We start from the raw sequence: 71019 nt of genomic DNA, 5'->3' as shown, positions 1-71019 counted from the left end.
GCTTCACCCCACTCCCCAAAAGAGAGATATACGTAAATTCACCATCCTTTCATTTAAAAGACTACATATTTCTATTTTTTACCACACAAACCTCTTGTGAACTACAATTTCTTGTACTAGGTAACCTGTTTTTACTACAACCCCCCTGCATAATTCAAGACATCATAATTAAGAGGCATGAAAGGTATAGACATTTCATAGCAGGAAGATGGCTGTATGCCTATGCAGTACTACTAACATGAATTTGCCCACTAGGAAAAGATTGTCTTCAGGAAAAAATAAAGAATCAAAGTTCCCATTAATGGGAACGTAAACCAAAACCAATTACATGATATAGTGCAACAGGAACAGAAGGACGTATTATATGGAAACTGGAAGAAAGCCAAACAATAAGTAGTTCCACATTATTTGCGTAAATACACTTGTAAACTGCAATTTTTGTACTGCACAGCATTAACAACAAACAGTGAAGTGCCAAAGAGAAAGGGAAGATTTTCCAGTTTGTACTGCAACCGGGGCAGCATCGCTCACACAGAACTGTGCAGGGCAGGTGGCTAACAAGTTCTTTGAAACACGTGCCCAGCAACGGAGTTTCAGAAACTTGTCAGCCACCCTTAAAAATTCTCCCCATGTTTAATCCAAACTCCTCTTTTTAAATTTTTATAATTTAATAAATAATTATTTAATTTTAATAAGTTACTACTCACACTGAGAGAGCTAAGTACTTGAAAGTCAGAACCCCACTGTGCTAGATGCTTCATACCCAGACAGTGGTGAATGAGAGCATCCTTGCTTCTAAGATCATTCTCTTTAAGTTTATAACCACAAAAATATGCATACTCTTAATTCTGAGCTCAGACTACACACAGGATTCATTTCAAGAGCATTCAAGTTTCCAGCGCAGCAGTACTTCAGTTTATTGGTGTCTCCCAGAAAGATTCAGTGTGAAAATGAACAAGCCCAAGGAGCACAAAAATCGCAAGCAGCAAACATTCATACATAAAATGCAAAATAGAATATAAAATATTCACATTCACCCAAGTATCTTTCAGCATAGGTTTTGAGAAGATTTTCTAGTAAGGCAGGTAACATGCAGCAAGCTCGGGATACAAAGCTCAGTTTCTATGGATGAAGTTGTTCAATTTTTAAGGAGTTAATTTTCCAACTTTAGCTGCAAAGGTGTGCATGCAGTATTTCTTCTCTGGCCAACTGTAATATAATAAGAATTGCTTTTAACTTTAACAAAACCCATGTGAAATTAACAGTATCATGGTCATGCTTATTACCGTAATGGAAGTACACAAGCCACAAAAAAGCAAAGAATCCCAACCTACAGCTGTTATTTTCAAAAAGGTGCAAAAATAATAATCAGATATATCTGTGAAAGATTTAAAACATAAAGGTAGGACACACAGAGGATGGAAGAAACACCTCTTGTCTGACGTTAACCAAGCTTTATTTTAAAGCAAAAACATTTTTTATATAAAACTGTACTTAAGGAAATAACTTGTTAAAAATATAGTCCTACAAAAGTATTTTACAGAGAAAACCACGCTTTGCTGTGTGGAAAACCTGGGGGCTTACTGCCTTCCTACCACTGCTAAAGCTTACAAAATTATGCCAAACAAGTGAAGAATTCTGCATCATATCTGTGATGTTCTAACACTGTTCTGGAGATGTTTGTTCAATTTGCTTAATTTTTTTGCTTCTGAAGACACTTGTTCTCTCTTCAAAAATGGAAAGAGACGTGTTTAAAAGTCAAGAGTCTAAAAAGGACATATAATTCCCATAGGGCATTGAATGTTTTCCTCAATTCCTTTATGCCTTAACTCTACCATCCATCACCAAACCAACCAACTCACCGACCAATCAAACAAGGAAAGCAGAAGGTACAAAGCAGAAGCCTGAGAAAGAAAAGCCACAATTACCTTTAGAGATCATAGATAGGTGTTATACTATCAAAGGCCCCAACTTATGAGAAGCGGAGTTTAAAACTGGAGTTGAAAATCCATCTGACCTGTTAAGACTTTCTGCCACTTCTCTATCACAGGATCAAATACTCTGGCCTTGGTCTTAGTTAAAAGGTCCACGCAGGAGGGAAGGTGGGTTTACATACATCACACTACTACATAGGCACAAAATTTGACCTAGCATTTTATTTTTGCAAAACGAAAACTTCCTCAGTACTGCGTTTTGTTTTCTGGCCTGTCGTGTAAAATTCGATCAAGGCCAAGAATGTACAAGAATGTAACTTACCTCAAAGTTAACCAGGAAAGGAACATCAGGAATCGGCTGTGCACTTCAATATATCTAATCATTAAACTGCTGATCCCTTTCCCTTCCCTGACCACCACATTCACTAAACGTTTTGGTTAAAACGTTTAACGTTTTAGAACTCTGGCATCGCCAGAACCTGGTCATCCCGAACAAAAAGTTAAGACAGTTGTCAGACACGGCAGTAAGCCTAACTGCAGCCTCAAACGAAAGAGACTCCATCAAAATAAACCCTCCAAACTTCCAACCACGCCTTCCGATGGGGACATGGCCGAAGAGAAACTGAGTTAAGGCGAACTCCTGAGAGGCCTTTTCCTACCGGTTTTTCGGAGTGTGTGGGGTGAAGCTGGAAGCGCTGCTTCTTTTGGTGCGGGAGAAGAAAAAAGAAAAGAAAGCTTTAAAAGACGCGGGAGCGACGGACAGCGGGAGGCGCAGAGCGGGCTGAGGGGCGCGGCGCCGTGCCCGGCTGAATGCGGGGGGCCCCGCCCGCACGTTCTGCTGCCCCGCCGCGCCCCGGTGACCTCCCGCGGCCCCCCACCCGGCCCAGGGCCCCTCCTCCGGCAGCCGAGCGGCCGCGCACACCGGCGCCGCGCTCCCCGGGGGGCCGCCGCCGCCTCGCTCCGTTACCTCAGCCGCGGCGGCCCGTTCCTTGACCCGGCCGCCGGCGCCTCCCTCCGCCGACCGCTCGTCCTGGGGCGGCGCGGTCCCGCCGCGCCGTCGCCGCCTGCCGCCCGCGTCCCCCGGCTCCCCGCGGGAGCTGCTCCCCCGCAGCCCGGGCCGCTTGCTCGGCGGCGCCTCGGCCTCCTCCAGCTTCCGCTTCGGGGCGGCCGGGCCGGCGCCCGCCACTTCGCCCCGGGGTCGCCGCTCGGGCGCGGAGACGGAAGGCGGCGACGGCTCGCGCAGGAGCCGCTTGACGGGCACGTGATATACTAACGGCTCCGCGCGCCGCTTCGCCATGAGGCGGGGGGGGTGGGGCTGAGCGCCGCCGGCTCTGCGGAGCGCGCGTCCCCCCGCAGCCTTACGCACGGCCACGCGCGGCGCAGGGCGCAGGCGCGGGCCGCTGCCCGCCAGACCCACGGCCGGCGGGGCGGGGCGCGTGCCCGGAGGCGGGGACAGGGAGGCGGGAACAAGGAGGCGGGAACGGCGGCAGGGGCGCAGGGCAAAGACCACACGTGAGAGAGAGTGGCTCGTACTGCAAACTTTAATGACTGCCCAGAAAAGTGAAGCCCATTAGGCACACTGACAGCGACATTAAAATTCTTATTCTTACCTTCTTAACTGGTTTTAGTGTACTACATATAAATAAAAATACAGGACACTTTACATTTGTCAGACTTACTCCGTATAAATAAGCATCACACAGAAGGTCATGGAGCATTTCATGTTACACCTGATAACCACGCACAGTTGAATCATGACCTAAATAAACTCTTGCCTTCAGCTGATTAAGCTATGCAAGCATTGTTTTTCCCCCCCTCACGTATACAACTGAACAGAAGAAAGCGACTGGTGATGAATTTTAACTCAAATAGGACCGCAGGTAAAACACTACTAACTCAAACAGCCTACTCACAAGATTATTCTGCTTCCAAATCTTAATGCAGCTGTTATAATTTACGGAGAGAACACTGGGGGGAAAACAGGCATTTTCTACACTTGCAATAGAAGCGTATCGCTATATACCTGGCACAGGTAAGTGAAAACATTTTCCAAAAGCAATGCAAAAAATGGCACTTCTGATGACATGGGGCAGCAGAGAACAAAACCACCAGAAGAAAGGATACTGGCATTCCACCCAGAAGCAAGAGTTCCATTGCCTGCTTGTGAAAGCCACCACCACCATATTTCAAGTGTAAATACAGACTGGGTAGGAGGCAGAAACAGAGAGCTGACTTAATGGCATTAACTGACACTCATCTAACCTTGTCTTATTTCAATCGAGGAAGCTTGGAAACCAAGCAAAACACTAATCATATTTGATCTAAGGAAAAAAAACAAAAACCAGAATGAAGGCTAAGAATCAGTCCCTCAAAAAAAAAAAAAAAAAAAAAGAGTACAGTAAGGTAATTCAGACAACTAGGTTTTTTTTGTTATATCTAGGTGCGCAAGGGCTTTTATTTTTAGTCTACTTGTTGCAATGGCAGTGTTTCAGCTTTAAACATGTTTCTCTTGGAGCAGGGTAGAACTGCCAAAGTTTACCTCATTTTACAGAGTTAAATCTTAATGGTGCACACTTTTAGGAAGAAGAAGGAGTTCAAGTAAGACCAGTTTAAGCAAAGCTCTAATAGAAAACTTCTGCAGAGCAGAAGCCTTTTTTCTCAATAAGGATTCTAAGCAGAAAAGGGGAATAGTACTGAAACATGCCCCAGGTGCATACCCTTATGCCGTTTTGAAACTATAAAAAAAATCCCAGTCTCTGTCTTTTCCCTCCTTGTTCCTAAATTGAAAGTCTGCAACAGCACACATTTCTGGCCTTCATGGAATAAATCCAGACACCACCAACAGATGTATTAAAAGAGATGCAATTAGGACACGACCATGAAAAATGGAACTAGAAATAATGGGAAACAAACCAACTTTATTGTCCAGGGCCATTATGGCCAAATATGAAAAAAACCTTAATTTCTTGAAATTATGCTTTTATATTTTAAAGAAATTTTTGAGAAGAGATAAAAATGGTACTAAGGTAACCAATATACTATGACAATAAAATGGCTAATATGATACCTCCTCTCAGCAGTGATTCTTGATGTTTTCTCATGTACACTATCTGTTTATTAAATATTCACCTAAGCCACATCTGGCAGGAAAAAAAACCTAAACACACATTAGGATAAGGAACCAAGAAGTCACTGAATCACAAGGGTAAAGTGCCTGAAGCTACAAGAAAATTGTCTACCAATTGGCCTGCATATGCTGACTCAGGTAGAGATGATTAGGTTACTGCAGATTAAAACATTTAAATGTTTTTTGTATCCCCTTTAGAAACAGATTTTTCTGTATACATTGCATGGATAACTAGCTATGTTAAAAACTTTAAAAAACAGAGAAGACTTCAAGGTATAACAGATTTTCTGTTCATTATACCTAACAAAAAAATACTGCTTTGCTGTTTTGGCTTAAGAAGTAGCTGACTCAAAATCAATGTATTTTAAGATGGCAAACCATCTAATAGATTTCAGTTTCAACACTTAAGAGATTAATCACAATTGGTGTTATTCCTGAACTGAGGTTAAAATACTGCTTCTCTGTCACATGCTGCTTTTTCTTCACTCTGTACTCTGGTTTTACATGGTATTTCAAATCACCTATAGGTTCTGTGTTTTGATTACACTGACTGTACCACTGTTAACAAAGATTAGAATTAGTTTAATAATCTACTTCCCTTCAGTTTCACAGAAAATGCCGTAACAGTTCTGGTGGCTATTTTATCTATCAATAATAATTTTATCACTTTCCAATCATTTCAGCTTCATAAATTTGTTTGTTTAGAAATGCTTCTCTAAATGCGACTCAGCTAGTACAGTAAGCACCTCTATACATTCCCAATATTTGAAAGTAGAAAAAAGAAAGTAATTGAAAAAATCGATGAAAAATGAGGCAGCATATGCAGAGAATTAGCCTAATTATGGCAAACATTAAATTTTAGCCTCAGTAAAACATTTTTTGCTTTTAATGCATTCCAAAGCACAACAGACAGTGTATGTGAACATTTCCTCCATTTTCACAAGTGTATTACAAATATGCACAGCATAGTACACATCTGGATAGCAAGAGATATTAAGAAAATAGACACTATCTAAAACCTATTAGGAATAAGAAGGCACCACTGATTTGAGGTTTTGTCCACACACCACCCAGTCCATTTCATTCTCATTTCTAGGTTTCAAACCAACATTTTTTCTGAATCCTATTCACATCACTTCTGTTCTGGTTTTCTCACCACAAACAACACACATTCATAGTAGTATTTCATCATGGAGAGTTCATTCACAGTGTAAGTTGACAGTACAGATTCTTTCTCCACCTGAAAAAGAAGCAGCAGTTTTCAAAAGACTTTCTCTAAAGAACTATACAAGTTTCTCTTATAAGAGATTGCTATATACTTACTAGATTTCAAGGCCCACCTATATACTTTCCAAAAAAAGAAAAAGAAAGCAAATAATTTGCAACACACTTACAATTAATTCTGCTAGAAGTTACTGCATATATAATATGCATATGCTATTACATTGGACTAAATTTAAGGTAAAGGTTTACTCAAAGCAGTCTGTCTGGTTTATACCAATATTACTTATTGCAAACTACTGCATCTTCTTACCTCTATATGGAATCCATATTGCAGTATAACATTTTTTATATCCTCATAGCTTAGTTCTATAGAAAGTTCATTTCCCAAGTTTTCAAAGTGGTAAAGGAGAGGACCTAGAGAATAAAGATAAACCAGAAATTAATATCAAAAAGACAAAAATGTTTTCTAAAAATCACTGAAAGTGCAAAGAATGCTTATATCCTGACTCACATACTGAAATACAGACTAAAGAACATATTTCTATCACTCGAATATGATTATAACAAATTTCAGAATCAATGCAAAATGAAAACAAATTAGTTCAGCTGCTTATTCAACAATGAAGTCTCATTTCCTACCAGGTTATGTTTTCTGTATCTTAAAATTTCTTCAGTCTATCATCACTGCTGTTTCTACAGAACAGAAGGCTGGAGTCTACTCAGGAACTTTGCTCGGACTCTATCACTGGCCGGGACTGGTGTAGTGACCAACTGATCGGTGACTGAACAGTTTGTACTATACAGAATGTGTAACTCCTGAGTTTTGGCTGTCATTCCTTCACCACGGAAGACTTAAGACTCTCTTCTTCTGAGCCAAGGAATATATAAATCTCATTTCCAAAGCTTCTGCTTAGAAGCACAGTACAAATCAAGACAAGAGATTAAGAAGAAAAAAACCCCAAACAAACAAGTTGTATTTTCTTTGAAAAATAGCAAAAAAAAAAAGGACACTACATTTGTCAAATAAATTTTTGATGCATGAATACAAAACCTGCCACTAGGAGGACTTACTTCTCTATTTAAAAATCCCACGGTGTTAACTGTAACCAGCAAACATCTGGACATAGTCTGAGCACATCTGACATAACTTCCAAGCTCTAAATGTTTCTAGCTCTACAGTGTTTTCAGCACTGACAGATTCATCTTTGACAACTCTTTTTAAGTACAGATGCCTATAATGGGATCAAACTGTATAGTCAGGGCTAGCAGGAAGAGAGGTTGGTCACACTTGCCTACATTTATCCATATTCCTCCAGGCTTCAGTATTTTCCATATAGTATCAATGTAATCAATAACATTATGTGCTGTATCTATGAAAAAGCAAGTTGCTATGCAGTCCCATGTATCTGCATAAAGAAAGCAAAGTATATAGAAATTAGTTTCAATGTTGCTACTCAAGTAAATTCAGCATTTAACTCCAGTATTTGTTTATATGCTCAGCATTACCTTCCATTAACAACACTTGAAGGCCCTTAACTTCATTGACAAATAAGTAAAATATTTTGGTTTACGTTAACAATAGTTAAGTTTGGGTTCATCCGACTTACATATATATGTATGTATGTATACACACATCTACACTCTGAAAAATGACACATATCCATTATTTATGCATTTTATAAAATTCTTCAGACTTAATATAAAATGACATGTTTATATTATACATTGTCAAGAGTAACACATTTTATATAAACGAAGGCCCAGGTGTGCTATTTGCCCTATGAACTTCACCATCACAGCTGTTAAAGGCAACTGCAATACCCAGTGATTTTGGGCCTCTAGTTAACACCTAGAATAAAAGCCTATACACTAAACTATACTTTCAGAAATCACATAGCTTTAAAAAATTTTATTCAGTATCTGAATATTTCTCCAGATGTTTTTTTCTAGTTAGTTTAACAAGCAGGATCTTTCAAAGTCTACCTTTTAAAGCACAAAACTCCCTGTTTTCTCTAAACATGTATCATTGAAATTGCAAAAGTTTTAAGTTTTGTAAATAAATAAAAAACCCCAGACGCTTCAATTTACTGCCAGTATCAGATATTATAATTAAGACAGAAAGCTTCAGAAAATTAAGCAACTATAAGGAAGGCTCCTGCAAGAAAGTATCTGGAAGTCTAGCTGCACAACAAAGTGCAGATCAATAGCTGTATAATCTTGGTGAAAAAAGACAGTGACTTGTAAATAGGCATATAATAGAATATTAGAATATATGTAGTCTGATATTAGAATATTAAGACTACATACAAAAGAATCAACTAAGTGGTACCCTTTCTCAAATCCTAAACATTTTATTGGTAGAGTAGCACTGAACAGGATAGTCTTGTGCAGTTAGTTCAACATTAGGTTAGTCATAGCTGCAATGAGGACAGCACAACTAGCCTGGCATCACAAGAAAAAATAAGGTTATTTGTACTGACAGAAATCTCCATCTTTGACAGTTATCATCCCCATAATGTACCTCTGAAATTTTTACTTCTCATAGTCAAAAAGTATTTTCATTTATCAATTACTACTACTGAAAGTCAGCTTTGCTTTTACAACAGTAAATGAGTTTAAAAAATAATCTTTTTTTTTTTTTTTTTTTTACACTAAAGAGAAGTGGCTAGTTACATTGTTCCCATTGTAACATCACTTTTCTAAATCAAGCAAGACCTTCCATAATGCTGTCTTACTCTGAAGAGAGACCACTGCAACAAAGATCTGTCAGGCAAGGAGTTGTTCGTATTTTTTTATAACTAAGAAAAGAAAAGCTGATTTGAAAGAAAATCTTGCTACAGTTAGTACTTTTGCTTAATGCTTGTAGACATAGTTTCCTTCTATTTTTAATAGTTAACTGTCCTATAACAAATATTCTGAAGATACAGTGACATGGATACCCTAGAAGTTTGCATTTACTCACTGCTCTCAGAATATATTTCTTGAAAATCCCCTGCTGTCATAGAGAAGTTTGAACCAGAAGGAAGACTGTGAGGATCAACATCAGGGAAATAAATTGGACGTATCTGATCAGCAGATCTTCTGTTATTGCTAAACTGATGAATCCAGGGATAAAGTTTACATGAATTAATTTCAGAGCATCTGCAAAATACAGAAATCAGCACAACTTAGTTTCAAATAATTGCTTATCTATTATGTAGAAATGTAGGAGTCAAAGACTTTCATCAACATACCTACTGCGTTGGTAACATTCCTGCAAAAGCTACATATTTTCTAAAGGACTTACCTAGTTCATAACACTTCAGACTGCCCATCAATTGATGATCTGATTAAAAAACCAACTTTGACACACACATTATGAAGACAAAATAATTACCTTTAAATTAAAAATCTTGTTTTCCACTGAATAAAATGCACAAGACACCTTTTGTAAGATTACTAGAATTTATGATTTAGTATATTCAGTAAAGCTAAGCCTTTCTGGATCCTATTTTTTTTCTGTAAAAAAATAAAATTAGTAATACTAGTTCCACTGATTTTATGGGAAACATCTATTCTCATTCTAGATTTTTCTGGTTTTTTCTGAACCATAACTGTAGGGAGCAAACACAACGTAGCAGAACAAACACATTTTTTAGTTGCTAACCAAAAGGATGCTTTTAGATTTCATAGAATAAATAAACCGTTTTGCACTAATGTCACTTTAAGTTCGTAAAATCTGAGTTGTAATTATGCTAAGTAAACATGCCTTCGTAAAATAAAATTTGTGGGTTGACCTGAACAAGTAAGTCAACCCTTATTTTATGAAGTAATAAAATATCACATTGAAGTACAAAAAGCGGCTTTTTCCATAGTCCTGTAAAATCAGTTTGCAATTAAAAAACGAAGCAATTTTCTTTCAATGAAAACAGAGGACACATCTGTGCAACAAAACATGTTATCATGAAACACTTCACAAAATGCAAGCAATCTACCAGGTTACAGAAAGTGCATTCTTTTGGCTGGTGGATAGAAAACATCTGTGGTAATGTCTTTGAAATACTATTTTTTTAATCTTCTTCATGTCATGTTTATATTACATTTTATCAGTAAAAAAGTTAACACAAACAACTTGTATTTGAGCAGCAGTATACTGCAGTCATCAAGTGTCTCCATACAATTTGAATAAATATCAATCAGATATATGCAGTCAAAGCAAAAAGAGGAAAATGATAATCAGGGCTTAAGACAGACATTTCTGGTTTTGTTAAAAAACAAAAAAACCCAACCCAAAACAAAAAAACCCAAATCCAACCACAAGAAAAATAACCCCACCAAAAAACCCCTATGCTGGCCAACGAAAGTTGCGTGGTAACCATTCTAGCATTCCCCTTCTGGTCCCAGTCAATCTGTATTATCCTCAGAACACTTTTCTTTAACAATGAAAACTTCCCATCCCAGTGTATTAGAAAGGAGCTTTCTGGACTGTAAGAGAACACACACCTCCCCATATTATTTTTCCCAGAACAAAGTATATTCATGTAGACTTTTCAACAGTTCCAACAGGAATTCCCAGTATAATACAAAAGACCAATCCCTCTCCATATTCAAGCCTAACAACCTCCCTTTCCAGATTCAGTAATTCAAACTTCAAAACTAAGTACTGCAGTCCTTTACCATTCCATCCTTCCAACAAAATATGTATGTTTTCCATGGAGGCAGGGCAACTGCTGTCAACATTCAGTTGAAAAGTCAGTTCTGGAGGAGAATGGTAGGTCAAATCTTACTTCTGACCCGATTTAAAGATAAAATGCTTAACTGCTTTCATTCAAAAAACCTGTTTTCATTCATTCATGGACGTGCAATGCACAATTAAACATCCTTCTTGAAGTGTCAAGATTTATCTAAAATTACATTATTTTCAGAAAATAAATATTTGTCAGTTTTTAGCATGAATTCTACTGGTATTTATTAAAGCCTTTTTTAAACTAACCCTACCCTGATTTGGGTACAGTGATTTTATATTACCTCAACTAAATTTTCTTAAATATTCGTAGGTGGGACTGCTGCTACTGGAGGGCTGCTGGACTGAGGCCACTGACCCTGTGCTCTGAATATCCAGCTACAGCAAACAGCAAGTCAGCACCCAGCTGCTCCCATTTCCTTCACATAGACACCACCCTCATGTTGTTGCCCCTCCAGTCAGATGTCAAAGGCAAGTAACGTGTCCTGCAGCTCTAGACTGCCTGAAAATTTTGGTATGCTTTCCAGAAGCAGGAAAACAGATCATGCTTTTCACAGATTTTGATCTTCTAAAACATGTAAGAAATGAAGTGTGTCTGTACATGACAAATGATCATCTCTGCCACCTGTCATTATACCCAGAACTCACGTAAACACTAGGAAAATACACCAGCAATAAGAGCCTTACTCATACAAGAAAAAGCAGAATTTCCCATACAGGGACTGCAGCAGCCCTGGAGCCATTGCAGCTTAACTACCTCAGAGTGACTTTGCTTTCAAGTTAGAGCTTCCTCAATGGAACAATGCGCTCTAATAGGAAATAGTGACCACAGTTATGCCTTGACACACTCTGTACATAACATGCTACGCAACTTTATCCACAGTAACAAAAGTTCACAGTTTAAGAGTACTAAGTATTTTTACATGTACAAAGATCAGCAGGCACCACTCTGTATGCCCAAGACTTAAGTCACTGTACCACATCTACTGTACCCAGTGTAGTAGCTTGTCTGACACTCTAGACAGTACTTACTAAAAATAAAACACAGTCAGGGGAAGAATATATCCAAACAGCAAGTACATGTTAGCAAAATTCTCATGCTTTTATCAACAGGAAACAAAAATTTAATTAAGACTGTAGTTCAAAACCATTTTTGCAAAATCCTTCTTTCTTGTCACTTCTTAACTGGTCTCTTCAGCTTATATTGACCATTGCTGTTTCTTCTAGCTCCAGGAAGGCAGACTGTCGGTTTCAGAAAGCTAACTGGGAACAGCCACTTAAGACTAAAACAAAAGACCCCAGAAGTCCCTAAAACCTTCTTAACAGACATTCCAAGCCCACAACTAGGTCCAGCAGAAAAGAATGGTCAGACTTCAACTGAATTGATCGAAATTCAGAGTCAGGTTACCAGTATCCTCTTCCATGCTAACCAGCAAACTTGTAGCTAGTAACTTGCCCAGCAAAGATAATTATAGCAGCTGAGCAACCTCAATTTTGCTGTCTAGAATCTAATACTGCTAGCAAGTCTAATGTATATACACCTCTTTGCTAATTATCTTACATAAACAGCAAACACCACATAAGCATTGGATGCTAAAAATTATTACTGTAAGCTAAGCATGAATCATCAGGGTAATTCCACGTATAGGCCAAAGCTTCATTATTAAAGGAAGACAAAAACAATGTCAGCAGCAGCAGTTAGGGGCGACATTAACTTTCAGATTTGAACCACTATGAAGCTGATCAGTGCTGCCAAAGTTAGGAAATGAATACTTTTATTTTATGCTGCTTCAATTAATTTCAGAAGTTCCAAAGAGGTAAAAGCCAGCAGCAATGTATAGCTAAGTATGAGAAGAATGTGACCTCCTTTCAATAGCTGCAGGGCATTAGATCAGCTCAACTGTAATATGCAATTTCACCACCAAATGAGAGTAATTTAAGAACAATGTAACAAAAAAAATAAACCTCTAGTAAATACCTACTTTCATCAGACTGACCACTACTGATTTAAGCAGACATGCAGCAGCCATAACAAACAGTGTTTTCCCCTTGTTTTTGAACAGTAAACTGTAACAGATTTAAAATCATCACAGTCTGCTGTGGACAATCAGTCTACAAATCAGGCTTCAAGACATCACAATATAGAATACAAGCCAACAGTTTAGCTGTTTTCAGCAAAGGTGTATCATTTTAGACTGAAGAAGAAACTGGCAAATTCTGTCTCTATGAGCTCAATACCAATTTGCCCAAAACCCAAAACACTCCCCCCCAGATCTCTTTCATACTTGCCCACTCTCCTCCTTAAAAGGACAGCTGCATTTGCTGCCTTCTTTCCTTTCTAACAAATTCAGTATGAAACCAGCAACTTCCAGGGCAAGTGACAGAATAACCAAACATAGAAACACTAAGTTAAACCTATGAAGTTAAGTTTACTACATTCAAATTTAGTACCTCAGCATAACTGTAGAACTATGAACTATATTACTTTAGCCGCTTGCTTAAGAAGTGGCGCAGCGTGCTTTGGTGGTTGCTTTTCATGTTAAAACACTGCCTAAAATTTTAGTACGGAATGGACCTTTCATTAACAGGTTTCCTCTGTCACTAAGCGCCACGTATCATGCACATGTTAACTACTCTGTATTTGACACCAGTGAGATAGGTGTGTGTTTTACAGAAACAGATGTGAAATAAATCGTAAAACCTATTCAAGATTATATAGAGAATCTGTGGTACCACCTAAAGATTGTAAGTCTCCTAACTTGAAAATCTTGCTTCTTGCTATACTTTTAAAATGACTCAGATACAACACTTTCCTCCCCCATTTATCCCACCGATTACTTTTTTTCATTAAAACATTCTAAGAAGTGGTTATGTGTGTCCTGTGTTAGGACCTACAAATCCATGCTTGGATTTGTTTCATTTATTCACGTTTTTCTCATTAATAATTTTGCATTCCTAGGTTTCAATCACGAAGTAAAATATAAGCTATATACCTGTTGAGTACAAAGTTAGAAGAAAAGAGCATAAAGAGGCTCCATTCATTTCCTTGGCAAGCATAACCGAGCATAGCTATTTCCCACGCCAATCTACCTAGCCCAGCACCGGGCACCAGGATATTAACTTTGGAGAAATCCCTGCAACAGAACAAAAATAACAGTTAAGTCTTTATCTGCCTACTTACAGAGGTCCAGTCAAACATTCCACCCTGCCCCCCACCCCATACTTAGATAATATAATGTATTTTCTGTATGACTTTACTTTTCAAATGCAAATTGAGCCAGTTCTGATCATATTGGTTAACTGTAGAGTCAAAATAACTCACAGAAATTACTCAAAAGAACACATACAACCCTCATACAGAATACAATTACAAAGTAATTTTTTTCCTGTGAGTCATCAAGCTAAAAATCTCTTTAAGTGAATTGAAGAAAGAACATTATGTTAGTTGTGTATTTTTCTATAAAGCACGCTGATAAATATTCTAGAAATCGCCTTCATCGTATCACATGAAAAATAAACAAGTATTTTGACATCAGAAACAAAACAAGCAAAACTTCCATAAGCTGATGAGCAATTCAGACTGTAAAAACCTTGAAGTAGTTACCTTCTCAGTAACTGTGGGTGTTGTATATATGCTCTTCACGTATTTCACTGAAGCACATAAGTGACATGATTTCCTAAGTCAAAATACATTGCAACTCTCTACCCCTTCGTTTCCCTAACTAGGCATCAAGGTGAAGACAACCAGAAGTCGTCCAGCAGTGTGTGTTCACCAAGATACCTGGAAAAACCTCTATGACCTTCCAAGTTCAACAACTAATAAACAGAAGAACTAAGAATCTCAGAATTTTCTCCTTTCAGGCAAAAAAGGCAACATATACATTTTTTAACCATTAGACTTCTATCACAAGGCAATCAAACTTTCCCTCATAAAACAAAAAACCACTCCCATGCCTAACTGAAAAGATGTTTAATCCAAAAAGTAATTTTTCAGTTTCCAGTCACGAATAAGACTCTTCATATACCAAAAAAAACCAACCGTGAACACTCAGACCACCCTCCCCTCTGCATGTCACCCTCAAAGACAAAACATACGTGTATCAATTTATATGCAACTAAGTGAAGGAAGCCGCAATCAGCACTTCCAAACACATGATGAAAGCAAGCAAAATACAAAGCCTTTGACTGCATAAAAATTGACGATGCCAAAAAGGGTTCAAAGGAGTTGGCATGCTGCATACATATGGAGTGAAGGTGTTAGGTAAATTCTGAAAAGTAGTAAATTTCTGAAGACTATTACTCATAAAGCATTATTCTTTTCTAAATGCTGCACAAACCAACAAAGCACTGCCTCTTGGTTTGTGGCTTACTCATCTAATCTGTCAAGCCTCCCCAATGGAAAAATCAAAGTTCTTCTCATTCCTGACTTTCATTTGCATTTCTTCATACTTTCAGATTCTTCTTTGTACTTTCAGATTCTTTGTTTTCTGATTAAGAAGCAAGAAATCAAGACTTCGCTATTACTTCAGGGCACTCCTGTGAAGCAACAGCTCTCCTTGCCTCTCTTCTTAAAGGAAAGCCAGAAGAAAGCCAACAGGAAGTCCTACTGAAAAAAGGAAGATTAAATCAGGGGAAAACTACTTTTTCAAGGTGAAACTTCTAAAAGCAGAGGACCCAGGAGGAGGAAGAAGAAAATCCACTGTCTGCAAAAAGCTAGAAAAACCTTAATCTTACAGCTTCTTCTATCTGTAGTGGTACACTGTTGTTCCAAATGTATTTCTAACTTAATCTGTTCCTTCATTTGCTTATGAAATGCTGAGACTAGTTCCACCTAGTTTTTGCACTCTCATGCAGACACTTGTAAATGAGCGGGTTGAAAAGGTTTATGCCACTTCCAAGATTATCATCCATTGACTAGAAAAGACTAGTAACTAAATTATAGTAACAGCCTAATAACTAAACCTAGTAACTAACAGCTATGTAGGTGTAATCACATTTCAAAATCTACACCTTTGCTGATTCTAAAACAAGATAAAGCCTCTAACAGTCAAGTGCGTTGATAAATTGCTTCTAATTGTCCTGTACTTCACAATATAAAGCTTTTGTATCTCTGAAGTAATTCTCCCAATTCTTAGAAAATAGTTGATTTTAACTGCACTTCCCTTTGCACCTTTATTAAGGGACTGAAGTCTGTCTGGAAATTAATTAGCTATTTAATTTCAATCTACATTCTTCATATCAGTTGCTAGGCACTGGTGCTGGCCTAGTGAAATTAAACTTTATTTCAGCATACAGAGCACAGCTAACAAAACACAATATAATCAAATCTGAGTCCACTAACATTGATACTAGCCTTCCAAAAGGGTTCAAAAGCATTTTTTCATTCTGTAATCACAGAAATCAGGTATGTGGCAAACTTGCCACAAAAATAGTGACTGTTGCATGTCCTGCTATCAAAAAACAAACAAACAAACAAAAAGCACAAACATGTTTTGCTTTTCAAGACTTAAAAAAGGGTCAAAACCAGTGGCAGTTGGATGCACTGTATTTGCTGTATTTGCTGATTTTTGAATCATTAAAACAGCTTAAAATGTTTAATTGCAAAGAAACTGCTTTTTTAATGGCTACAGACAAGGTCATTCACAAGGCTAGCAAGATCTGCTCTCCTTTCCTGGATAGGTAACTGCAGCAGTTAGCAAAGACAATAAAAAGAAAATCCAAAATTGTGGTAACTGAAAATAACCCAAGGTTATCCACGGTGAAACTAAAGCCTTTAACTAGCCAGCAGCAGCAAGATTTCTATGACACAGATGGAGCACTGGTTAGGAACATAAATGGGTATCTAACAAGTACTCATTAAAAACCTGTGGGGTACTAGGGTAGAAACACTGGCCTATTAACCTGACAACTGTTGAGAGAGGAAGCTGGCCGAAGAGCAGGGAAGAGGGCTGCATGGTGCTGTTTGGCTCAGCTATTGAAATTGCAGCACATCTTTTAAAAAGATAGTGGAGAAATACCAGAAACAACTAAAATCTGTCATGTCATTATCGTACAGCATTTTGCATGTAGTATATTTTCAGCTTTTAGACGTTTAAGACCATTAATGAAGATCTGAACTTGGTGTCCTTTTTTTAAGGGAAAAATTATACATGATAAAAAGAGGCTTCTTATTGCAAGCCTATTGGGCTTTAACAAAAAAATGATGGTGCTGAAGGGATAAACTGAAGTTCAGCAAAAAAAAAAAAATCAGTGTGTGTGATCAAACACAAACCTTAATTTTCATAAACACCACAATTCAATGTTATCTAATTATTAGAAGTGATAAGAAATACACATACAGCCCATACACAGATTAGTGGAAACATCAGGATAGAAACACACTGTGGGACTCCTTTCCTGAGGTCTTATCTCTGTAACGTTTGTAAATTCAGATAGTTAACAGATCCCATTCTCAATATAATATTTTTCATTATTTTACTGTAATCATATTTTCAGGGCTTTTTCTTCTTTAAAAAAACCTACTTTTGAATAAAATAATGAAGGTAGCTTAAAAGCAGAATCATTTGAAGAGCAATTCTTCTACAAACTTAGCAGCTGAGGTTTACATATTTCCATGTAAAGACCTGCAAAGCCGTAAGTGGACTGCAGTAACACTGAAGATACAGTCTGCCCTTAAATCTGATGTTTAAAGCAAAGTTTAGGATAATTTTTGACAAGATTAGAAACCCTGCAAGGTCAGATTCATTTAACACAACGTTAAATAAAATTCATGTAAAGCAGAAATTTTACTGTCACTATAAATGACTAAACACTTGCAAGAAATATAGCTAAGCTCAGGCTTAGGACTAATAAGCTGGTTTTCAAATAAAAAGGGAACTAAGCACTAATGATTTCTTTTGGGCCGTCCCGCCAGCATCTTGGAAAACTTTGGAGAAAACACCTAAGTTTACTGTTCTTGGCCATGGAATGAGAAGTAATTAAAGGGGTAACTATTTCTTTGGTTCCTTTTGATGATGATCTTGACATCCTTTTATGTAAGTATGAAGGGTAACAGTAGAAGTGAAAGAAAAACAAGACAAAAAAAAAAAGATTTGGAAAAAAAAAAGAACTGGCATGTTTATTTAGATTTTCAACTTGATGCTTCCCCACAAAAATACTTTAACAATCACATTTCATCAAGAAATAAAAATGTATCTGTTTTACCATTTGCTCATACAGAAAGCAGTGATCCTGATTCATTCAGATCCAAGAAATCTGAACGGCTTCATCAAAAGGTAGACAGTATTATAGGGATCCTGTGAGCTGAAACACAGTAAAATTCCAGCTTTAATGTAGGAAACCTATCAGCTCTTCAGGAAGACCTTAACTCATGGGACTTCACTTAGAACTGCTTTGTTGATCCTACTAAGGTTAAGGTGCTAAGCAGAAAGGAGTTATTTCTGAAGAGGAATGGAAAGCAGAAACAGCTATTGCCATTTTATGTTATTTTTAGATGAGTCTTGTCAGACTGTTCTAATTTAATGCTGCTTTCAACGATTGCTTGGCTGTCTTCTCCTTCCCAGAAAAGCAAGCAGAGAGCACTTATTTTCCTGTTCTTTGCATACCAACCGAATCAATATAGGCCCATCTTGCAAAGAGCAACAAAACATGTGCATGCATGGAGTGAAACGTAATTAAGTATTTTCAAAAATTTAAACTCATTTTTCACAATTGCAGTGCAGAGAAGTAACGTTAACTAGAAAATAAATGTACAATTCCATTGAAGCCATTAAAAAGTAAAAGGTTACTCGTACTGACAGTTTCAAATTTAGAATATTTACTTCTCCATTTTTTTAAATGCAAGATACATCTGGACAAAGATGTTTTCATCACCCACTGCCACCATTATACACATCTCTAGCACTTTCGCTTCATCATCTCAGGATACTTCAGCACCCTGTGCTACAAAAGGGAACTCTAAAAAAATGCAAAGCTGTACTCGGAGGTTCCATCTACAGACTGTCTACCTGCATTAACCCCCACAGCCAGTCTTCTCCAGAAGAAACTGACTTTGTACTCACTATACACAACAGTGAGAACAACTACACTAAGTCAACTCAGGCCCTGCCCAACCCTTCAGACTAAAACAAAGCTCCCCTCCAAAACTGTAAAAAAAGAAACAAACTGACCAACCAGCCCTGCCAGGGAAGTTGCTTCTCACACAAGGGTGAGGTGGCTGCCAGTTAAGCCTGACAGCACTCAAACAGAACAGGCCCTCCTGAACAGCTGTGCTTCTTGCCTCAAAGAGGTTAAGTACACCTAAGCAGGAGAGCGAGCATCTGGTGACTAGGAAAAAGAGCAAGCCGAGGACAGTACATAACAAAATGTGAACGGAGAACCTAAGTGCTGGACAACTCCATAATGATCATGAATATTAAAAATTTAAATAGGTATAATACACATTTTATAAATAAAAAAATGTTTCCGTTGACAAACTCAGACTTGCAGTAGAGATTTTAGAGATTTTTGATCTATCCAGCGATGTTCTGAGACTTCAGTAGAGACAAAATAGCCTAACTGGTACTTCAGAGCCATCACAACAGGGACAGAAGCGCTGTCACACGAGTTCTGTTTGACAACAAAAAGAATTACCAGTAAAGAAGCAGAAAGCCATCAACTTCAGATTCACCCAATCTGTTATCCTGTGTTGCTTCCTAATACCAACTGGAGGTTTTGAAATTGGTGTGAAATTGATGATGTCATGGTTTAACTCTAGCCAGGAAGGAAGTACCACAGAGCTGTCTGCTCACTCCGCCCCCGCCCCCCCCCAACCAGGAATGGGGTAGAGAATCAGAAAAAGGTAAAACCTGAGCTTTGAGACAGGAACAATTTAATAATTGAACTAAAATAACATCTACTGTAGAGAAAGGGAGAGGAGTAAAAGCCAAAAGGAAGGGGAAAAAAGCAAGTGGTGCACAATACAGTTGTTTACCTCCTGCTGACCAATCCCCAGCAGCGATCAGCAGGCCCGGCCCAACTCCCCCCAGTTTATATACTCAGAACGACATTTTATGGCATGGAATACCCCTTTGGCTAGTTTGGGTCACCTGTGCTGGCTGTGTCCCCTCCCAGTTTCTTGGGGCCCTTCCAGACTTCTTGCTGGCAGGGCCTAAGAACTGAGAAGTGCTTCATATAAACATCACCCAGCAACAACTACAAGCATCATTGTGCTACCAACATTGCTCCCACACCAGTAACAGCACTGCACCAGCTACTAAGAAGAAAATTAACTATCCCAGCTAAAACCAGGGCAGATGATAAATATAAGTCCAGACTTTACAACTTCAGTCACATTATCTCTTAAGATCCAAGATGTTACCTTTCCCATAACGAAAATGCTTTAAAAGCTTAAGAAATGGAGAAAAAGGTGCACTGCTACCTTGAAGACAAGAATTGCTGCTTTCAACACTATTTTTCCTACAGATCTGCGCATCAGAGGTGCATCAGGTAACCTGTAGTATTCAGTTCATTTTTCTCATGTGGGGCACAACTAACACTAAAAACACTGCAGAAAGCTCACCTTCAGATAAAGCATTTTTAGTGGTGCATTTGCCTTGAGACAAGCTAGCTCAAGGCAAAAGAAATCAAACAACCATGTCCATCCCGTATTCTGCCACCACTAACAATCTTTACTAATGAAAATTAAAAGACGGATAGTAGAAGGTATTTTCAAATTGGTACAAGTGCATTGTTAGCAATTACTAAGAAAGAAGAAAACCCACAGTAACACCCAGCTATATAAAATCTTGAGTTCTGACCTGTTACATTTATGAGTACAAAGTTCACTGATTTTCCCACTGAAACAGTGTTAAATTTAAACGGAAATGTACTTTATGATGACCAGGCTGACTATATGCCAAACCATTAAACACAGAATTCTTACAGCAGTATTATCTTCTGAGATTCCACCAGTACACTTCAAGTTACCTAAAAAAACCCTGCACCAATGACTATTGTGGTGGTGTTAACAAGCCAATGCAGTTACAAAGCTACCCTCACACATACAGCAAAGCCTTTTTAAGACTTGCTTTGTAACACCTGTCTGAAAGCAAGGCTAGAATGAACAATTTGCAGGGTAAATCCTTAGTGCAACAGAACTGCGCTACAGGTTAAGTCTTCTTCCCTCCTTCCACCATGAAGGGCAATACTCCCTGCTGTCACAAGGGTTCTTCCATTTATCTGCAGCACACACTCTCTGAGAATCCACTAACCTGCAAACTTTACCTCACTAAGCACAACTGAGCTAACTTCACAACCTCCTGAGGTCTCTTACTTGAAGAGTTAATCAATACCCCATCACATCAAGCTGCAGGAAAAAAAAATAAATTCTGGTTTACCTGGTATTCCTTTTGTGAAGTTTATGATTATGCTCTTTTCCAACATGTTGCATTAGAAACAAAAACTTTCTTGATTAAAAAATAAATTTCCACTGCCTTCGCAGTAATTTCTATATTTTTTAAATCCAAGCTTTTCATTACTCCATAAAAAAAATCTGTTAAGATTGTGCAACAGGGTATGCCCACATAAAAATAAGTCTTAAAACACTATTACCATCTCTCTTTTGGAAAGTTCTTTACAATTTCGCTAATGATTGGCTGGTAGCAGGAATCTCTCTCAGGCTTTCCCTCTTCACTCCAGTCTCTCACAAATTGTTTCAAAGTGGATTTTAATTTATCCATGTCAAATGTTGAGGCTGGTGTAATCTTCCATCTTCCCTGATTAAAGTGGAGGGGGAGGGGGGGAAAAAAAGTTAGTGTAAAATGTACCAAGTACCTTTAGACTTTTTTGGGGAAAAAAAGTAAATTATAACAAGACAAAAACCATGCTGTATGAGCTGCTGGGAGTTATAGGTGACAAAGTACTTGCCTTTCATTCCTGGGACCAGGGCTCAAATCCAACCTAGAATCCTAAACAAGTTGAGTTTGCTGGTCTCAGTTTGACACCCAAGAGACCAGGTTTCACAACAAAAAAACAATACACAGTATGCCATAGCAGAGCACAATTTGTAGTCCCTGTTCAGGAAAGGACCAGGGCTTAACTAGTGCAGAGGCCGCACTGCTTATCCTGAGAAGAGGATCCCTTTAGGAACTGATGAGGCAACATGAGAAAGCTCACATTAGAGCTGCCTATTACTGTACCTTATCTGCAGATACCAAAAATCTACTTCAGTTTCATCTCTGCCAGTCTTTAACGTCTGGGTGCAATTTTATTTTTGACAGAGATGCCACACTGAAAAAGCTGGTAAGCAGTGAAAAAGGCTTTACAGATGAGAACATTAAAAATATTTGGCCCATCTAAAATTGTAACTTATTTGGAATGCCGTAACAAATAATAACCTGCAGTATAACAGACAATACCATTGATGCTCTACATAGTGAAATGAAAGAAATAACTTCAAAATGTAACCAGGGTAGAGCTGTAACTCTTGCAGTGAGAAAACTGTGGTTGTGTGGTTCGGGTTTTTTTTACAGTAAGTGATTATTGTTATTTGCCAGATTCACAATTGTTTCATAACTACCTACAAGGACTAACAACCACTTTTATTAAACATCAGCTAGACAAGATGTGAAAGACAAGAATGAGAAAATGTAAGCAAACAGGAAAAAAGGAGAAAAAGAAGGTAAAAGGAAAGAAAGCTGGAAGCCTAAAGATGTGAAAAACGAATATAGAAAATTCCAAAGTGTACAGAATATAATTTCGGAGTATGAAAAAGTCCATTTTAACATACGTGTTCTCCATATTCTTTATTTTCAAACATATTAACGCAGTCATTCACAATGGTCTGCAGTATCTCTTGATTATGATCAATGCACTTTCGAATCTTGGCAAGGTGAGGAAGGAATTGAGGAAGAAGACTCTGTTGGTTAGCTGGGAGAGATTTAAATTGCCTCTCTGTTCTGTTCACTCGTTCATGCATATTCGTTCTAAAAAGCAAAAAGTTTAAGGTCTTTAGACATTCAGAAACAATACACATATTAAGTAATTCACTCTAAGCTGTTTTAATTATAATTACTAATTTCTTTAGGCACAGAATATAATCAGACTCTAATACCTTACTAGAGAACATGTTTACAAGAAATTTTTAGGCAAAAATGTTTGGTTTTAGCTCTAGTTCTACATTACCAGTCTTTTTAACAAGTTGCAGTTTAAGAGGATCATTGTTTTCTTCTGGCAGTTTCATCATCAGCCACTTATTTCCAGCACAGGTGATCAGTACCTTAATACACTGAGCTACAAAATTTAAGGAATAACCAGCCCCCAAATCTATCAAAACCATCCAGATTGCTTTACAAATCCAATTTAAATTGAATAAATAGCTGAACGCTGTGGTAACTTTTAGCTACAGAAATAACGAGATGTGGAGTGGGAACAGTGATCCTTAAAATCAATTGCTTCTGAAAGAACTATAAAAGTCACAGGTGGACCATACCAGCATTCTGGCAGCCACAATTAAGATACTAAGCTACCTTCTTTTAACAGCATATCCCCTCAAGTACAAGTAATGTGAATTTGACCATGGAACTCATCCAAGCTAAAAATAACTCCTCCACTTCCCCAAAATAAGTGGGCCATAAAAAAGGTGAATCTACTGCCAAGAAAAAGTACTGGTTTTTTTTTTTTTCTTTCCTCTTCCTTCTCCTCAACCAGAACAATTCTACCCTCCACTGTGTTCTAGGACTACCCAGGCCTACCACAAAGCTCGTTTAACTTGCTAACCCTGAAGAGACCTGTATAGATTTTTTGATAGATTTGATTTCTCTCAGTAAACTGAGCCAAGCTGGCTGTGTACACTCATAAGGACTCTAGACACAGGCATGTCATAAAGCCAGGACAATGGATTCTGCCCCTTCTGGTAGCCACAAATCATTTTATCAAATCAAGTCATACTGAAGTTTCTCAAACTCTTGTGTCAGCGTACAGCAGCACAGAGTTGAAAAGCAGTCATCAGAAAAAGTAAGGAGCACTTTCTGCAATTCTAGTTGCAACTTCAGTCTGCAGATTTGACCAGTTAATACCTCCAAGGTTACCTGTCTGCTAATGAGAAAGGTATATTCATTGCAATAGCTACACTGGTTTAAAATGGCATTTAAGAATAAAGGATAGATAAAGAATGGTAAGAAAAATAAACTGATCATCTACGTAAAGCCCATCAGCTTAGCTTATTATCATCTTAAATGTTGTCAGAAAAATGTCTTTGAACTATATAATCCTAAACCCCTTCATGTTGAATTGCAACCTTCAAGTACAATGAATAATTCACTAAAATCGGAACAACTACACACAAAGAACGAAATAATGTCGCCTGAATAGAACTTTAAGCTGGATTCATCTGAAAAGTGTGTTATTGCCTTAATCCTACAGATGTCTCCAATTAATTTATTAACTACCAAGATACATAATTTCACTTAAATCCAGAATTACTTCTTTGAGGCTGAGGTAATTTGGTTCAATTTCTGCACTGGAAATTTGAGTCATATCCTTTTCTTACGTGTTTACCGAAACTGAAATATTCAAAAGCAATGCAGAGTCACAGCTGAGCATGAGGTTGAGAAGGATGTTCCCAGCTTCCAAGTCCCTGAGGGTACAACTGCCTCACTGACAGAAGTAAATCACAGTTGGCTGTTGCAGTAATAGTAATAACTAGCATAAAACCTTTGGTATGGCCAAACCGAATTAGAGAATCAGTTTGGAGATGTCGTTTTAGACCAACCTCCCATCCAAATACTAGTCCTGGGAAACAAAAAATACCCAAGATGTAAAAGCAGTGAAGTGATACCATCCACTCCTTTCAAGAACCTCGCTGTCATGTAAAAACTATGCTTGTATTACATTGACAAAAAGGGTCCAGCACGTAATAATGATGAACATGATAAACAAGCTGTGTAGCTACATCCCAAACTTACTTCCAAAATCAAAAGCAACAGAAGAGCTTAGCAAAACACCACGGAGGACGGCTTTTTCAGTTAGGCCGCCTACCGCAATTTGAATTAACTTCTGCTTCCTTTTCCATTCAACAGGTTCAGATATAAATTCGGGTGCCCCCCACCCATTATCTCATTCCTATGGGACCATCAATCCCTTATGTGATTGAACAAATGTCTAGAAATCATTAAGTTCTAAAACACATGGCATCCATCAAGCCCTGCCAACAGGTCTTATGTCCTGTACAAACCAGCACGTCTTTCAAAAGTTTCCCCAGTAATCGAAGCACCGTTTGTATCTGCCAGCAGTAGCTACCGCCGTTCTGAGCACTCTACATCGTCTTGAAGCATTGTATCTCATAAAAAGAGGCCTTTCACACCCTTTTCAGGCGCAACATACTTTGAGATGATTCGGGTTTTTTTGTCTTTCACGCCTCCTAGCTGACACAGACGCCGAGGCGACTGTGCTGTGCCGGCCAAGGGGCGCGGAGGCCCCTTTCCGACTCAGGCCGCCGCACGCCGCCGCGGGCACAGGGCTCCCCGCGGCCCGCAGACCGGGGGAGGCGGCCACGTGACCCGCGCGGCACAGCGGGGAGGCGGGCGGAGCCCGGGGCCGCCCGGCAGAGACAGCCCGGCGAGGGGAGGACGCGCCGGGAGGGCGGGGCCCCCGCAGCGCCCCGCACACAGGGCACCAGCGTCCCGGTTACCCGTAGTATCGGAAGGCGTTGATGATCCTCCGGAAATGCTCCCGCTCCATCCGCTCCTCCTCCTCCGCCCCGGCAGCGGACGCCGACGCCGCTAGCGCCCTGGGCTCGTGCGGCTGGCGCCTGTGGCACTCGTCGCCTAGCGAGGCCGCCCGCTCCGCCCCGGGCCGGCCGCCCCCGCCGCCCGCGGCCTCTGCCTGCTCCTGCTCCGGCTCCAGCTCCCCCTCGTGGCCCTGCCGCAGCCCCCTGCGCATCGCCTTGGCTGGCGGGTCCCTCTCGCTCGGCGGTCGCAGCGGCGGCTGCGCTTTGCGGGACACGGCGCACGTGGCCGACATCGCCGCAACGACCGCCGCCAACGGTCCCGCTCGGCGCGCACGCGCCCTCACCCACTTCCGGCGGGGGGTGGGGGGCGAAGGGCGGTGTTCCGGAGTGCGCCAGCCTTCGCGGGCAGGCGCGTGCACTATCGCGAGAAGATGGGGGGCAGCAGGCGCAGGCGCGCTCCCGCCGGCCGCTCGCGGGGGCGGGGCCGTGGCGGTTGGGCGCAGCCCCTCCCCCAGGGCGGTGCCTCGGGGCAGCCCTGGCGCCCCGCCCCCTGCGTGCGCTGGCCGTCACCGGGCGGTAAGCAAAGCCCTTCGCAGCCCTCGCGACGTGGCGCGCTGGGGCGGCCGCTGCGTGCCTGGGCGCTGCAGCCCCGGGGGGGCGGGCAGCCCGCGGCTTGCGCTCGGCGGGGCGCACCCAGCGCCGGCGGCCCCAGGCGCACCGCGGGAGCCCCGCCGTACCTCGGCGCCGGGCGAGAGCCTGATGGTGCTTCTGGAAACAACCACGAGGACCAGCTGCGGGGATAGCAAGGGCGGGGTGTCAGGCAACGCGTGAGTGTCTAGGGCCGAGATTCTGTGCGCACGCGCACACACACGCGCGCACGGGTCCCCCAGCACGCTCCCACCCCGTGGACAAAGACATCCTCCCCAACCTGACAAAATGTGTCTGACTAGATGCCGCTGCCCTCCCTGTGACCTGCGGCAAGTCACCCTGCGCCTTTGCAATTTCCTTTGAGAAGCGGCAGCTGGCACCGGAGGGCCTCTGCCACAAGGGCCCACCACCTCGGCTGTGGGGTCCTGGGGAGCGCTGTCCTACATCGCTTGTCCCAAGATGCATAGGAACAAGTCTTTTAGTAAGCCAAGCACACTAACCTCCTCTCTTGGAAATAGGAGCATCGGGTTCCTTACTGAAACATTCTCACTGTAAGCTTTTATCACACCATCTAAAATACCGTACCTCCCAAAGAGCCTCAGAATTCTGAGTTCATTGTCTTTTCCCAGGAAGGCAAGTTGCTGTAGCAACTGGCAACAGGACACACAATTTAGGCACCACGGGTAAGCATGGCCAGTTTCTACAGTCCATATGTGGTATAGCCACTGCCTGCCTCTTTTACTGCTTTGTATGGGCATAGCATCAATGAATCTTCCTAATCATTTTTGAGCTTGAATATACTGTCTGCCTCCCATGGCATTAAATCTCTGAAGCTCAGTCTGCTGTATGAAGTTATCACCCTCATCTGTGTGAAATACCACCTTAATATAATTAGTCAGTCTGTTTCAAGTGAAGGAGGAATGCCCCCTAAACTAGTACTTGTACTATTTGGTTAATCCAAGTTCTGCATCCACTCAGCTCACAGCGTTCAAGACTTTGTAAACCTTGACCTTTCCCCCCCCCAAAAATCTTCTCTCCAGAGTGAAGGGTCCCAGCATTTTCAGTCTCTCCTCACCAAGCAGCTGCCCCATTACCTTGATCACATTAGTTGCCCTTCTTTTAAGTCCGTTATGGACTCCCTCCAGAGGTAGAAACTGGAACTGAAAATGCGAGTCCACCGGTTTTACACCGGAGCAAAGCAGCACCACCTGTTTTGTTTGCAATACCCTTTCGTAAGATGCCTACATAGTATTTTGATGCAGCTCCACACTGTGATGGTTTCAGAAGAGCTGTCAAAAGATCTCTGCAGCCCATGGAAAAGACGCTGAAGAAGTTTGTGGAGGACGGTCTTCCATGGGAGCAACCCCCCTGCTGGAGGAAGGGAAGATTGTGAAAAGGAAGAAGTGGCAGAGACAAAAATGTGATAAGCAGACCACAACCCCTATTCCCCATCCCCCTGTGCCGCTCAGTGGGTGGAGGTAGAGAAGCCAGGAGTGAAACTGAGCCCTGGCAGAAGGCAGGCAAGGGGGACAAAAATCTTTGAAGATTGTTCTTACATTACTCTGATATGCTTAGCAATATATTAAATTAACTTCCTCAAGCCAAGTCAGTTTTGCCTGTGACTGTAATGGCTGAGCAATCTCCCTGCCCTTATGTTGACCCATGAGCCTTTCATCATATAATTTTTCCACTCTGTTCAGTTGAGGATGGTGATTGTAGTAGCTTGGTGGGCACCTGGTACCTAGTCAAAGTCAACACACCACAACCATCCAAGTATTACCCACCATCTCACAGTTGCACACCTTCCAAAGGGAAATAAAAACAAAAATACAGTTCAAGGTCAGACAGTTCATCACTGCATTTCAGCAAATGTGATATGAATGCATTTTTTTTTGCAGTTTTTATTGCAAAGTAGTAATACAAAATAGCATTTGGAAGCACTTTGTCTTCAACACAGTTTTAATCTCATTAAGACCTTTTTCTTACAGGTTTAAGACTCTTAATACTGTTAACAATAAAGCATTACACTTCAGTCCCTGTGATCAGCTGACACACGGTAATATAGTGCATCCTTTACTTGGCTCTAGCTTGACTTTTGTTCTGGCTGATGAAAATGTAAGACACTGCATAGAAAATGTAAGAGTTAATACATTCCTTATTCAGCAACAAAATATGATTCAACTTGCCAGTTTCCTATATCTAAATATCCGTACACAAACCCTGTGACAAAGCTTTAACATACATTTAGCATACCTGCTTTCTTAACACTTCCATTACTATAATTTCAATCTAAACTATGAATACCCATAAGAATTATTTCTTCCTTCCTCCTCCCTGAAGCATGCATTTATTGCCTAGTAGTCTGTGCTATCCCAATCCTTGATCTCTGCACAATATGTGCACTTAATTTTGTTACTGATGCATCTACATTCTCTTCTACATCTTTTTCCAACAACCTGACTTCTCCTCAGGTTTGTTTGTTGGGTTTTTTTAGACAGCCATTCCCAACTGCTTCAACCAATGCACAACATAAAAGTTACTTGTCAAACACCACAGAGGTCTTTAGCAAGTCTAAGTTCAGTTATGATATATTCATTAACAGCTTCAGTTACTGAATAAGCAACGTTAACAGCTTATACAATCTTGAAATTACTATTGCCACAGCACATAGCTAGTTCCTCTAGACATGTTTATCAGTGATTAGAAGCTCATTATTAGAGATAATTACTGTCATTTCTATAGGAACATTTCAAATTGCATTCATCCATGTTCAAATATGCTTATTAAACCAACAGAACTGCATCTTTATAGTTTTGTACACAAAAATATGTTTATATTCTTTAAAATGTACACACTCAATCAGATTTAAAGATCAGCCAAAGCATGACTGGTTAAAGGAATTCTAAAGAATAATGGACTAGCAATACTACTCAGCAATATCTGAGGCTTACACAGTTAATAGTCACTACTAATCTACTTGTGTTCCATGAACTGGTATTATGGACATACACATAACAGCTGCTCAGTTGGTTGGCTTGCCAAGTATGACAGTCCTGGGGTTTTCAGTTTGTACCAAAGGCTTTCTACATTATCATGCTGCAAACTGCTGATCTAAAATTAAAAAGTACAAATTTAAACTGTAGTGTCATGTACAAACAGAGAAATGATACCACTGTGTAATAGAAACGAATACCACTAACACATCTGATGTCGATGTTTTGCCCCATATTCCTTCTGTTTCCCCTTTTTTAATCATTATTTTATCATCGGATAAATCAGTGGATTCAGATAAATCAGATAATCAGTGGATTCATCTGTTATTTCAGAACACCCAATTTCAAGGAAGTTAAGGTATCGCTTATAATGACTTAAGAGTAATGGTCAAATGTGTAAGGACTGTAATACCCAAGGAGACACAGAGCTATATAATCCTTACAGTATTTTCATACGAAAGAATTGGCTTCTTGGTAATTTGAAATGGGATAAGCAGAGTCAATTTCCAGTAATGGTACTTACTTCCTTCCCTCAGCTTTTTTAATTCCTGTATTATATCACTATACACATAGGACAGAAGCTCCTCTTGGGATCTGGTTCCATCCAAGTAAACTAAGAAAGATTAAACAAGAAGTTTCATGAGTTCTATGCCAGTTACCTGTAATAGCAACTGGCAAAATTTTCAGTATTTCTACAGGAGCCATCAGAAGATACGAAAAAATAAAACACAAGACCAATACCTCCCTTTTATTCTTTCCCAACTTCATTTTACATATTAAAAAATAACATAAAAGTATTCTAGTTGAGAACTAATTTACAGGGTTTTGTGGTATAAAAGTTTCCATAAGGACAGTGGTAATAACATTAGGACTGCAGAGCAATGGCTTAATTCAGCAGAAAGGTTCCTACGCAGTGGAAGAGCTCAGGTTCTTCCTCAGCTTCAGGGTCTGAGAAAGTCATGAAGGGGCACTGTGGTTCCATTCTCACTGCACAGTAAGAAGTGGTATGCTGATGAAGCAGCCACCTGACTTCTCTTTCCTCTGGCCACCACTCCAGAGGTGGTAAGTCCAAGAGCTGTAAAAGTGTGAACATCACACAAGCGCATGGCAGTGCCCCATCAGCTGGCCCGGCTTTGGCACTTCTCACATAGGACCGGTGACTGTGGTGTGCACAGTCAGCCCCTAGGAATTATCTTCAGATCATAGGATTTCAATAAGGATTTAAATTCTGTTATTTCAATTCTGTTCTGTATTGCCCCAGAAGCTCCTTATTTAGCCATACACATGTATGCACACATGCACATACAAACTAGCTTGTTAAAGGGACTTAGTGATCAGAATATTTCTCTTTTTTAACTTCATAATTTTCATTATTGAAAAATCAAAAACCCTATACACTTGAAAAACAAACCAACAAAAGCCCCAAACCTATTGTTCAAGTGCCACAAAAAACACTGAAGAAAACTTTGTCCCATTAAAAAAACCACAACCCAACAAAAACTGCATTAAGTGTCACATTAAGCATTTTGTAAGTTTAAAATTAAGGATACCATACCAATGTTACTTGCATTCTCTTCCAATTCATTTTTATATTTCAGATACATAGGCCACACGTGTCCATCGAAGTACCCCAGTGTATCTGCTGGCTGATAGACTCTGGTGCTATACAAAAATACGTTTGCTTTCCCATACAAGTTTTACATTTTCCCCTACCGTCAGCTGATTTAATAACAGCATCTATCCAAAATAAAGAAAGAAAGACTGGCAGGCTGCCTAACTGTTGGGGCAAAGGAGGATCCTTTTTTTTAATATAAACTATGATACGAACTCTAGCTAACTTATTTCCGCCAATCAAATGACGTTTAAGATAAGGTAAAAGTTTCTTTTTAAAAAATTATATAAATTAAGGTGGTGTTGTGGTTTAACCCCAGCCGGTAATTAAGTACCATGCAGCTGCATGCTCACTCCTCCCTCACCCATGGGGGTGGGGAGGGGAATCAGAAAAGGATGTAAAACTCGAGGGCTCAGATAAGAACAGTTTAACAATTGAGATAAAACCTAAAGAACAACAATAATAGTAACAGTTACAATGAAAAGGAGGGAGAAGGGGAGAGGAATGAAATCCAAACAGAAAACAAGTGATGCACAATACAACCACTCACCACCCGCTGACCAATGCCCAGCCAGTTCTGCAGCAATTACCAGCAGCCCTGGGCACCCGAGCATGGCTCGATGGTATGGAATGCCACTTTGGCTAGTTTGGGTCAGCTGTCCTGGCTGTGTCCCCTCCCAGTGCCCCTTGCCCCTTCCAGCCCTCCCACCAGCAAGGCCTGAGAAAGGAGAAATGAAAAGTCCCTGCTCACATTGTTCCCACACCAAATCCAAAACACAGCACTGCACTAGCCACCAAGAAAATTAACTCTATTCCAGCCGAAACCAGGACAGGTGTATTTAAAGAGTTACCAAAACAAATTAGCTTTCTTTTTTTTATTGGGTATACAGATTTCTCAAACTTTAAGTGAATAGCTGTTTTGTCTAGTCATTTCCAGTCTGGACACTAAAGTCCTTTAAAGGTGAGTCTAGTGAGAAACTAAGAACCTGGAAACAACCAAAACAAAGTGCATTTCTTCACTCAGTCAGCAGATTCTGACTTCATGCGTATATATTGCTCCAAGCACAAAGTACTGGTCCAAATTTGGAGGCAAGTCAGATACTGGCTCAATAATCTATATCAGATCTGTGGTACAACTAATGCACAGTCTAAACAAAGCATATACTAAAAGCATACATGAACAATAATAATAATGTAGCTGTATTCAACCAAGGATAAGACTACTTAGGTTTTCTTCACTGTTTCTGGTTTTAAACATGGTTTAACTCCAACAGGCTGTCAGCAATCTACATAATTTATCTGGACAACAAATTCTCTTTTAAGTGGTTGTAAAGCATTTAACACCTTAATATCCCTGTGCTCTAATATACAAAAAAACCCCATGCACCACAAACCAACCCCAAAACCAAACAAACACCCCCCCACCCCCATCTGTGCATGCTTTTGTTAATGTGGGTTAAAGAGCCACATAATCTTCCCCCAGAATCACAGAAGACAGATGATCTTAATAGCTAGCATTTAGCAAGCACTGAAGAAAAGCAAATATAAAAGAACCACTCCAGGCTGGGGAGCACAGTGACCCTCTGTGACCAATAACTGAATAATCTTACCTCCTTCTCCTTTTGCACTCCTCATAAGGAAGGGTCAAAAAATATCTTCTATTCCATAGTTCATTAAGTGGCCTAAGATAATAACATATTTAGCTCCTTCTTCCTTTTTAGGGCAGCTTTTAATATATCAGGTTACATTTGCTGCTTACTCATAATTGTATAGCAGAAAGCCTTCAACAATCAAAATATAAACGTCATCTGTATTTTTCAGATTGTCACATGTATTCTGTGGCCCTTCTGTCACAACACCTGAGCTTGCTGGACTTTTCATCCAATTCCGAATACTTTTCACCATTTCATCCATATAGAGGGCATCAAGTACTAGATGAAAACAGAAAGTTAGTCACCTCTTAAAAACAGAGAATAAAAAAAAAAAAGAACCCTTAAGTACCCCTAGGTTAATCAGTAAGAATCTACACACAAGTCTAAATGAAAGGGCACATGATTACCTGTAAAATACTGTCACATATGTAAGAGGTTCCACGTTCAAAACTGACAATACCCTGAAACTAAAGTTTTCCCCATCACTGGGGTATTTCTGGTGGGTGTGGTTTCTGAATTCTGTGCACCAAAAAAGTGTGTGAACTCATTTCACTGCCCTTCCCATCATAGAGGCTGTAGGGACTGTTTGTTCTCCTATTCCACAAAACTTGTAAAAACTTACCCCAAGATGTCTACCCTTCTGTCAGCTGTCACTGACACAGGTGAAGAGAGCAGGTGCTCGAAATGTTTTGCTTTGGGTTTTTATTGGATTCAGGTATTTGGAGGGTGGGAATGCATGGATTGAAAGGATGGCATAGAAAGCAGAACAGCACAATGTAGCACCTGCTTTTGCCTGTAGACGTGTAAGAACATACTGAGTGCCTACTGAATGGCAGACAGAAGGCAGGACAGATAAAAACAAACACGTTTTAGAGGAGCTTTTAAGAACAGCATTAAACCCTGATATTTGGACCAGAATGTTTAACTTCTCCCTCTAGTTTCACATTCCAGTTTCATGAAGTCTAGAAGCTGACTCAAAGACTGCAATAGTTGATAAAGGGTCAGTTTTCAGATATATTTTAAGGTTCTGGCCAACGTTTAAGGTTCTGACTAACACATTTTGTGATCACCAAGTATCAAGAAATTAGCTAATAAGCAACCTTCCCAACTAGCTATGACCTGAACCAAAGCACTGGCCTTGAAGTGGATCTGGATCTAGAAGTTTGTAAGACTAAATTGGCATGGCATGTTCAGCCAGCATTAACCATGAACTATAAAACATTCGGTGTCCATGTGAGATCTGACATGAAATAAAGATGTCAGGATCAAACTCAAGTTTTGACTTATTTGGAATATGACAATGAAAGAGGCTCAGTGGTGATGTTCCATGAGTTCAATATCAGAGTAGGGGAAAAAAAAAATCGTTACATAGAAAATGATGAGGTTAAGCTTATTCTAGTGCTGCAGGCAAATACTTTTAACTGAACAGTACGATTTGCTACCGCACCAGACAACTGTAGAAACAGAGGAAAAGATTAAAGAGAGAAAAGGAAAGGTTGACTAGCTTGAGCTTTTTGCTAGTTCAGCAAGTTTTCTTACTGATCTCAGTAAGGATGAAAGAAACTGAGCAAAGGATTGCTCTGAAACAACTGTTTGATTACTGCCTTGCTCAGAAGGGAAGAGGAGCAGGGGAAGAAGTGTTGAAGCTCAGCACAACAGAATCTCGATAAGAGTGTTCAAAAGGAATGCAAAGTTACTGACCATCATACAGCTTAAATCCACGTTCATCTGTTTCTACTTCAGACTCTGGCTGAAGGGGAGAAAAATTGAATATTTTCAAGGCTGGTTTTATGACCGCTGTCGCAGATAAATACTGTACAGTTACAAAAACAAGGATTACACACTTTTGTATCCAAACTGATTAAATTTATCTTCAAATTTAAACTGCTGTACCTAACTGTTTAAATATGAAGTGTTTGTATGGTATCTAAAACAACAAATTCTCCAAATCATACCTCTTAAGTTCATTAGCGCTTCACTTCAGAAATAACAGCTCCTTTACCCTCCTTAACAAACAATTCCAATGTAAATGCAAAAGTTGTTTTCCTGTTTTGATTTGGGAGACAACAAACTACCTATTGGTCTACAAGTGTAAGGTTAACACAGTATCATTAACTTCATTAGCACAAAGTATCTTGAAAACTGCATCCAATGTGCACCCCTTCCTTATTTTAAAAGGTTTTTTTAAATCATTTAAAAGATGAGAGTAAACTTTCTTTTTTTTCTAATACTCAGTTTTGTTGAGGATACTCAGTGGTTTTGGCCACTGCAAGTTCCATTACCCCAGTGCTTGTTTTATTTCTCTTTCTCATAAGTTAACATTATATTAAGCAGCATAAGTTTTAAAAGTGTATCAATAGGAGAACTGAAAAGAAAGGATACTAAAATTTACTCAAGCCTACTTTTACCTATTGGGTATTTCCATCTAAACTGTTACCTTAAAGAAGTCATCCTGAGAGATTACGTCACAGTTGGGAAACATTTTCTTAAGCTTTTCCGACAGCGTTGTTTTCCCCCCATTTGTCACACTGAATTAGAAAACATAGTAAAAACTGCATCAAGACAGAAATCAATCCTTTAAACATATGTATAAGCTCACACACACATTTCTGTATAGTTAGGCAAAAAGACACAATCCAACCCCCGCCCCCAAGTTTATTCAAATTAATTAGTCTCTACCTCCAGAAAATTTCCTGGCAGATTTCAGCAGCTTTCAGACAGTGACTAGCAATGCCAAGAAAGAGGTTAGAGATGGTACCAGAGCTCTCCAACAGGCACAGAACAATTTCTTGACTGTTCCGTGCCATAAAATGAGACCATTATATGTTGTCTTCTCAATCTATTTTCAAAAGATAACCATTCATAAATAGAAATTACACCATTCTGAAAGGAAGGCCAGTCTTCAGCTGTAAAGGAAATTTAATTTGCTGATACTTACCCTCCAAGGCCAATAACCAATACTTTCATAGTTTTTCTCGTCAGTTCTTCCTTTTCACTGTCAAAAACAGTAGCCAGTGAAAACCCTTAATTCAACAAGAAAGCAAGCAGCTACCGTATTAAGAAATACGTTATAGGTAAGACTTATTTTCTGTCCTTTTTTTTTCCTTTTTGCACAGCTACTGTCAGAACCTTATCTGCTTGTTCTAATACCAACAAAAAAAATCTGCAACACACATGCCACATCAGAGTTTTCAATGCATTTTATCTTAAGACAGTATTTTAATCATATGGGAGGGAACTCAGAGATACTCAGTTCTACCAGTATTAATACAATACCAGAGAAGACCCTGAAGAAAAGCACAATCATTCGCTCAAGCATTAGTGGTATGTAAAAAAGACTAGGTAAACAGAAACCGTGGTGGCAAACAAACAAAATCCTTAATAAAAGAAAGAACTGATACGCTGAGGAGAAAGATGTTTTAAAAAAAATTAATGAAGGGTTATTAACGATGAGCATGTTCAAAGACTTTATGAATGTGGTCTGAGCAGTGTAACAACTCACCACTCCCTTGTTGGGAGAGTTAACAGCACAGACCATACAAGCGCTCCTCCGCTTCAGTAACCTGGAGTCACTGAAACTACTGTAAAGACAGCTTAGGCCATCCTAACCGATTTAACCCCGAGAAGGACTAGGTAGCACTTGATCTTCTCCAGAGAATATCAAGGCTGAAATTCTGGAAAAGGTTACGTTCGTCCACCCACATCCCTGTTGCTGCCAAGAAATCAGCCCTGAGGTTCTGCCTGGCTGAAAACCTTCAGTGGTCAGAGCTGCCAGAGGACACAATCCTGTCTTTCCCTGACTCTTTCTCCAGAACTTTCTTCTGGAGCAGGTGTTGCGGAGTCCATAATCAACTATACAGGAAAATACTCCAGCTGAAGAACAGTCCTACAAAGGAGAAGGGAGGGGAAGAATGTTTGTTTTCAGCTGAAAAAATCCCCTCCAGTTTACCATCTAGTTACCTGTGCCCACAAAGGTATGGTGTAGCAGAAGGACAAGTAGTGGTCCTTCTCTTGGTAGCAGCAATAGTCTATATACAGAGTCTGTCAAACTTTAAACAGTTTAACATTTGTCAAACATTGGTTTCCATGAGCACACACCAATCAGTAACTATTTAACCACATGCAAACACTCTATTTTTCACCTGTTTTGTCCCCTAGGTCACACATAACAAGGTAAGACCTGTAACACCTAAGACCTGAAAGGACTGTGCGGGTAATATTGTCCCCCCTCCCCCACAAACACTTATCTGTACTATTCTACAGGAAAATACTGTTACAGGGTATCAGTGTGAAAATAAAACCGTATTATTTCTGTGAAGCTAAGTTTTAGACAAAGTCTGAAATAATATCCTTTTGCTTTCGGTGCAATGACTGCAATTTCAGCTTTCACAGATATGACCTTTGCATGGTTGCTTCACATCTATTTTTCTGTTAAAAAAAAAAAAAAGACATACTAACTAGTCCAAGTCATCACCCCTGTAGCAGCCATTACTCTACAATGGTGCAGTAAACCTACAGTAAGTTAGCACGCAAGGGTTTTCTATGAATATCGTAGTTCTCAGATTCAATGATTTATCACGTTCATGGTACTGGCTATCTATTCAAAGTGAGCAAATAAGACGATCTGTTCTCAGGAAGTGATGAGACTCAGGCCATTCAAAAGAAAAAAAAAAAAAAAAAAGCTCTTTTCCAAGAATCATCAGTAAGTTTTGTGTTCCAGAGGATTTGCCTTTGTCCCACAACAAATGCTATAAAATAAACTAAATAACATCTGGACACACATGCTGAGCTTTGGACTCTTAATTTACGTCATCGTCTATACGGAAGTTAAACCCAGGTTAAGACAAAAAACACCACGATGAAAAAAACCAGCAAACTTCCTCCCCCCCCGAGTGCCGTGTGACACCAACTACAGAGGCAAATCTGTCACCAGCGTTGCAACCCAGGAATCCCAGGCCACCCTACCTGCGCTCGCCTCAGTATCTTTAAGCACAAGACAAACGGCTGGCAGCCCGAACATAAACCTACTGCTGCCCTATTTTTAACGGCACAGCGTGACCGAGCTCCAACGCGCGCTGCCAGCCGGGGCGCTCCCTCCCCCCAGGCCCCGCCCGCCCCGGCGCGAGCCGCCTCACACAGGCGCCGCACCGCGCCCGGGGCTGGCGGAGGGGACAGGGCAGCGCGCCCACCGCCGCACACCCCCGCGCCGCTCCGGCGACTCGCACCGCTTCGGCGACGCCACAGCCCACGCTTCACTTCAGCAGCAGCTTAAGGCGCCGGGAAGGCACCCAGCAGAGCCCGCCCCGGCTGGCGGGCTCCCGGACGGGCTCAGCCCCTGCCTCCCGCGCCTAGTCGCGGAGCTGCTCACGCCGCGCCCACCACTGAGCTGCGGCGGGGCGGCCCGCGGGCGCGGCGCTCCTGCCACACGCCCGGAGCGGGGGCACATGGCAACCCACCGGCAGCACCACCTCCCGCGCTCCTGCGGCCTCGCCGCCGCCAACCGCCGCTAGGGCGCGAGCCCCACCCGCTTCACGCGTCCCGCCCCCCGCCCGCGTGCCCCCATCGACCGCCGCTCCACTGCGCCGTGCCTGCCCCTCGCCCCTCCCGCCGCGGGGGGGGGCGGGGGGAGGGGCGGAGCCTCGGCGCGCGCGGGGATTAGCGGGGTCCTGCCTGGGGCTGGCGAAGCGCCTGCGGCCGCCACCAGGGGGCGCTGCCGGTAACACCGGCCCCACCCGCCCGCTCTTCCTTCCTCCGCCCGGCCGCCCGCCTGCAGCCGCCGGCCGCGCATCGCCCCTGGGAGCCCGGCGAGTGCCTGCGCCCTCCGCCCCGCCCGGCATCGCCGGCCCGCTCGCAGGCAGCCCGTCGCCGTCCCGCCGCTTCCCCGTCCACGCCCGGGCCGGCCCCAGCCATGTCCAAGCCGCCACCTAAGCCGGCCAAGCCAGGTACGGGAGGGGCCCAGCGGCCCGACCCGCCACCCCCAGGTCGCTCGTCGGCCGCGCGCGGTCGGTGCGGGGCGCGGGGCAGCCCGCTGCCGGCTGACACGTGGGCGGTTCGGGGGTCGGGCCCGGGCTGTCAGAGCGGGGAGCCCAGCCGGGGGGAGCGGGGCAGGGCCGCCTACCCTTTCCTTTCTCCGCCCCGCCGCCATTAACCACCGCACCGCTTGCTCGGCGGCGGCGGGTGCCCTTCCGCGGCCCGAGCACCGCGGCCCCGCTGGGGCGGGTGGCGGAGTGGCCCTCGGCGCGGAGGCGTCGTGTCTGGGCGGGGTCCCGCGCGTGCTCGGGCTCGGGAGAAGGTTCGAGAGCGGCCGCGGGGTAGAGCCGGCGGGACCTCAGCTGTCGCGGCGTGCGTAGGGCCCCCGGCCCCGGCCTTCCCCCGCGGGGGCCCGGCGCAGGCCCGGCCGGTGGCCGCTGCCGAGGGGAAGGTCGCACAGGCCGGTGGGCGCAGGAAGCCTGTTAACCTGTGAAGAAGCAGGCGTTGAAATACTCCGAGGGTTGCCCCGTGGTTCATGGGCTGGCAATACGCTGATACCTAACAGCGGTTTTGGGGCATAGTCCCGTGCTACATTCTTCTTCTGCGGCACCCGCCGCTTTTGGCGCTCCCAGCAGCCGTGCTCCATCCCTTGACGTTCTGGTGTGAGTGTGCACGACAACCCTTCTAGTGCATCTAGTTACTGATGCATAATTTTATGCTCCTGCACCCTTTTCAGATAAATTCAGTGCAAAGTTAGTTTCAAAAAACTAGTAAAAATCAGAGATTTTTCTAAAAATACGTTGAATAAACATTGAAAATGGCAAGGTTTTAAACCTTGGAGTAGAAATGGCAGCTTTCAGGTAAGCATACATTTGTTTAGGGCTTGGTTGGTTTTTTAAACAAGGAATTGATACAGAAAATGAAATTGCTCTTTCACATTTATGTATCATCTCCCAACATGAAAGGTTGAATTCTTACTTGAAGGTTATAAATTAAGTGTGAATGTAATTAAATAGATAGGACTAGTTCGTTTTTCCCAGAATACGATTATCTGATCCCTAAACACATCTGAATTGCAGTATTTTTTGCGCTTAAAATAGTATTTGAAATACTGGGGTTTTTTTAGAAATATGCATATGCATAACTTAATTGAGTACCTTAACTAGACAGCTTATAGAACAAGTTTTTAATTTGAAGGCAAGTAAGTGCAACCCAGTTAGACCACTTAAACTATTGGTCTCAACTTGCCAATAGAAGCAAAACCTGTTAAAGCTTTCTAAATGTAAAGTTTCATCCCTGGAAGAATTTCCTCTGCCCTGAAGTTTGCTAAGCCTCTTACAAAACAGCTTAGTTGAAATGAAAAGGACAGTAATAGAAATATTGCTGTCGTGGACTCTCACTGAAAACCAGTACTGAGGAAATGAGATTCTGAAAGCATGTGGTGTTGGTCTTACCAGCTTCCATGTTTGTAAGAAGGGCAGATTTTTCCAGTGAAGCTGATAACTCAGTTTTCTGATTTGCAAAAAGATAAGTTAAATTTAACAGGAAGATTTTTAAGGAGTTGAAGGCTTTGGCCCTATGTAACCTGCAGGAGCTATCAGACTAACTCAGATGTGTTATGTCTAATACTAGGTGTCTTTCGCTACTTTGCTGGGGTGCAGTTTTGTGGTATGCTTGATCTGATAAAACGTGGACTGCCATCAAAGGGACAGGTTCCCTACACCCGTCCTGCCATTTAGTGACATGAAAAGCTGGATTGGTGCTCTGACTTTTTGTGTTAGGTTGGTTTTATGTCTGATGAACTTGCTCTGCTGCTTTAGTGCATGAGTGCTTGACACAGCAGAAGGGAACGAGTAGAAATATATGGCTGAAGGAGGAAGAGAATAAGACTGTCTTGCTAGTGGCTGCTAGAGCTGATTAATGGTAATAAGATTCATTTTGCTGAATCCCCAGTTTCTGAAGAGAGAAAATCTTAGGGAGGTTTTGAATTGCATTCAATTTTTTCCAGGACATTTTCAGGAACAGATTGTCTTCCAGCATACCCTAAAATATTTCTGTAGTTGTATGTTCTGCTGTGTTTTGGGTATAGTATCAGTTATGCCTACGGTGCTGTCATTGAATCTCTCGGGACTGTAGACATCAAAATGCGCTCATTAAGGACAGATAAATACAGGAACTGCGTGTGGCGAAATTGTTGCTACAGGAGCATAGTTCTGTCTCTTTTGGTGACTTTTAGACTGTGGTTGGTGGAATGTCTTCGTGCATTTGATCAAGCTGTGTTAATTTTTCCTCACTGTTACCAGGCATCCAGTCTATAAACTGGGCTATAACCCGTAAACTTTTCCTTAGTGTTCAAGGAAAGAAAAAAGTGCAGGCAAGATAGAGATGGAAGGAGATATAACAGGTGGCAGGGATATGAAAACATTTAGTGAACATCCTTTCTAAAAAAGTGAGTGTTTAGTGATCATCACAATGGTGTTGGATGTTAGGGTCAGATGGCTAGACAGCGCTTTAAAAATGTGGGGGTTAAAAAAGGAGGTGTGAAGGGAGAAAAACTAGCTATAGCATTAAGTGTGGTTTTCTTCTGTACATGAGAGTGTTTTATCTGTCAGAAGGCTCTTCTATTAATCCTGTGACGTGCACACCACATTAGGATTTCAGTTACGGAGAGATCATTTTGACATCAATATATTTTAGAAAACCATCTGATGTGTTTATCAACACTTGTGCTAGTATTTTGGAGTCTGTGATTAGCCCTTGAGTAAGGGCTCATGACTGTTTTCAGAGGATTTAGAAGGCTTTTAATTTCTACTGTTTTGAGGCTTTTTTTTTTTGTTATAAACAAGTGCCTAGCTTTGCTTTTCTCTTGGGGGTCTGTATTATTATTGTTTTCTAGCTGTAATTTGTATTTAGACTTGCTGTTGAAGATACAAAGGAGCGGAGTGGGAGTTGGAAATAGCAGAAACTTTCTGCTCTGTCAGCATTATGCAAAGGTAGAGTTTCCCCTCCATCTTTCAAAACTGATGTCTCAAACTGCATTATTATTTACAGAATTAATAAACCTTTTAAGTAACTTTGTGAATAGGATTAACATCTGACACAGAATGTTTAAGTCCTTTGAACTTGACAAGCTGTGTTGGCTTCTGCTAGTTGTATCCTTGAACAGCATGCTCTATCTGATCACACATTTTTGATCAGAGCCTTATGTAAGTGTGCAGCAGCTTTTGGGGAGATGAAAGTGTTATGTCAAAATTTTAAAGAAACCTTACTTACTTTCATATTCTCCAGACAGAGTAAGGTTTGTTGATCCTGGCCTGGATTCCATGCAACATTTACATTTGATAGGGGAAGACCAGTCTTTGCCTCAGTGAAATTACAGTTGGAAATTACTGCAGTTGAGAGGAAGGGAGGCAGGGGGGAGCACAACATATGTAACATAAGGAGTTCTTACTACCTTAGAGTAGGTCTGTTGACTTTGCAGCCACTAGCAGCTGTCACAGTTAAAAACAGGATTCTGAACATAAAATATTTAGTTTGAATCACAGTCAGGTTCAGTTCCCCTTAATTCTTAGGTGAGGTAGGAGCTGTGACAGCATTCACAGGAGCGGGAGACCTGTGTTGAGTCACATGCTTAAGCTCTTAGCAGTAGGCTTAAATTTGGCTTGCGTGTTGGTGGTTTGGGTTTCTCTTAGCTAAGGAGGTGTGAGCATGTGAACTTGGGGAGTTACGCTGTTGGTCATCAGCTCTAAGGGGAGAAAGACATCAGAGAACAATTAAACAGTTCCAAGTCTGATTTCAACATGAATTTTAAACTTTCATTTCTGACTCCAAACCCTGTTTCTACTGCAGGGTGCAGGGACCACAAACAGGCTTCCTACAAGCGAAGGCATTCTTGTCTATCTGTAGATACAAAATTAGTAAGAAATAGAAGATATCAGAATCAAACTGTGCCAGTGAAAATTCATTTGTGAAACTGTGTTCACATACATCTTCTGTGAGAGTATTCTTAATTCTGATTTTTTGTAAACAAATGCTATTTGTTCCTTCCACTCCAGATACTGACTAGAGCAGTCCATGATTGTTCCTGGGCTACCCGCATTTGTCATCTACACTGGCACCAGTCTACCCTTTGCATTCTTTTCAATATGTTTGTTTGTTAAATACACCCTCCCCACTTCCTCCCCTCTGATTGGTATGCCCTGTGTTCACTTCCCCTTTCTACCAAACACTACTTAGAGGTGGAAGATGATTCTCTAAACATTGAGGACTCCAGTTTTTTCTCAGTTGTGGCAATGCTTAAGTGCTGTGTTGTACCCTTTTCTCTCTGTGCAAGGTCCTGTCAGCAGAATGCCAGAATGCAAGCTGCAGTCCTGTAAAACATATTTCCACTCTTATTCCTGCTTGAAGGTCTGGGTGTAAAGCACCTTATTTCCAATTTCCTGAGAAGCCAGAAAAAATGTTTCCATCTGGTCATAATAACCTCCTAATAAAACTGCACATCTCCTGAGAGACGTGCAGATTGTGACATGAACATCTCTGCTTACTAAAGCAAGCTTCAAGCATATCACAAATTATTGTGATATTGTTACTTGACCAAAAGATTGTGACTTCAAATTGCTGCTGTGCACTGCCAGGTTGTGTAGTGTAAAAAACCTCAAACTTTGCAGGTTCTTAAGCCAACATGAAGAAAACAAAGAACTCTGTTTGCCGCCATGCTTTCTGTGAGGTCAGGCAGAGGATGCCTCTCAGTTCCTTCAGATAAATTAATCTGAATGTCTGCCAGAATTCATATTGCCAGTTGTACATGTTCTGGGAGGAGACTTTAAAACCAGCATAGGCCATGGAACATGCAAACTGTCCTTTTTCTTCCCTGTATCCCAAATCTCATTATTATCTTCTCTTTTTCATCCATTTGTTACAGGTGGGGATTCAGTTTTCAGTCAGGTTGGTGCTAGAGAGAGTACCTTATTCTCAACTCCTGTGAAGCCTTGTGTGAGCAATGAGGAGGATGACTGCTGACAGTTCAGGATTAGCTTGAACCCTTACAGGAGCTGCTAGACTTAAGTTTTTAAATTTATGTGTAGATGACCATGGCCAGTTCTGGTTTTCTAGAGTGCAGAGATTATCCCTTTCTCATATGACAGGCGCTGATAGTGCTTTGTGACACCCAGTGAGTCTGTCTATCTAAAGTAAGATAATTACTCTGATTTTTATGGTAGTCCAGAGCTGCACACTCTAAATACAGCTAATGAAAAGATGCTGCATCAGGATCAATATCTAATTTATAGAACCTTGTTTGTATCAATGAGATGTGATTGTGTATGTCAGGTGAAGCAGGGTGTGAAATGCTAACAAAAGACTCATATCAGTCCACTGGGGGACAAGCCTCGGTAGCTGTCAGTGCTGGCTTACTACCATGATTATTTTCTTAACTAAAATAAATGCCTTTTGCACCAAGTACTTTTTTTTTTTTTTTTTTTTTTGGATGAGGAAGTAATACAAATTGACAGCTAATGAAGATGCTTTCCCTGCCCTTTGGTGCTGGAAGTTCAGCCTAACTCAAATACCTAAATAAGTAATGCCTTGCAAGGATGGGCCTTTTTTTTTTTTTTTCTCCCTTCTTTTTTCATATTTTTTTTTCCCCCCCTTATTTTTTCTTTTTTCCTTTTTTTTATTTTGGTTGGGTGTTTTGGGTTTTTTTTTTCTTCTTTCTGTTACAGATGAATGCAAAGAAAAGGAAAGCGGAGAATGCTTTGGTGGGAAGTTGAGCAAAAGGGGGATTTTATTGCTAGTGTCTGTGGCAGTATAGAGAGAAGCTGGGATAAAAACAGAAAGGAAGTGCGGGGAAAGCGTCACTGAGAGAAACAGTATCTCCTTGTTTCGAAAACAGCACTTCTTTGGAAACAGTCTTCTGTTAATGATTGCAATTAATTAAAAATAAACCTCAAATGCTAGGAGGAAACAAAAAGCTTCTAGTCTTTCGAGAAAAGGTCTTTTTCATTTGTATTAAAAAGCAGAGTAGTGATCTTGTTTCAGTTCAGTACATATCAGAAGCTGCGTTTTTAAGTGTTGTTACTGTTTGCTTCAGTTTCTTCACTTCTGTGCACTTAGCTGGCAGAAGGTCCATATTAGAAATCTGAGTAGCCTGTTTCCTTTCCTCATAAAAGCAGAAGTTTATAGGAGAAGACATCAAAAATAGTGTGGAATTGAGGGCATGAGGTCAGTCCAACCTGATAAAGCTATTTGTTTTATGTTGCTGAGTAGAGAAAATTATTAGTTTGACTCCTTTACCCTGTTGTGTTGCTGGGGGAGGGTTTGGCAAATTATGGCTTTGGGGGGGGTTGTATGCTGAGAATATTTTTATGTTTGGTATGTGTAATAAGTTATGTTTTTTATTTGTCAGGTAGTTGTTTTGCAGATGTTTAATGCAAATTCTATGAGAAGGGAAAGGACGGCCCTGTGGCAAAAGTATGGGATTGAAAAGAACCATTTAAATTTCTCCCTGCACTTAGAAAAAGGTTTACTGTGGGACACAACACTGCACTGTACCTCCATTTCCTTTGTTTTTATAAAGGGTACTGCCTTTGTAAAGTTATGCTGAGAACAGAGCTGTGTATATTTACCTGGTGCCTTGAAATCTTAAAAAGGTACATGTGTCTTTTGTATTCTCTTTATTTTGTTCTCTGGAGGTACGTGGTGGAGAGGTGGAGTCAGTCAACTTTGATATATTCGCATCAGTGCTAATGGATTAGTTCTCCATGCCACATGAAACCTGCAGCGTGGTTCATAGTGGAGAGATGGTTGTAGGGGGGAGCACAGGAGGTCCACAGGCACTTTCTAACTTTTTGTTTATTCCAAAGGATGCCTGCCAATTAAGTCTGTCTGTGTGCCTAGGGATGGGCTTTGCTAGATAAAAGTACTTCAAGTAATCACATGTATCTAGTAAAATACAGTTTGTCTGTATTTGCTGAACAGGAATTAAGTTTAGTGTGCCCTTTCCATCCTCACATTTTGTGATTTTAAATCTTCTAGACTGATTTTTTTTTTTTAATTAAAATTTGGCACAAATAATTACCACTGCAAGTGGTAAAGTCCTGTTGTTCTTAGGTCTTAAGTGTAGGAACGTGACCAGGTTTCATGTCCATTTACCGACAAATATTTGATTGGTGCCAGTAATGTGTAGTGTTGAACTCCCGTATAAGGTACTGTAAAGCTAACATCTGCCAGGCCTGTGGTTCTATAGATTCAAATCTGTACCTTGTGTTTCATCAGGAAAATGTTTTAGAATATGTTGTGCTGCGTGTAACACCACAGCTTGACATTTGGGGAAGTCACTGCTTACATAGAATAAATAATAAAAAAAACTGAACAAAAAACCCCAAGCATCTACTATGAATTGCCTTTTGTTGAAACAACATGTCAGCGATATTTTTATCAGCATCAGTGTTTCCATGCTTCTTGTCCTCCCTTAAAGTGTGATAGCTTTAGAAAACATGTTGATACAGATGCAGTACATTGTTACAGGAAACACGTATGACACACAGAAATCTATGTGTCTCGCTCTTCCCTGTCTTCTGCCATCTTTTCATTTCCCCTTTTAATATTTCTGGTTCTTCCCTTTTTTGTCCATTTCCTCCTTTTACTTACATAAAACCTCGAAAATTGGTGGGTGATGGTTTAAGCCGCCAGAGTCATCAGTGTGCAGTTCTATCTTGCATTTTTCTGTCATCTGTGTAAGAAAGCTAGGAAGGAACAGTATTCAGTGTCACCCATTCTGTTTTGTCATGTCTTGTTCTTTTTTCTTTTATTTGTCTTTTTTTGTTGTTTTTTTGGGTTTTTTTGTTTGGCTTCTCCTCAGTTGCTGTTCAGAGATATCATTGTGAAGTTTTTAGATCTAGAACACATGACTAATGTCCTTGTTCATCATTTCTATATGGGTAACAAACTGAACAGAGGGTTCATCCTTTTTAGCTGTTGCCACAGTGCAGCTGTTTAGTTTCTGAGGCAAACGGTTGACAAGTGTTGGACCTTTTATGTCTGGGAAACAGCTGCTGTGTGAGAGAACCAGTAAACCAAACTGAAATTCTATGGTGTTATTCAAAAATAAGATCTGGGAGAGGCATGGGATACAGTTACAGATTGGAAGAAAAATCATATATACAGTGTCTACATGCATTTGGCAATCTAGAAAGTTTATATGGGTTAATTTTGTGGTTATACTTTTAGAGATACTGAGCCCCAAAAAGCCTGAGGCAGAGGTCTACGGAAATGTTTTGCTTAGTTGTTACTATGCCTTGGTAAATACCACTTCATATTTTTTGCCTGTTTTTTGCTAGTAGTCTTTGCTACCCCACTATCTAAAGGCCTACACACAATAGTGATGACTCTAGAAAGTTAACTTAAGGGCTTAACACGTGCTGTGGCATGGCCCTTGCTAGGGAATATCCAGAGGTATTTGAAAATGTATTAAAGAGCCACCCCAGGACTGTGGAGTATGCTGCAAAGTGGCAGCTTATAGAATTGAGTACCATCCTTCTTTCTTAAGCCTGTCATCATATATACGTTTAGACTGACATTTCTAAAGCCCTTAAGTTAACTTTCTAAAGTCATCACTATTGTGTGTAGGCTTTTAGATAGTGAGGTAGCGAAGACTACTAGCAAAAAACAGGCAAAAAAAATTCTAGCCATGGTTCTTTACAGAAACACAAAGGCTTATTCTTGAGACATAAGGAAACCTACTTTCTCATTATTCAGTTCTCTCCATATAATATACTACACAAGATTTTATGTAAAAACATTTTATTTTACAGTACTAACCTTTGGCAGTAGGTTCATCATTTTCTCTGAGGGTACAAAATAGCCTGGGCTAATTGTTGTCTAAGTAATGCATTGTCCTCATGGACCGAATACTGCTTCAATCACAAGTTACACTTTAAACATGTATAGTGTAAGAACCTGAAATACAGCTACGTAGTTAAGGTATTTAAAAGTAAACAATACAGACCAGTCTGCATAATGTATTACTCCATTGAGTTCAGTGCACTTAAGCAGTTCAGCTAATAAAGTCATGTAAGATACATGGGTTTTTTTTCCTGTACTCATCTTATACTTTCTGCTTGGTGTTCTTGAAATGTACCTTTTTTGAATTACAAAAAAATGTTTATAGGGATGCTTCTTTTGCAGTGTATGCAATTAAATTTGTACCTGTCTGTATTAAAGTTAGCTTTTCTTGGCTTGGATGCTGCTGACACTCTCTTTAAAACTGCCTTATTAAAAGCAACATTGCCCACTTAGTGGAATTGTAAAGGCTATAGCTTATTTTAAACATCTGAACATGTTAGTTGTACATTCCATAAATAGGACTTGGTGACCACTTGTCATTTTTCTTGATGCAATGATTTCTGTGGCATTGCATTATTTTCCTAATTAGAACAACTGCAAGTATGAGAACATGTTGTAAACATTGGCCATTGTTTTGTCTTTATTCTTTCCTTATTTCTGTATCATTTAACAAATCTGATATTAATAAAAATATATACAGCATGTCTGAGTGTGGGGAAGTACATATTACTGAAACCACGCTTTGCCTCAGAAATTGATGGCAACGCTTCAGTTGACTTGCATGGTGAGCTATGAAGACTGTTAGGTGTGCACAGGAGGCAGCTGACATGTAGCTGTTGAGTTGGCCCATTTCCTTCAGAATCTGTGCTGCTGGGTTGAGTCTTCTCATCCTGATTTTCATTGCCAGGCACAGAACAAATTCATTCAGCAAGTAGATTTAAGCGTTAAGGAAATGAATTTATTTAAATTTGAAGACTGTTACGGGTATGCTGTGTTTAGAAGGCATGATATTAATACTGGTATTTTCTTTTTTAGGGCAGGTTAAAGTGTTCCGGGCCCTGTATACATTTGAGCCCAGAACGGTAAGTACATCTAGATTTTAGCGTTTTGAGAAGCTTCATTTTAATCTTGTCTATAATATTTCTTCAGTTCTAGCTAGGGTTGGCCTGTTAGACTTACTGTACTATGTTTTCAATGAAAAAGCCTATTGATAGATCTTGGTTCTTAATGTGACTAAAACTGCCTGATTAATTATCCTTCTCCTTTCATAAGTCCAGCTCTTCTTAAAAGCAGTATGTTTTCTTCTCTGCTATGGGCTACGTGCAATCTAAGATCAGCGATTTATGTGATTTTTTTTCTTATATTCCAAAGGCAACAAATTAAGAACTAAGATTTCATGAACTGGGACCAGCCAAAAGGGTACACAGGATACACTTGACTGCTTTTGTTGCACAGTGGTCTGTTGGAAAGGCCCCAGTCTTTTCCTTTAGTTGTCAGGAAGGTCACAGGTCCGTAAAGTTAGCTGTAGGCAAGTAAAACTACGGTATGAAAGACTGTCATGCTGTTGTGTAGTTGCTAGAGAATTTGTGTTATTGTTCTTTTGAAGGAAGAGCTGAACGGACTCTGCTTTATCCAGGTATTTGTTATATCTAAGTACATGTATTCAGATTTTTTACTTCTTCTTTTTAATTTTTTTTTTTTTAAAGCCAGATGAACTGTACTTCGAAGAAGGAGATATAATTTACATCTCAGACATGGTGAGTCTAAGACATCCTATACAGACTGAATACTTCTGAGATGCAGCATATCCCTTCTAAAATATTTTCCCTTTTCTGTACAGAGTGATACGAATTGGTGGAAAGGAACTTGCAAAGGGAGAACTGGACTAATTCCAAGCAACTATGGTAATGTGTAGAATATTTTCATTTGGTAAGGTCATTCACAATCAAAGGAAATCGCCAAATAAAAATAACTGATAAGTTTAGTTTCAGAAACTGATCACACTATTGGCATTTAGCAGTCCTCTTACCACATTTTTTTCAGAAGGCATCTGCAATAGCAGTCACTAGTGGACATCAGTGTGGACAGGCTGTCTTATGTTTTTATAACGTAGAGACAGCTTGAGTTTGCCAAGTTTTCATGTTCCTGGTTGTGCAGTTAACAGCAATAAGTGTTCTCAGTTTTGAGGGGAAGAACACTGGGATCTAAAGGATGGTTTTACAGGTGGCACACAAAACTGGTATGCTTGTATTCTTGATACTCTTAATGAACATACTGCAGTTCTTAAGGTCTTCTCATTAGAAGTATCTTGGCTATATTCCTTCAGTCTGTGTAATGCCTTCTTTAAGTACACCTAAGGATAGACAATCAGAGCCGTTAGTAGCTTTGAGATCAGGAAGTCTGACACAGCATGGGATCTTACAGAGATAGATAATCACTACTGGAATTGTTAAGTAAACCTGCATATGGAGAGGAAGCTAAAAGGATTGTAACAGTTCTGTAGACCTCCTTTGATTATTTTTTTCCCTCCCACTTAAGAAATAGGGCTGTTTTGTTTGTTATTTGTTGCTTTGTAATGGATATATTCAGCCACAGAAAGCATTGTTTTCTTGGGGACTGCACCCATATCTGTTTGGGCTGAATAGCCATTGCTTTTTCAGATTCAGATAGTCACTTTGAAAAGCCGTGAGTACAGATGACACAGCATAATGTCTTTCAAGTCCTCCCAGGAAATGTTGGCAGAGTTGCAGTGCCACATGGCAGATTGCATCAAAAGTGCTAGTATGTTAGTAACTGTGGTTGCTTAATGTCCCTTCTTCAATAGGAGACATTATGGTAGCAATGCCATGTTCCCTGCCCTGACTTGTAGTTAGTAGAAATAATTGAATAGAAGCCTGTGGTGCAGTTATGGAGACCATGGCACCAAATTTCACTTCATTTTGTAAGTTCCAGGCTGATTCTGCTCTTGCCATCTGCCAGAGGTAGTCACTGTTACATCCAGGGAATATTTTACGTGTGCTTACCTACACTCACATTTCTTTTTAACATTGGAGTATGTTATATTTAAAATAAACCCAACACCTAATTAAGTTGTGTTTCCATTGAGATAATTTGGAAAAGTTGCTTCCAGAGTGGTTTACTGAAAAGTTATCTGAGCAACAGTTTAACTTCTGTTTTAGGCCAGGTGTAGGGTTTGGAGGGGTGGTGTCTCTGCCTTCACATTTTCACATTGCCTTTGTGTAAGCAAGACAGAAGCCTACGCGGACCCTAAGAATGGAGAGTACCAGGAACATGTCTTCTGATTGTAGACAAACTACAAAATCCCCAAAGGCCTGCTTTTGCTGGTTACCACTATTAGGACTGCCTAGGTTCAGTCTTAACCATTAAAACACTGTGATCTCATGTGCTCTTCTACAACCTCTTTGGAAAAGGTGGAGACAGACCTGAAACTGCTGTCTCTGGTGGGGTCTTGTACTCCATCTGCTGGGCTGGAAGGAGAATCAGTGTTATGTGCATTAAAAATACTACTGAACTTCTGACAAGAGTTAAAGAAAAAGTTAATTTTAGGCTTTTGAGACGTTGTTAGTATTAATGCTTTGTGCTGTGCACAAGCACTACTCAATGTGACTAGCATGTTCTGCTTGTGTAATGGCTGGCTGCTCTGGGCCTGGCTTCTCTTGCATTTTAAAATTTTGTTCACTGTTTGCACAAATTTTTCAGAATCTAGCATTTGCATTTTATTTTACTCACAGCTAGAGAGATAAGCATGTGAAATTTTTCAGTTACAAGCATTATGGGAGGAATACACACCAAAGTAAGAAAAGATCCAGGTAGGCCACAACAGTCTTGAGACTTTCATTTCTGGTAGCTGATATACATTACATTTACCTGCATTGCATCTGATTGCAGTAACAGTTTGATTTGAAGACACCCTTCCACATTCTCCTTGCCTCCTGGAACAAGCCATAGCGCAGGGGCTTAGAGAGCCTACTCATCTCAGATTGTACACTGTCCTATTTGCCTGTACCCTTAGGAGTCACAGGGTTTTCCACCTAAAAAAAAAGTTTTTAAAAAAGAGCTGCTAGATCACATTTCCACTTGCAACTGCTTCACAGTGCTGTTCAGCTTTTTGCTGTTGCAACAGCACAGTGATCAGGAGCTGTTTGCTGCTCCTCTTCAGTAAAACCTAAAGCTTGTGGGATGAGGAAAAGGTCTACAGAAGCCTGAACTTCAGTCTGCTGATCACTACATTCCTTGTTTAAACAGTTTTGATTTGCAGACCTCCTGCAGGTTTTCCAGGGAAAATGAAAAAAAAAACCCCGACCACTTCTGTAAAACAGATAGGAAGGCTACTGACAGTGATTTTTATTTTTTTTTTTTAAACTTACCCTTCACAGACCCCTTGGAAATAATTCACTCATAACTACAGATGGCAAGCTGTTGGTTGAAAGCCTAGCTACATGCCACTGCTCAGTCATCTTCGAAGTGTAGAAAAAGAAATAGCATCTAAGATGAAATATTTTCAGATTCCCAGTGGCTTGTAGTCACTGATCAGTTTGATGCTGTTCTTTGAAAATTTTCACAAGCTTTTCTCTGAATTGCTTTCCCATACACAAGAAGTTGAAGTGCATGAAACTAGTCCATCACTCACAAATCCCCTTTCATGTTAGAATCAGATATGCATTACTGGTTATTCTGGAATAAATCACAGTTTTATTTCAACATAGGTGTCAAATATCTGTTCAGTGTCAGAAGTAGTTAGAATTTACTCTGTTTCATTTCAGTGGCAGAGCAGGCTGAGTCTATTGATAACCCACTGCATGAAGCTGCCAAACGCGGTAAGTGTGATTTGGGTTTTAGCTGTGTAATCCTTTAGATGATTTGTTTGTTTTCTGCCAAAATAATAATGACATACTTGGAATGAAGAAGTCTTGTATGTTTCGGTTGTCTGATATCTTGAACAAGTTACCTGGTAAGTTTTGCAGATTTCAGAAGCTGAGCTGGTTTACAGCCTGGTTGAATTGCTGCTCTGCGATTGTATACACAGAAATACACTGTGCATTTAACTACATGGGGATTCAAAGGTCTGCTGGGAGTTGAAGGAAAGACGTTTGATATAACTTGGACTGATTGTTTTATGATTTGTTAAGTGTTGCTGCTAATCACTTTTTGTCCTCATAAGTTCATAGGAGGACTGATACTTTTTAGTTATGTTAACTTCAAAGAAAGAAATAATAAAACCTGAATTTGTCTTTCAGGCAACCTAAGCTGGTTGAGGGAGTGTTTGGATAATCGAGTTGGGGTCAATGGCTTAGACAAAGCTGGAAACACTGCTCTGTACTGGGCATGCCATGGAGGCCACAAAGGTATCAGAGAATTAATTTGAAATGACTGTTCTCTGGTTTTCTTGATTTGCTTGTTAGACTGATAAAGCCAGGATTTCTAAAATGTCCTTCTAGTTTGATTAAAAGCAAAGTTAAAGCTAGAAGAGGGGTTCGGCGCCATCAAATGCTGCATGTTTTGTTGTTGCTGTTGAAGCAGGCATTCTAATTAGCCTGTTAGAAGCAGAGCGGGAAGAAGGATAGACTAAAAAGAAGTGTAGTAGTATTTTGGGTATTTTATGCAGTAGCATTTGTTTGTGACCAATGATTGTTTGCTCAGTGCAGTCTGACTGTTACAGATTTTCATTAGCTGATTGGATTGCTCTATCATTAAATCTTAGCCAAAATGTATATTATGAAGGCAAAAAAGCCATTCTTGTTTCCATTAATTTATTCTGTTTATTCCTCCCCTGCCCTGTTTTCTGCAGATATAGTGGATGTTCTCTTTACCCAGGCAAACTTAGAGTTAAACCAACAGGTAGGTTAAACCAACAGACCCTTACAGTAGAGGTATGATGTTATTTGTCCTTGGTACAAGCTGGAAGTTTTTTTGCTATATTTTAATCCTGTTGCTTTTCCCTCTGACTCCACAGAACAAATTGGGAGACACAGCTTTGCATGCTGCTGCATGGAAAGGTTATGCAGATATTGTAGAGATGCTGCTGGCAAAGGGTAAAGATCTTCACCAAGGTTTCAACAATCTGTGTGGCAGACTAGATTCCTGAATGTTTATTAAATAATCTGTATTTTTTAAGTGTTTTCCTATAATGCAGGTACAGTCTTTAGCCAGCTTACCTGCCTGATTTTGTAAGTCTTGCAGAAAATTCTGGCAGCTGTTTGGAAAGCAGACATTGCATCTGCTCAAGATAAATTTGATCCTGCTTTGCAGACAAAATTAGGCACTTAACTCCAGAACAGCAGTGACATCTGCTTCCTGGAAGGGGAGAGCAGCCAGTGAGTTCCCTAGCCAATTGTAGCTTGTGGAAGAGCATCCATAGCTTTTAGTCTGCTCCAGAGCAGTCCACAGTTGAGATTCCCTAGTCCATTACTGTTCTGCCTGTGCTACTCAAACTTGTATTGTAGTACCGTTGCTCAAGACATAGCTGGGACAGTGATTCATGATGAAAATTTTATATTGTTAAGGGGCAAGAACAGACCTGAAGAACAATGAGAAGAAACTGGCCTTAGACATGGCAACCAATGCAGCTTGTGCTTCCCTGCTTAAGAAGAAACAGAGTGCAGGTATTTCTGATTTTTTTATTCTGACACTTTTTTCTTTTTTAGAGGACACTATTTTGACCCAAATATCTGTATGTTGATAGCCATAAAAAACAGTCAGGAGCTACGCGGGCTAAGAGTTGGGTTTGGAAGGGTTCACTTGGGAGGGTTAATTCAGCAGAGCTATGACAGAGACCTGTGGTTTATCACATTTGGTGTTGCTGACTCCACACAAAATGCCATCTTGTGTCAGCAAGAGGCAAAGGAGTTCAGAAGATGTGGAAACAATAAGGGAAGGGAAGGAAATGGAAGACAGACCCTTCAGAGTGGAGAGACAGAAAGAAAGCAAGGATGTAAACCACTTTAAAAGCAATGTGCCACAGGGAACATGACATAAGAGTAATGATGTGGTATGCTCCCCCTTATGCCTGCCTGTTCCTCCAAACTAAGCCAAACAATCACCAACAGATGCTCCTCTTTTATTTCCTTACTGCTAATTTTCTTTTAATTTCTTATTCTTGTGTCACTCTGAGTGACTCTTTAATAGAGAAATAAAGAAATTAAAATGTCATGATTGCTGAAGATTATTCTAAGAAATGAAAGTTATTAAAATCCTGTCAGAAAAATGCAAAGAGATTCTGTTGTTTGTGCTCCTGAACAAGGAAAGAGTTGTTATACAGAAGAAATAGGATTTGTCCTTTCTTAAGTACAGCCCCTTGAGCACAAGGCTATACAATTTCTTTTCTTTCCTTTCTTTCTTTGCTGCTTCTCCTACTTCAAAGAGAAAAAAAATATTTTTTTCCCCTTTTTATTTCCTTTATCAAAGCAGTTGAGCAGGTCAGTTCTAAATGTACTCATTTTTCTTCTTGGAGAAATCTAAGATATCATGGTTATCAGTTCTGTGAATTGTATCGGTCCTATTATGTCGGCATCTGATATTTTTAATAGTTTATTTTAATATGTTATTACAAGCTATGACTGATGAGGTACTTGTGGTTCCCGGCTCTCGGTAGTACGATATGATACACATTATATGTAAGCCATGTTCCTGTTCCCATATATTTGAAAGTCTGTGGGCACATAGTCATCTATCAAGAAAAACCCATGCTATTTATCTTTGTACAGTGCCAAAAGTAGATGTAGTTCTCCAGGCACTGCGGCATATCTGGTGGATATACTTTACTTTAATACTCCTGTTTTCTGCTTACTGTCCTTCAAAAGCAAAAGCTCACAAGTAGATCTAAGAAATATTAATTCAGGAAAAAACGTGGGTGAGAAAAGAGGGAGGGGAAAGAATAGATGGAATGTGTTTTGATTTTAAGCAGAGAATGACAGCCAGATAGTCTCCAAGAGTAAAATCATAGAGGCTTTTCCACCAACTCACCCATCCTTTCCTTTGCGATTTAAATGTAATACATACAGAGAATAAAATTAAAGAGTTCTAGCTGTTGTGTACAGGTTCCAAGGAGCCAGAAGATGGCTCTTGAAGATCACACAGAGGCTAAATCTCATATGTAGGAGTTGTGATTACTGGTTTAGCCCTACCTTAGACCTACAGCACCATTTGTGTAGCCCTAACATTTCTCAGTAAATGATAGAGGAATCAAGTTTCTCAGATGCTGATTTGCAAGCATTGCAAATGTGCAGCTTTTCCTGATTTTATCCTGAATTAAGAGTGAGCTTTGTTTCTTTACAGGTTCAGTCCGAACATTAAGTAATGCAGAGGAATACCTCGACGATGAAGACTCCGATTAGCTTTTTTTCGTTCAGCCTGAAACACTGTAACTTGTGTTGCCTTGTCATTCCCCAAAAATATCCTTACAAGTGTAAAAGCATCTTACTTAGAGTATTGCAGTCTTCCAATATAGCGTGTAAACGAGAGGATGAAATCATGCTTTCCAGGGAATAATCGTGTGCCAGAAGATGCCACATTTTAAATCAGAGTTCCTTTGGAATTATCTCACAGAGGAAGTGTGGCATACCCTTATCGTTGAATGGGCAGAGGACCATCTTCTAAACTCACAGATTTCATCTCAGGCCTTTGCAGCAAGTGCTTTGCATCTCTGTAATATGCTCCTCCAACTGAAAGGTCCTTCTGGGACAGCAGGACACCATTATAGGTTCCTTTGTGCAGATAAGATAATACTGGCAGGGTCAGTACTGGCTGAGAGGCATGAATGGAGATGCTGCTGTAGAGAGTGACCATCTTTTGCCCACATGGAGCCAGCAAGACAAGGTTTGGGTTTTTTTCTTTTTTTTTTTGTAATTTTTTCCCCCTTCATTCCTTCCTGTACCCCTTTAAGTAAGGGGTAAAATGACATGGGACAATCTGCCCCGAATGCTTTATCTTCCTTATTGCTATGGGCCCAATCCCTGAAATGTAAACTCAGGTGAAATGCTTGCTTAAGTCAGGTTTGCTGGAGAAGTACACTTAATTTTGGACTTAGTGACTTGATTATTTTGCTTTTTGAAGTGCATTTTGCTGAAACTATTTGCAGTGAAAGGAAGACAGAATATTTTTCTATTTATCCTGCCTTAATTTTTTTTTTTACTGATATCTTGCTTTTATTTTTTAAAAGTGTTCTTGTATTTTGTCCTAAATTACCTCAAAGCTTAAGTGTGTTTGAAGGAATGAGGGAAGATGTATATTGAATATACCACAGGTGTCTTTGGGAGAGATATCTGAAGCTGAATAAACATTTTAAAAATGTATTGCTTCTTCCTGTGAATTAAAAAGAACTAAAAAAACAAGTTGAGCCACTTTCAGGCTTCCCAGCAGAGTTAAAGAAAATAACTACTTCCTTCTGATTGCTCAAATAGCTGCAGCCAAATACTGCACCCTATTAGGGGTTACTTCCTTACTGTGATGGCAGAGAAAATGTTACAAGTATTTGCAGTACAATCTCATTTTCGATTTTTGTGGCTAGCTTTCCTATTAGCAACTTTAACAGATTCAGTCCAAGACAGCAGTGTGTGATACTTAAAAAAAAAAAAAAAAAAAGAAAAAAAGAAAAAAAAAAAAAGCCTTTGTGAAAGATTGGGGATAAATGAAAAGCTCTTGTGAAAGGCTGGGGATAAATGAAAAGCTTGCAAAATATTGGGGATAAATGAAAATCACACTAAGTATTTTAGACATTAAAAGAAGTCCAGAGTGCTCTGACATCCCACTTACTGAACCAGCTTTTTGTATTTTTATTATCCTGGAAAGAACTATATACAGGTAAAGCTTGTTAAATAAGCACTTATGAAAGAAGGCAGTGTTCTATTGACCAGAACTGTAAGATGTGTAAGATGGAGGCATTGCACGAATAGTCATCTGCACATAAAATTCTAAACTGTTTAAGTGTTAAAACTATAGAACAAATGTTTTAGCTTTGTGAAATACTGCGGTCAACTGAACAGTGATGTTTTATTTTCTGTGAACTTTAAGATCCTAGAGGGGAAGAAATAAAAACCAAAGCCACCAAGTTTTTCTCTCTGGCTTTCATTAGAACAATTGTTGAACGTGACTCATAATAGACAGAGACTGTCCTGCTTCACATTTTATCAACCAACTATTTTTACTAGCTCAGACTTTTACCACATGCTATACTGCATGCTGTTGATTAACATGTTTGAATTTCACAGTGCAAGCAAAAAAGGACCTGTAATAAGGGGCTGGAGAGGCAAGAAGGTTCATGTATCTGTTACTTGAGTCTTTTTCCGGCGGAAATGAAGATCATGAGGTTAAATTCTTTGTGTCACAGGACACGGAGAGAATTGGTCATCCCCAGTGACCATTTTCTCTACCAAGCTTTGGAGGCAGAGTTTGTATTCATAACTCTTGATGTGGTGTCTTCCACCACCATGACTTCAACATCCTGCAAGTTGATTGCAGCATTTGATCTAAAAATTGTTGTTACGTTCATGTCTGGAATTAGCTGCAGTGGGAAGACCCTGTGTTCTTCTGCAGATGCATCTAGGTGCTGCAAGGGAAGAATGGTGACAGAAGCACAAGTTAGGCCCAAAGATTGCATGTGAAGTCCTGAAGGAGGCACATGCAGATCGCAAGGCAGCTAGCTAGCGCTAACTTTGGGGTTTTGTTTCTAGGACCAAAATTACTGCTTTTTTACCCCCCACCCCCAACTTTGTTTTTTCTCATGCAACTGTCTACTCATCTTGAGAAATGCAATTCACTGTGAAAATTTACAGGCAATAAATTAATTTTTGCTTAACTCTATCAGTTAAATTTTGGTTTAAAACAAAAAAGAGAGCAAAAGTCTTACAGCTAGAAGGAATCACAGCTGGAGTAAGTTGATACAGTATCTTGCTAGTTGTGCAAACCTCCTTACTCCCCTTACATTTCTCCAATGTGTGTGTCACGACAAGCTCGTGGATAAATTTAAGACTCTTTCCAAGGACAGCTGTGTTCAGGTTGTAACAGTAAGAAAAATAAGATTTTAAGAAGAGCAGCAAGTTGCCAAGCTCGTGTTGTCTCCTAACTGCATATTGAAGGATACTCTGTCTTGTGTGCTTCTGGTTGAATTAGCATGTGTGCCTTTCTATTGAAAATCAGCTGTGTTCCAGTTGGAAGCGGTGTGCTGTTAGGGGATGGAAATTATTCTGATTTATTTGAGGCTTTTTCAAATGAAACCAGTACATTTTCTATCTGCTTCATCAAAAATCAAATCTAATGTCTGTTTTGTAGAAGAAAAAATTGGTCATTTCTTGAACTGTCTTTAATATAGTTCTTAAACAGTCCATGTGGATAATCTTCAGGTTATTAAGCTGTTTTACTAAGAAAAAAGCCATGTTACTGAATTCAGCTTTTACATGTCCCATCACCTGAAATGTAATTTGCTTGAAACAGTTAAGGTCACATAGAGGTGTTTAAAGTCAGTGGCCCATTTTCTAACACACTCTCCAACTTAGAGCCTTCTCTGCCCCCTGAATCTGAATTTTTGAAGACAGCATCATTCTTATGTTTGAGTTTTATATCAAGAACCAGAGATTGCTGGAAGTAAGTTAGCCTGACCTTGTGATTGTTTCAATTATGTGCTATAAAGTCAGATGTTTCCATATGCAACATACATCACTGAATTAAAGATCTGTTTTCAGTTGTTGCCATCTTCTAATGAAGCCATTGAAACAGAGCAGAGTAAAAAGCACAGGCAATCTGCTGCTTCTTGAAACAGGTGTAAGCTGAAGTTACAAAGTGTTTCAAGACAACGTTAGTCATATTGTACTTTGATGATATGAGGAGATAGAAACAAGCAGAAATTAACTTGAAATAGCATTCTTCAAAAATTAATCTTATACCAACTTGATACAAAATAAGTATAATCTGCTAAAGAAATGAGAAGGCAACAGCTGGATTTTTCTTAAAGCTACTTAATAAAGAAAAAGCAGAGGAGCTAAAAATAAGACAGTAGTACAAAAGCAGTTCAGAAAAATCTAACTTTAAATCACAGGTTCTGGGGCAGAATTTGGACTGGTGGTAGTGTCTGCCTGTGGCAGGGGAAAAAACTACTGGCTACCCATTTACCTGATGTCTGCTGTTTCCCAGCTGATAATTGATGCTGAAGATGTGTCCAGTGTGCAGCCTCTCCTAGGAAGCTGCATCACTACTTTATCCTTCTACCAAATTTAGTGGCCTGCCTTTGGGCTTTGTAGAGCATATCTATAGCACACCATTGAACTCTGCTGGAAGAGATTTCTGTGAGACAATCTTCTACTGAGCCATGTGCAATGTCACTGGGAAAATTAGTGTCATCCAGCAATGTTCACCCACTCAGTTACAGAAGCAGGGGCCACTTTCTGTGCTTGTGAGGAACTCCTGAGGTCAGAGGCTGGAGGGAGCCTGTTGCAAAAATAGTAGTAAATGGGATTTTTTAGTGCACATAGAACAGCACAGATCTTGGCAGAGTACCAGTGCTCAGCTGTTCCACGTGTATTAAGTTTATGCAGCCAGGAAAAGGTCCATAATTTACCCTTTTCCCTTGACAGCTTTCATTGAAATTCTGAAGCACACATCAGAGGACCTATATCTGTTGTCCATAATTGCTTGGGAGCTTTTCCTTATAGAGGTGGATTATTTGGAATATGTGCTATTTCTTAGCATGAAAATCCATATTTTATCTTCCATTTCTCTCCAAAGACTGACTCTTAAAGGACTTTACTGAGACAACATAAAGCAGGTGTGAAGACATAAAGTACCACAAGCAAATTGGACATTTAAAAGTTTATTATAATCATATTTCTGATCTGAAGGTCTGAAGCAAATCTCTGGAAACAAGTAGAGATACAAGAAAATGCAGGACCTGTGTCTTTGAGCTCAGCACAAACCTAATTTTGTTTCTTTGGTTTGTATTGCTTAATATATATATTTTTGCTCACAGCCTTACTGCAGTCACATCTCCCAATTGACTTAATCTCTACAAGGACATACGGAAATTAATCTTCAGCCCCCCTTTGGAGGTGTTCAACATAAAGTTAGAATTAAATCCTCAAAATTTACATCCATTTTTAATGTGTTTTTCCTGTTCAGCAGTCTTCCGTAACACAAGTAGTTGCAGAGTGTTAGTAATTTACCTCAAGCTTTTTTAATTGAAGGTTTTAATTTTATCTTCTTGTATAATTTCCCTAATGTAGGTAAAACTGTGGCACATTTAATAAAATCTTAAATTCATGAAAGAGTAGTACATTCTCTTCTCAGTCTATCAATTTTTACTTCTCTGCAAAAGCTAATTTATCTGTTCTCTTCCCTAAGATTTGTTTGAACTATTTTGCTAGAAAGTCCCACGGAGATCTGACATCCTGCTGCCTAGCTAAGAGTTTAAAACAGAAGAGGAACAGAGAAACAAAAAATGTGTTTGGACTAAGTGAAGTTATACTGAAAGCAAAAGCAGTAAACATTCTGTTAATGAAAAAGTTGTGTGAGGGGCAGGTTGAGTAGCAGGCATTGTGCTTAAGAGAAAGGCCTGAGTTAGCATTTACTTTGGTTTTAACAACTCCCATCTAATCAGAGAAATTGGCTGATTCAGTTATAAGGCTGTGAGTACTTCTCTAAAAAATGGTTTCCACATGGAGTTACTGCAGTGAAAAGTCACTGAGTAATCAGAATGCTTGCAAATTTTATTCTGCTGAAAGACTGTAAGAGTGCTCTCTAGTCAGACAATAATTCGAAAGCATGAGCTACTGCAGAGGCCAAACCACAGCAAATAGTTTCTCTTCAGTAGGAAGATCTCTCAAGGTGAACAGTTTACATATGCTTATTCAACTAGTGCTGAAAATGATTGAATTACTTCAGTAGTGTGACAAGGTTGTTCCAGTTAAGTGAGTTTGATGTGAAAAGCCATTATTACACAGGAGAAAATAGGTTGAAAGGATCTGGTGATGCTTGTATTTAACTAGGAGTCATTTCCATTGAGTTTTACCGAAAGTCAGGCTACACCAGACATGGCTTCAGCAGTTTTCTTAAAGCTTTCAGATTCCAGTTATACTCATGCTGGGGAAACTCCAGTTTAGCATTACTTTACCATTTTAAGGGCTGTTAGCTGTTAATTAGTTGAGCTCTGGTTTTGCCGTTTTCTTAGTGACACCAGCTGTCTGCAGCTTAGGTAGTTATTTGCATTTTAGTTGAGTACTTAAAATCAAAGGAAATTCGGTATTCTTGTGCTAGTCACGCTTTTCCAGTTGATTAACTGAATGACTGACTGAAGTGCACTGTAGCCTTCCCCTTACGTTAGTGACCGGATTTCCTTCAACGGTTAAAGTATCCTTAAAGTTGAAAAAAAGAAGAAAAAAAAAAACCCAACTAAACTAGCACATGGATTTTATAAGGCTTAACATTTTTGTTGACCTAATGGTTAGTGAAAACTAACGTGTCTTCTCAGATGTGAAAAGCTAAGAGTGCAATATGGCATCTCTTTACATACATGTTAGACCGGGTATTTAAGTACCTGCACACCAACATAATAACATTATTTTTATGTAAATTCATACAGGCAGCCTGAAACGGCTGTTACCTCATTGTATAATTGAAGTGTGCATATATATATGGCTTGGTTTGGGGCTTGCTTAAAATTAAATGATCGTTTGTCAGAACTCAGTCTCAGGTTTCCAGGAGGCATTTACTTGGGCCTTAATTCAAAAGGAGGGATTTCGTCTTGCATGAAAGAAATAAGAAATATTTTTTGCATATTTGGTGTTCTTAGATACTTGTAACAATGCTTTGAGACGTAAGTTGAAATATTCTGCTTTTTACACAGTGAGAGCTGCTAAGCACTGACTGATTCTAAAGTACTTCCCACTTAGGTTATTTGGCCTAGGCTCTTGTATGTTAATGCATTACTATTTGTGCTCAAATTAATCATTTTGATTTGATTTAAAAAAAGGTTATATAAGCTAGTGATTTCCTGCATACTGTGCGTTGAAAATTGATCACGTGCGTAGCTTGGTGGAACCAAGTGCATCACTGCTATTACCCTATCAAGTGGACTTAACTAATGAGTTAAGTGGTTCTCCTATTTGGGTTTGAAGAGCAAAGCTGAATTCTTTTGCTTTCCATATCAGAAATTTGAAGTCTGCAGACTTCATTCATTACATCCTCTATGCAGTTCTGTTTTCTGTGTTGACTGTATCCTAATCATTATGTTGTACAAACATATTTACTGTCTGGACAAGGTGACAACACAGATGGACTTTGCAAAATGCAGCTGCACCTGCAGTCAAGCAAATTGAAGCTAAAGAGTGTCCCCAGTCTGGTTTTGTGGTTAACAGATGCAGCATAAGATAGCACAAAAGTACTACTTTCTCATTATAAACTGAATGAATTTTTTGAATTTTTGTAACTCTCTTCTGTAAATACGAGAGTTAAATCTACCTACTAGAGAACAAAGCCTGATTTGTAGAAGAACATTTGGATTAATTTTTTCTGATAAAGGCACATGGAAAATGTTCCTGTATTGAGCAGTTTATTAAACATAATTGTCTCAGTTCACATGAATGTCTACTCTGTGATTGCAGTAAAACTTCTTGATTTTGACCAAAAAATAGTGGCACTTTGCAAAAATCTGTTAACCAGTCCTTCAGTAGTTTACTTCCATTTCGCTAGACAGGCAAATACTTCTTTTGCCTAGTTGAGTAGTAGTCCTGTGAACCAAACTTGTAGTGGATGCAGAGCAGGAGGTGTAACTAAATGTATCAGCAATCACAAGACTTCCTGGCTCAAACCAGAAGTCTAGATGCGAAGTAAATTGTGTTTCTACTACTCTTCTGAAACAGCTATTTTCAGCTGTTCTGCAGTGAAGAAGACTCCTGAAATAGGCTATCATAGAAATACATCCAGAAGCTGGGATTAGACCAGTCTGGGGGTGTGAGGGATCATCTGAAGCAAAATTACTGGAATCAGCATAAAATATCAATTTTTTAAGAGAAAGGATGGATAAATATACATGCAGACAGCTCGACTTCAGGATGGTTTCCCTGTTTAAGTATTAATGCTTACAGTAATAATTACTGTAAAATTCTCATCCTTGCAGTGGATTTGCACTAGTTTTTAGCTGTTGGACTTAAGCTCCAGTTTAATTCATGATTCCTTCTTTATTTTTTTCTTAAAATATGTGTTATATATGAACACCTTTCTGCGTAGCCAGGGGGTGAAGAAGGAAAGAGGGAGGAGAGGGCTGAGACTTCCTTAGTTTGTGGTTAGTCATTTCCTGCTCCCCATGCTTCAAGATTCGCTGTATATCCTTAAAACCAGTTTTTCTGCTAATTTAATTTTCTACCCTTCTGCCAATTACTTGGAAAGATTGCTTAATTCTCATTTTTAAAGGCAAAACAGGTATGATTTGTAGGCAAGACAAGTCACTGCATTCTCAGTTACCTTAATTTTATCTACTGTTGCAACCATTTGAGACGGTCCTAATGCAGCAGTCATGTTCATTTCTGCAGTAGAGTGGGTGAATTGAGATTTTAATAGGACTAAGTGAAAAGGAGGGTTTGGCTGATTCCCACCCCCCACCCCACCCCCCAAACATCAAAAATCTGATAAGGGCAGGCCGTACAGGTTCTCCATATGTTCTTCTGCTTACCTACCATGAGGACCATGCATGCAGATGTCCCTTTCACATGATGTTAATACACAGCTGTGCTTCACCACAGGTCTAGAAAAAAACATTCCTATTTGCTGTACTTCTCTTAAGGTCATGTCAATATTTATGTCCTCCTACAGAGGCCTTTCAAGAAAGAGCAGACCATGGACAGTGTGAATTGTTGTAAGGAACCATATCAAGGTTGGCTGTCTTAAGAGTAAGCACAGCCCAAGATGCAAGAAACCCAAGAGAATTAATAAAGGAAGAATGATAATATGAATATTATAATTCATTAATATTATTAACCATTAATATATATAATGATAAAATACTTTCCAGTTGCTTAATATGAAAGGCTATTGAGATTGTTAAGGAAGACTCTTTAAAGCTGGAACATAACCCTAAACACTAGAAAATTCCAGGCAGACAGGATGAAGCTAGTGTGTCCTTACACAGGAAGCAAAAGCAGCACAGTTGCAGTAAGCTTGCAGAAATTTGGTAAGCTTGCCAATGAGGGCTAGCAGTGTAAAAACGATGGGACGTTAGCCTGAGTGTCTAACCAAACCTGATGGTGCTATTTGTGAAGACAACCAGTTTTCAGAAACAGCATACCTATTTTCATACAGTACACAACAATGCTGCGTGATACTCAAATACAGTTCTAATGCAAGGTATGTCTACTAACTATCCCGCATCTCAGAAAAAGGTCTGTTTTGGCAAAGATCTGTTAAATGCTGAAAACTGTGTGACATATCTCAGTTATATCAAAATTTAGCATCACCATTGACCAGATCTGTGGATGTAATAACAAACTTGTCAAATGGTAAATAATGATGCAGTTTATGAGTATTCAAATTAGGTGTTTTCCAAGAAAGCCAGATGCAAAGTTACGCACATAGGAAGGAGGGATGAGGAGAATACAGTTAGAGAACAGCAAATAGTGATTTTTTTCAGGCTGTAACCTCTCCCTAAAATAAATTTCGTCCTCTGAGGGAGGATTTGCAAAACATTGTCTGCTTTTTTCCCCTGTTCTTACCAGTCCATGCCATACTCAAATGGATGAGTCAGTCCACCCTTTTGGCATATGGCAGCTGAGGGTGGGAAATCTGTTGTGGGTTTGGTTTTTGATTGGGGGTTTTTGTTTTGGTTTTGGAGGGTTTGGTGGGGTTTTTGGGGTTTGGGAGGTTTTTGGGGTTTTTTTTGTGTGCAGGTATGAATGAATTTATTTTTTTATTCCACTAAATTATATATTGATTTATAGCAGAAAAAAAGAGTAATAATCAGTGCAAAGCCAGCACTATAAGCTCACTTTATACAGTGCTTCTTCACAAATGCGAGAGAACCTGTTGCAACCGAAGCAGTCAGATTTTGTAGTAGAATTTGGCTGATCTGCCATAAAAGGAATCAGAAGGGAAATGACAAAAGGGTGAATATCTTGGGGGGGGGGGGGGGGCGCGAAGAAAAACCAAACAAAAATGCACTAAAATTTTCTATATTCCACTTCCTGGTGTGTGAGGCTGCAAGACCAAATATGTCTTTAGTTATTCTTGGTAAGTGACACTCTTGTGCCTGATTGTATTTTACTGGTTCAATGGAACCTTTTCATACTGATGTGAAAATAAATCCCAAGGATCAAACCTCATGCTTTTCCGATGGCCTTTTTCTATGGTGATGTTTTGCTCCTTTTGCAGGTCCACTTTTCTGCCAATTTTTAAGAGAGTATGTTTCTATCTTTTCTTCTAGATTAGTACAGCTTGCAGCCCTACTCTGGTGTGTATTTCAACTGTAGTATTTTTTTTAAAGCTAAAACTTTCTTTAAGGCATAAAAGGTGATTCGAGTACACTGTAGGAGTCTTTATTTTTTCTTGATGGTCTCTTTTCTCTGTGAAAGAGTGAAAGCTTATATATTCTTGGAATAGTTCAGATAAACTTCTCCATTCCTTCATCTAGATATCCTACGGATGTCATCCTCAAGCAAGCTAGCACACATCTGGAGATTAATAGTTGAGGTATTTTTTTATTTTGAATTCATCATTTTGAAATTTCTAAATGACTTGAGTAACTCTTTCAGTGACCCTCTAGTGGAATACCATCACCCAAGCATGCTGCCTATATCGGGCCTGAGCAACAGATCCCTGAAGCAATTGGATTTGAGCACAGATGCCCCCAACAGCTCTTTTGTGAAACCCAGCAATACAAAATGGTATTTTGTACCATTTAGTAAGTGTTTGGGACACACATCCTTGGGACTTTAGACAGCACATTCTGAAGTGACCTGAATTCCGTAGAATCTTGAACCAAATTTCCCCATTCCATTTTGGGATGACACCTCTGGTTACCCCATGGAGCATTACATGACTCAGTGACCTCCAGTATCTACTTTGGGTTTATCTGTTGCTCCACTTTGTGGTTCAGATGCCCTGCAACTTTCCAGAAGGCACATGCTAATTAGCTTCAACAACATGATGGTTAATACCAGCCCTTCCTCACTTAGCAAAAATGTCCAGAGTAAGATACTTGAGCAAAGTTCAGGTACCAGTTGCATCCTTTTAAGTCTGCTGCATTTTGCTTTGTGTTTTAATATGGTGGGCATGTCTACTTCTGAGTTTGATTCAGGGTGTATAGTCAATGCTATCTTCCAATCTTTTCTTTCAACAGTACTTTTAACAACTGTACGTGAAAAACATTTTTCCATTTATCCAACAGGTTAGTATCACAACTTACTGATCTGACTTGCCTGCCACTTAAATGTTACTTACCATTTTGTAAAAGCTGACAGTAGCCATAGTACCTTGCTCCATGTGTCACTAGGCTCATTTCTCCACTGAGTCACTTAATTTACCTCATACCTACACTGTCTGTGATGAAATAAGAAACTTCTGCAGGCTTTCCCCTCCTCTTTATGAGCAATCCATGATACTGGAAGAATCTGAAGTTCGGTCGTCTTTATTTTTTTGTAGTCATAGCTAATGTGTCTTGAATCTATTGTGTATATGCAAGTGGAGGAAGTCTCAGTGGAGTCTGGAGGACTTACAAAATGCTAATAAAAGATAAAGCAACAACTTGTGTGCTGGGGATCTGCCTGCAAATACTTCTGTATAATTCCTCTGGGGACCTGATTCATTTGCTGCACTAGTCTGTGTGTCTGAGGATGATAAAAGGTCATTTGGATGGCCTCAACTTCAAATTTGGTACGACGTCTTTAACATAGATACCTGGAAATCTGTTTGTGATTTCCTACTCTGCTTTTGGGATATAAACAGTACTAAAGAGTTCAAGAATTTCTGTGATTCTTTTGACAGTGGCACTGTGTAAAGGAATTGCCCCCAGGTCAGGTGCCAGAGATGCCTACTGTGTGCTTATGTCTGAGCTCCCTTTTGGCAGATGGATGATTTCACTCCTTACAGTTGTAAGGTGGCTCTAATCTGGAAGTCAACTGCCCCAAAATGCTGTAGACATGGCTGATACTCCAAAAGTGACAGGAGGACTACAATGGCTCATTTTCTAAATGTCCTGAGATCAGCAGGACTGACTTACAGTTTGTTTAATGCACACATCTGTCTGCTGTCAGTGGCAACTGGTCATTGATGATAGTTCATAAATCACTGCATAGGACACACCAGAGATGCATGATGCAGAAGAATGTGGCACTTCCTTGTATGAACAAGGACAGCTACTCGTGTATCGCAGAACCACAGAATGGTCAGGGCTGGAAGGGACCTCTGGAGATCACCTAGTCCAACCCGCTGCTAAAGCAGCTTCACCCACAGCAGGTTGCACAGAGTCATGTCCAGGCAGATTTTGAATGTCTCCAGAGGAGGAGACTGCACAGCCTCTCTGGGCAGCCTGTCCCAGGGCTCTGTCACCCTCGAGGTGAAGTTTTTCCTCACGTTCACATGGAAATTCCGGTGTTGCAGTTTGTGCCCGTTGCCCCTTGTCCTGTCACTGGGTACCACTGAAAAGAGCCTGGCCCCGTCCCCCTGACACTCGGCCTGAAGATACCTTCAGCAGTATCACAGGCAGCGCAGCCCCCGGGGTATCAGCCGCCCTCCCAGCGCTGTACCACCAGCAAACTCGCTGCGGGCACGCTCTGCCCCTTCACCCAGGGCGCTGGGGGGTGGGCTGAGCAGGACGGGACCCGGTGCTGAGCCCCGGGGCACAGCGCTGGCTGCGGGCCCCCAGCTGGGCTGCGCCGCTGGTCACAGCCCTCTGGGCTCTGCCATCAGCCAGGTCTCAGCCCACCTCCCTGCCCACGCGCCCAGCCCACCCGGCCTGCGCTCACCTGGGGCGGCTGTGGGGGACAGGGGCAAGAGCCTTGCTGAGGGCAGGGCACACAACACCCACTGCTCTCCCCTCATCCACCCGGCCAGGCGTTCCAGCACAGAAGGCTATCAGGTTGCTCAGGCGTGATTTCCCCTTGGTCAATCCATGCTGACCACTCCTGAATAGCCTTCTTTTTCTCTCTGTGCTTCAAGATGACCTCCAGCATGAGCTGTTCCATCACCTTCCCAGGGATGGAGGTGAGGCTGACTGGCCACCAGTGTCCTGCGTCCTCCTTCTTGCCCTTTTTGAAGACTGGAGCGACACTGGCTTTCCTCCAGTCCTCGGGCACCCCTCCTGTTCTCCATGACCTTTCAGTGATGGAGACTGGCTTGGCAATAACATCTGCCAGCTGCCTCAGCGCTCGGGAATGCATCCCATCAGGGCCCATGGATTTGTGGGTGTCAGGTTTGCTATAGTGATCTCTAACGCAATTCTCCTCAACCAAGGGAAAGTCCTCCTTTCTCCAGATTTTCTCTCTTGCCTCCAGGTCTGGGAAACCAGAGGATCGGCCTTGGCAGTAAAGACTGAAGCAAAGAAGGCATTCAGTAACTCCACCTTCTCAGTGTCCTTCATCACCAGGGCAGCCACCTCATTCAGTAGAGGGCCCACATTTTCCCTAGTCATCCTTTTCCTGCTGATGTACTTGAAGAAGCCCTTCTTGTTGTCCTTGACCTCTCTTGCCAGATTTAATTCCAAATGGACCTTAGCCTTCCTTGTCACATCCCTGCATGTTCTAACAACATTCCTATATTCCTCTCAAGTGCCCTGTGCCTTTTTGCATGTCCCACAAACTTCCTTCTGTTTGAGTTTTGCCAGAAGCTCCTTGCTCATCCATGCAGGTCTCCTGCCCCCTTTGCTTGATTTCCTGCTCATGGGGATACACCAATCTTGAATTTGGAGGAAGAGATGCTTGAATATTACCCAGCTCTCTTGGACGCCCCTGCCTTCCAGAGCCCTAACCCATGGGATTCCTCCAAGTAAGTCCTTGAAGAGGCAAAGTTAGCTCTCCTGAAGTCCAGGGCTGCAATCCTACTTGCTGCCTTGCTTCCTCCATATGTGGTGTCCATTACCTTCTATCACTCTGGCTTGTTCAGCTGTATTACTGCCACACAACTTTTGCAAAAAGCCAGCTTAAGGACACCCAAAGGTTGCTGGCCGAACACACATACATTTGCCAGTCAGAAGGTGGGACCACACAAATGTAAATGGCTTATACTCCCTGTGCTGCTGCAGTAAGCCATATTCTGTGTGACACCTGTGGGTAAGAGGAAATAGAGGGGACCCAGGATACTCTTGGTTTGCAGGCATGTTAACCAGCAGGCAAAGCAGCAGTCTCAACAACACTGTTATGAAGGTCAATACTGTAATGGCTGCTTAGGGGTTAAAAGGAACAATAAGTTAAAACAAGCCATCCTGTGCTTTTCATCTTTTTCCTCTGCCAATGTGCAAGGAAAAAGAGCTGGTTTTTTCCTTTTTACCCCCGGCTCCTCCTCATTCGATCCTAGACTCTGCTCTGTGACAACTGCTTTGCTCATAGTCTACTAGACATTCCTGAGAGCTTCCTGATACTGATCCTGATAGAGCAATTGCTGCTTGCACTGTACTCAGACTGTTCCTTGGATTGACCACAAAATGCAGTCAATAAACACAGCCGTGCTGGTACCAGTGCGTGGGCATCTGGCAGTGACAGCAGCAGCCAGGACTTCTCTCAAGATATTTTCAGGAGCACCCCTGCCGCCCCCCATTTCTTATCTGCTCCCTGGGTGGTGATTGATAATGGTAGGTCAGTGGGATATAAGCTTAAGGTCCAGACTCCTCAAAGCAGAGTGCACTTGTCAGATCTACCAATGTTGTTCTTACTTTTGACGTACACGTGTTTCGTGCAATTGATACACTCCCTACCTTAGACGTTTTACAGCACAGAACCCTGTCTTTGCCAGCTTCTTGCAGTAACTGCAAATGAGTGCACATTCCAGGCAGATGTCCACGAAGTCATGGGTTTTGTGATATTCTCCTCAATGACATCTCATGCTTTCTGAGAAATTTTGTACATAACAGGGGCAGGCTTCATGGAGAAAGCCCGTTAACACCTATGTTTTGAATTTAAAGTGGCCAAAGCCTACCAGAATGCAAGATGGAGTGAGTGAGAAGTGAGCAGGTAGAAACCCACGGTAAAAACAGTCTCTGGGAGACGGAAAACCCAGTATTTCAGCAGCACATGAACCCACATCCCATGTAACATCCTTTTCCTCAGACGAGGCTTAGGAGACACTCGATGTACATGCAAGCTGACAATTCACATGTCAGTGCTAGAGGACAGTGCTGGAGTACAGGGGGCAACAACACAGTACAGAGCAACAGATGAGACACCTGCAATGCAGACTTCTTGGCAGTCTCCCATCTTGGTCCAAGCAAAGTACTCTCCTGTCACAGCAGTATCTGAGCCACAAGAGGTCACTGGTAACAACGCTAAAAACAGCCACCACGTTTCCTAGTCTTGGTGTTCTCCCTCTGCCCCTCGGATCTTTGTGCTTCGAGCAGCCAGGATCACTTACAGCTTCAGCTGAAACTAACTGCACCTAAAATGCAGCTG

General features: G+C 40.6%; 4 protein-coding genes across 13 annotated transcripts in view; 1 reads left to right on the top strand and 3 right to left on the bottom strand.

The window, feature by feature from the left end:
• Positions 1-3332, bottom strand: part of CZH9orf40 (chromosome Z C9orf40 homolog) — a 6245-nt gene extending 2913 nt beyond the window's left edge. Inside the window, exon 1 of the mRNA XM_055699029.1 lies at positions 2902-3332. Coding sequence (XP_055555004.1) covers positions 2902-3231 — 330 coding nt within the window. The 5' untranslated portion in view covers positions 3232-3332. The remainder of the gene's footprint in view (positions 1-2901) is intronic.
• Positions 3333-3461: 129 nt separating this feature from the next.
• On the bottom strand, positions 3462-26084 carry CARNMT1 (carnosine N-methyltransferase 1). 4 transcript variants are annotated; one of them, XM_055699025.1, is made up of 8 exons: positions 25677-26082; positions 22776-22971; positions 21599-21762; positions 14002-14142; positions 9248-9426; positions 7578-7691; positions 6596-6699; positions 3462-6301 (listed from the first exon to the last, which is right to left on the bottom strand). In XM_055699025.1, the coding sequence occupies exons 1-8, from the start codon at positions 26006-26008 to the stop codon at positions 6194-6196; spliced, it is 1338 nt and encodes a 445-aa protein (XP_055555000.1). In that variant the 5' UTR covers positions 26009-26082; the 3' UTR covers positions 3462-6193. The 4 variants fall into 4 exon arrangements, 3 of the variants coding, with proteins under 3 accessions (XP_055555000.1, XP_014139222.1, XP_027667770.1); XM_014283747.3 differs by lacking the exon at positions 25677-26082 and adding an exon at positions 25370-25655; XM_027811969.2 differs by lacking the exon at positions 25677-26082 and adding an exon at positions 24470-25363.
• A 1145-nt stretch (positions 26085-27229) lies between these two features.
• Positions 27230-37781, bottom strand: NMRK1 (nicotinamide riboside kinase 1). 7 transcript variants are annotated; one of them, XR_008730221.1, is made up of 9 exons: positions 35300-35552; positions 35058-35148; positions 34322-34370; positions 32728-32899; positions 32579-32650; positions 30912-31018; positions 29880-29969; positions 29373-29474; positions 27230-28165 (listed from the first exon to the last, which is right to left on the bottom strand). XR_008730221.1 is itself a non-coding variant. In XM_027811975.2 (9 exons), exons 2-9 carry the CDS (start codon positions 35585-35587, stop codon positions 29455-29457), a joined length of 630 nt encoding a protein of 209 aa, XP_027667776.1. In that variant the 5' UTR covers positions 35588-35615; positions 36581-37780; the 3' UTR covers positions 28197-29454. The 7 variants fall into 7 exon arrangements, 4 of the variants coding, with proteins under 4 accessions (XP_027667776.1, XP_027667779.1, XP_027667775.1 ...); XR_003562010.2 differs by lacking the exon at positions 27230-28165 and adding an exon at positions 28197-28486; XM_027811975.2 differs by lacking the exons at positions 27230-28165; positions 35300-35552 and adding exons at positions 35559-35615; positions 36581-37780 and having other exon boundaries at positions 28197-29474.
• A 456-nt stretch (positions 37782-38237) lies between these two features.
• Positions 38238-57497, top strand: OSTF1 (osteoclast stimulating factor 1). Its single transcript, XM_055699028.1, has 10 exons — positions 38238-38562; positions 48467-48513; positions 49138-49188; positions 49272-49335; positions 52216-52269; positions 52690-52797; positions 53241-53290; positions 53406-53484; positions 53956-54054; positions 55727-57497. The coding sequence occupies exons 1-10, from the start codon at positions 38529-38531 to the stop codon at positions 55783-55785; spliced, it is 645 nt and encodes a 214-aa protein (XP_055555003.1). The 5' UTR covers positions 38238-38528; the 3' UTR covers positions 55786-57497.
• Positions 57498-71019: the final 13522 nt, after the last annotated feature.

Source organism: Falco cherrug, chromosome Z, assembly GCF_023634085.1.
Source record: "Falco cherrug isolate bFalChe1 chromosome Z, bFalChe1.pri, whole genome shotgun sequence".
Lineage (NCBI taxonomy): Eukaryota > Metazoa > Chordata > Aves > Falconiformes > Falconidae > Falco > Falco cherrug.
This window is presented reverse-complemented; position numbering and strand designations above follow the sequence as displayed.

Coding starts and splice junctions, on each gene's coding strand:
- CARNMT1 (XM_055699025.1), bottom strand. CDS start 26,008: ATGTCGGCCACGTGCGCCGTGTCCCGCAAAGCGCAGCCGCCGCTGCGA. Junction 7,692..9,247: donor AGAAATATATTCTGAGAGCA/GTGAGTAAATGC, acceptor TTCTTTATGCAG/ATACATGGGACTGCATAGCA. Junction 6,302..6,595: donor AATATGGATTCCATATAGAG/GTAAGAAGATGC, acceptor CTTCTTTTTCAG/GTGGAGAAAGAATCTGTACT.
- NMRK1 (XM_027811974.2), bottom strand. CDS start 35,427: ATGGCACGGAACAGTCAAGAAATTGTTCTGTGCCTGTTGGAGAGCTCT. Junction 34,371..35,057: donor CTCAGGATGACTTCTTTAAG/GTAACAGTTTAG, acceptor TCTCCCCTTCAG/CCAGAGTCTGAAGTAGAAAC. Junction 29,475..29,879: donor AAAAAAGCTGAGGGAAGGAA/GTAAGTACCATT, acceptor TTTTAATTTTAG/ATCAGCAGTTTGCAGCATGA.
- OSTF1 (XM_055699028.1), top strand. CDS start 38,529: ATGTCCAAGCCGCCACCTAAGCCGGCCAAGCCAG. Junction 53,291..53,405: donor ACTTAGAGTTAAACCAACAG/GTAGGTTAAACC, acceptor CTGACTCCACAG/AACAAATTGGGAGACACAGC. Junction 54,055..55,726: donor TAAGAAGAAACAGAGTGCAG/GTATTTCTGATT, acceptor GTTTCTTTACAG/GTTCAGTCCGAACATTAAGT.